The sequence below is a fragment of the Pholcus phalangioides genome, unplaced genomic scaffold, assembly GCF_987345545.1.
Source record: "Pholcus phalangioides strain wild (caught in Gottingen) unplaced genomic scaffold, Ppha-v1.0 ptg000009l_1, whole genome shotgun sequence".
Classification (NCBI taxonomy): domain Eukaryota; kingdom Metazoa; phylum Arthropoda; class Arachnida; order Araneae; family Pholcidae; genus Pholcus; species Pholcus phalangioides.
In genome coordinates this window covers 24052380-24124468 of record NW_028301602.1, presented here as the reverse complement: position 1 = coordinate 24124468, position 72089 = coordinate 24052380, and the positions used below count along the sequence as shown (strand labels likewise).

General features: G+C 34.4%; 2 protein-coding genes and 1 non-coding gene across 5 annotated transcripts; 1 reads left to right on the top strand and 2 right to left on the bottom strand.

Moving 5' to 3' along the window:
- Positions 1-13714: 13714 nt before the first annotated feature.
- On the bottom strand, positions 13715-20276 carry O-fut2 (O-fucosyltransferase 2). Of its 3 annotated transcripts, none has more exons than XM_089235805.1 (3): positions 20088-20276; positions 18211-18463; positions 13715-16042 (listed from the first exon to the last, which is right to left on the bottom strand). In XM_089235805.1, exon 3 carries the CDS (start codon positions 15373-15375, stop codon positions 14038-14040), a length of 1338 nt encoding a protein of 445 aa, XP_089091931.1. In that variant the 5' UTR covers positions 15376-16042; positions 18211-18463; positions 20088-20276; the 3' UTR covers positions 13715-14037. The 3 variants fall into 3 exon arrangements, with proteins under 3 accessions (XP_089091931.1, XP_089091928.1, XP_089091930.1); XM_089235802.1 differs by having other exon boundaries at positions 19882-20257; XM_089235804.1 differs by lacking the exon at positions 20088-20276 and adding an exon at positions 19998-20084.
- Positions 20277-21417: 1141 nt separating this feature from the next.
- TRNAL-CAA (transfer RNA leucine (anticodon CAA)) lies at positions 21418-21535 on the bottom strand. The gene is made up of 2 exons: positions 21498-21535; positions 21418-21463 (listed from the first exon to the last, which is right to left on the bottom strand). It is a non-coding gene; the product is annotated as a tRNA-Leu (tRNA).
- Positions 21536-25826: 4291 nt separating this feature from the next.
- retm (real-time) lies at positions 25827-49872 on the top strand. Its single transcript, XM_089235801.1, has 15 exons — positions 25827-26011; positions 29413-29756; positions 33007-33156; positions 35048-35179; positions 35629-35757; positions 37548-37761; positions 37873-37991; positions 38723-38912; positions 39519-39607; positions 40754-40824; positions 42816-43122; positions 44286-44429; positions 45826-46110; positions 47239-47387; positions 49498-49872. Exons 2-15 carry the CDS (start codon positions 29694-29696, stop codon positions 49589-49591), a joined length of 2136 nt encoding a protein of 711 aa, XP_089091927.1. The 5' UTR covers positions 25827-26011; positions 29413-29693; the 3' UTR covers positions 49592-49872.
- The last annotated feature ends 22217 nt before the right edge of the window (positions 49873-72089 follow it).

Here is a 72089-nt window from a genome sequence, read left to right as displayed (position 1 = left end):
TAATACGTTTTTATCTGTTAGAAAATTCAAGTTTTCTTCGGTAATTAATTATATGAATTATTCATTAATTTATTTCTGTGAATTCTTTTACTTATTATTAAATGTATTTTTCGGCTATCGTTAATATTTAATTTTTGTTTCATTTCTTTTTTTTTAATTAATTCAAAAACGAAACAAAAAAATTACTATTTTTTAACATTTGTTTGAGATTTGGAGAAGATTCATTGAATAGTTAGTTCTTCACTTATTGATTCCAGCCACAACAACTATAAATTAATGTTTCTTTGACACTTGACTGAATTTTTTGAAGTTTTTTCTGAGTCACATTACTCGACATGTTCATGACAGTATCAAATCTAAGCACAACCTGCTAATAACACGAGGTACCAATGTAAACAAACCACAAAATAATTTAAATAAACATGAAAATTTGCTTATCACAAGATGTCAGTTATAACAACAATTTTCCCAGTAATTGTTAGCTCTTGCTATATATCAGACTTTTACTACATTTCAATGCATTGATCAACACAAACATTTGAATGTTTGATTTCCTTCTCTTATACAATAATATTTTCTTTCTTTGACTTTAATGAAAATATTTTTTTCTCTTGAACTGGCATAATTAATTTCGAGAGAAATAAAAATCTTATGAAGTATCATTGAATTTCATTAAAGTGTAAAAATGAGTTGTATTGATCAAGTTAAAAGTTAATATATTTATAGTAATCACTACATAGATAGCATTGCAACTACAAATTGAAACCTAGTTTATTTCTGTGCACGTTCTGCTGCCTTCGTACAGTTCATTGCTTGTTGCACAAGAATTGTACCTTTCATTCCATGAGTCCTGCCAAATGTAAAATTATGTAAATTGTTTTCGAGTAGAGAAATTTTCTTGATGTTATATATCTCAGTAGCTTAAAATCTGGCACATAGCTGTATGGTGAGCATATATAAAAAAATATCTCTAATATTTTATATACATATTTATATTAAGAGGAAAAAAAGTAATTTCTTTGTATGTAACTTTATTTATTATTGCATGGTGTATGTGTGTGTGTGTGTGGGTAAAGCAGTTTAAATTGATGCTGAATAGTCTTTTTTTTCACTGCCACATAAGTAATGCAATTATTTTAGAAAAGAATCTTTCTTTGTACAATTTTGTGTTGTGAAAAATAATTTACAGAAGTCCATCAAGATGATTCATTAACCCATTCGCATCCGGAAACGAAATAATCTGCAAAATTGTGAGCTCACAACATTTTTTTTTCAATCAATGCATATGCTTGTATAATATTTTATATTGTAATCAAATGCTAAATGACCGTAGGTGGAGATGGACATGAAAGGCTGGAGAGAAATTCATTCATTCTCCCTGGGGGGGGGGGGGCATGATAATGAAAGAGCTGGGGGAGATGGTGATATTGATAGCAATTCATATATATATGCATCTACATTAGGTCAGTCGGCTCTGTCATTGATGCTGCCCCCACACATCTGACCTAATGCTGGCTAATAATTTTTTCATGTTCAATATGTATTTATCATGAGAAAAAAGATTTTGAAATTTGTTTTGTGACTGACAAAATTATGATTCCTTCATTTTGGAGAAACAACTCTACGTTAAAATAATGAAGCTGCGTGAGGATTTGCCCTCTTTTTATTTGCAACTTGGCAAGATGTGACAGTGATGCATTTAAAATGCTTCTTAAAATTTCATGAAACAACTGTTACTTATTATGAAATATTTAGCGATGCAGAATTAGTATATACAATAGAACCTTCATTAGCTTGTGGAAGGGGCAGGGTTTGGATATTCAGAACCTCAATCTCAATGAAAAGAGATCATCTCAGAAAAATTGAAAAATATGTCTGCTGATCATTGGTCTGATGATAGCTTTTCTCCATAACTGTCCAGCGCCAATCCCAGTTTGCTGTAAACAACTCATTACTAACCCTTTTGATGAGTCGACCCAAAAGATTTTTTGTATTGAACATAATTTATGGTGATTTGTTTTGCAAAATGGCACCAGAAATAGAAACTCCTGGGGCAAGTTGCTTCATCAAATTTAGCTTTTCTTTTTTTTAATGTGCACATTCTTTTTCAAGAGTCAATCTTGGCTTGAGAATCTTTCATTTCCAGTCTACGACTGTCATTTCTCTATCATATTCCATAATGATTTTCTTGCTTGATTTGTAATTTTTGAGTAGTTTATTTTTGTCCCTCCCGTTAATGCCACATTTCTTTTTTCTGTCTGTTGCTAGAACTTGCTGAATTTTAACAATGAAAGGAATATGTGAACAATAGACCTTGTCCTGGCCAGGTACCTCATTTAATTGAGGTTCTCTAACTGTAGCTACAGACATTGTCGTCTTTTCTTCTCATTTTTTATTTCAGTACCCATCTCTGTATGTAGCAAAGGATATTGTTTTTTTTATTCTTCTATGATGTCAAGTGGGAAGTATTTTACATTCGTTGACAACAAAACACATATGTACACATATTTTTATAAATTTACTCATGGTTGGTTATGCATCTGTTTGGTGCAGCTTGATTTAACGAGTCCCTACACCAGTGTTTCTCAAAGCATGCATCATGGCACCTAGGGGCATTGCTGTGAGCTAGAAAAATTGATTTGTGCACCTATTTATGCTTTGAAGTGGTTCTTTTATATGGGAAAATATTTACCACACAAACTACTCTCGGGAGCTGCAGATGAATCGTGAATTAGGCAAGGGAACCACGTTTGACCAAAGTTTCAGAACAACTGCTTTCCACTATAAAAAAATCAAATTGTAATGAGTCAAAAATTAAAGCAAAGTAAAATTTAAAATAAAGGTTAAATACATCTTTTTGATGTCTGATTAATTTTTGAGGTAGTAAATGTGACAGTGTCCTGGGAATAGAATGGCCATAAAAAGTGATCATGTAGTGTCATCATGCCTCCTATTCAGATGCATCAATTTTATTGCACCTCATGCATAAAATTGTCGGTTAGGCAGAAATAGGAAATATAGTTTAATATAGTCCCCAAATTTCATTATGGATTAGTTTTGAATCTCAAATCACCACTGTACGTAAAAACACATCAGGAGTAAATTCTTTTGCCTCAATTTTGATACATCTTTTCACTGCTTTTAAAAAAACCCTGCCTCTTCAATTTTTATTTGTACTTGAAAATTTGAATTATTTTCTTAATATTCGAACAAATTCGTTCAGTCTAATCATTGATAATCAACATTTTAGTAGTAAGTATTTATTCAGTATTTCTTACACAGTGGCTCTAAGCAAAAAAAACAATGTAATTGCTTATAATACCTGAAAAAAACTTTTTAAAATGGATATTTTTGAATTGATACTAAATTCATATGTTGCTAATTGCTTTGTAAATCTAAAACGAAATATCTTGTCTATGACTAAAATTTATTTTATAATTAGGGAAATATACTCGACTACAACATCACATCCTGCTGTGTATATACATAAAGTTCAACCCGCCTTTTAAACGCCTTCCTGTTCATGATAAACTGCTATTCAAATGCACCATTTTCATACGTGCATGTTGTACATATATAAATATATACTGTTTGAAATTGTATACACAACTGTTCAGTTTAGTGTTTGCACTGTGTCCTGTGTATGAAAAACGTGCCAGTGCTATGATTCTTCTGCGGGAAATGTATCTATTATGATGGCAAGTAAGTTACGTTGTTTTATGATGTTAACCTGGCACACGTGTGATTTCCTAAGTTGTTTTCTTTTTCCTCTCCCACAAGACTCTTGCAAAGAAAAGAAATGCCATTGTGAATAAAATGCAATGAAGTGATGTATAATTTTTTTAAGGTTAAAAAAAATCTTTTCTATAATTGCGGTTATTTTTTTTATAAGTAAAATAATGTGCACAGAGAAGAGAAAAATATTTGTGTGTAACTGCTGTAACATTTATGCAAAGTAGATAAAATATGTTGTTATATAGGATTTCTGTGGAAAAATACTAAATCATGTATATATATATCTGATAAAAAAAAGTTGGAAAAATTAAATAATGATCTAGTCTGATTATGCTTTCTCATTCTAGCTACTACTAAAATCAAAGTATCGATAATACAGTAGAATCACATTAATACAACATTCTCAAACAGGACTTGACGAGGGCTAAGCTGCCATTATGAATTGGTATCTAAAATTTTGAATGTGTGAAAATTAAAACAGGCAAAAAAACTTAGTTGGCTCCAAATGTATTTGGTTGCCATCAAGATTTTTCTTGGTTCGTCAAGCCCTGCATTTAGGTCCACATACATTTTGATATTTCATAATTTTTTCTTGCATAACTTTGATTACAAAACATTTTCATTTTGGCTCTTAACTCTAAATTTTGGGTATCATATTTATCAATCGAATTTCAGTTTTTTATTTTTTTGTAGGTGGCATAAACACATTGCTGAAATCATCTTTCTTGAATATTGTTGCTGCAAAAGTCATCATTACAATTGTTGACAGATGAGAAAAAATTATTGAGCAAGCTGATGACTGCTTTAAAGTCAGTGCTAACTAAATTGATTTGTTTATTATGAGCCTTCAATGAGAAGGATTTTTTTACTTTGAGGAAGGTAACCATGTGTGTATATATATGTTATAGTAAAACCTAGGTTTTTTCACGGCGAGTTGGTAAAAGCTTGAAATACACTTGTTAATATTTCCATTTCAGACTTTTACTTGGTCAAATCCAGTTTTCAATGAATCAAACTGTCATAAACTTATAGGTTCTTGAATAAAATATTGAAATTATTTAATCATAATTAATAATTAACAAATGAATTTATTTAACACCATGAACTTAGTTGCTGATGCAAATGAAGTAATTCATCTAGTTAGTTAACTTATTAATTAATTACTCCAATCAGAAAAAGTCAGTTTTTAATGAATTTGACAACCATTACAAACTTTTTACCTCGTAATGCTTATTAATTAATTGAAATTAATAAGCTTATTGTTAACGATAACTTATAATTAATGCTTATTAATAAATTAAATAATTACAAATTATACAATTATCCTTGGCAGCAATCACATCATAACCCCATGCTTGCTTAGTTAGCATAGGAAATGACTAGTTCATAGAGGTTAATTAATCTGAGTTTATCATTAACTATTAAGTAATTATACTTAATAATTATAATTTTTGGTGTTAGGAACTAAATTCATGATGGTCAATCAATTCATTAAAAATGGGCTTTTATTGAACAGTCTGAACGTTAAAGCAATTAATTTTTCTTTCTTAGTGTCAGGAACTCGAAAGTTCATGGTGGTTGATTAATTAATTAATTATTAAATGTAATTATAGTTATTAATTAATAAGCAGCAGTAACCAATAAGTTCATGATGGCTAACTGATTCTGTAAAAATGGGCTTTGACTTGGTAAAAGTCTGAAATGAAATTGTTAACAAGTGTATTTCAGACTTTTACCAACTCGCATTGGTGAGACCTACGTTTTACTTTGGGCTTTTACCATGACATATACACACTTTTTTGAATCTTTTCCACCATTCCATGTTTTATTTCCAGTATTGTCTGTAAAGGGTTGGGAAAATCAAGTATGTATGCTCTGATTTAGAAAAAACATTGATACACAGGGAGGTCACAAACTGAAAAAAGTTTGAGAATCATCATTGTGTATGAAGAAAAATTTGAGCAACAGAGCCGTAATGGGGGGGGGGGGGAAAGAAGAGTAGGTTTGGTTTACCCTCTCTCAAAATGCAAGATAAGTCCCTTTCACATGGGAAATAGAAAAAGCGGGTTTAAAACCTGCTTCAGGAATTTTTACCAGTAACTGCTCTTTATTTCTTTCCTTATGAAGGAAAAAGTCAAGTGAGTGCTTGAACTCCCAATGCAACTGCAATATTAGTACATGTAAACAGGGCTTAAGTGCCTGATATACAGTAACCACCACTTATAAGAATCAAATTGGAAAAACAAAACACTGTTTTAATATGGGAAGATCACGGCTTATATGAATCAAAATAGTAGACAATACACAATTCTTACAATCGGCAGCTACTGTATTTGAAATTGCATGGATATGCATCTTTGGTCTCTAAAATAAATTTGCTCAAATTTGCTGTTCCCAATGCCAAGAAAACAAAAAAGGTTGTTCCTCAGAAATAGAAAATAGACATTTCTGAAGAAGTGTGTGTTATTGATGGAAGTGGAAAATTGCGAGAATATTTTAAATACGATCTCTTTGAAAGAATTAAATACTTTCATGATTTCTATTTTAATATTTTGCATATTATGGTGATTTTTTTTTTCTTAACAGAATGAAAAGGAAGGAGTCCTTCATTTCTTTTGTATTACCTAATTTGAGAAACTAGTCTTTCTCCCTAGTCAAGAATGGTTTTTCGCTATTCGTTGAATAAGATATTTTTATTCCCCCACTTGCTGTTTAATATGATATATCTCCTTGAAATCCCAGGCCAACCCATCTGCCATTTTAGAGCCAAAGTGTGACACTGTGATGAACCGAAAATCGTATTCATCAGTATTATCGCTATAGTCCAGTGTTTTTCTCAACCTTTCTGAACCCAAGGACCAGTAAAATGCCTGAAACAATTCGACTGACCATTTGTGCTCGGTATTACGGGATATTCCTGTAATTTTTGTGGTTCTGATTTTTTTTATACATTTGTCCCGTTTTTTTCAACGATGTTTATTTGAATTTGTAATATCTACTGAAGTCGTGAATACACAGCATTTTGATAATAGAGTATATAAATTATATTACGATAACTGTGGCAAAACATACATTCATCTTGCATATTTGTCTGGTTCAATGCTTTTTTTCATCACAATTTTTCAGCAGTTTTAATAAAAATTAGTGATTGCACCTACTTGAGACAACGTTTTTGATGGCAGTTGGTTATGTTCTGTATTTTAGGGTACATCCATAGTGAACCGCTTTATCGCTTAAGCTGCAGCATTTGCAAACAGCGAGGTGAACCCATACGGCTCTAAGTGGTGGTGGTGGTTATAATGCACCACTCTCAAGAGTGTTGAACAGCATAATCAATTGGCATTATGGAGCTACCATGCGAGGATCTATCTATCGTGTTTTGTTGACAACAGATAATATCAATATCTATCGTAAAATTAAACATGAGAGAATGACGAATGTCCATGAAATGAATAGGACTTGATGGGGGCCTCTCCTCAACTGTAGTTGAAGAGGTTTGGTACACACATGTATCTTCCCCCCCCCCCAGCAATTTTTAAAGTAATTAGCAAATTGTATTTAATGTAATAAATTTCATTTTTGGTAATATTTAGTGACAGCTCATATTTATGATCATAATTTCCTCGATGGTGTATGGTGAACCTAAGTATAAAGGTATATTTTTAATTGGATCAATAGCAGAATATAACCCCCCACAAGCAGAATAAGCCGAAATCTGTGACACGTCGCAGAACAGTCTGGAAGAATTTTAAGAAAAATGTGGAAAACACTATTATGGGAACTTTTACTGCGGGACAATTTTCAGTCAGTTGAGGGCTCGTTGCAGAACAATGCAAAACATTCTGCTTTGGGGCATATGGGTACTACTAATATAAATTACAACAGTTGAATAATTTTTTATTCAGTGAGAATTAAATTGTCGAGTCTTCCTGCGTCTTCAACCACCCATGCCGTCTTTGCAGACCATACATAGGAAAATGCTGCTATAGCCGATCATTGTTCTCTTCCCTTCATTTTTTAATGATTAGACATCACTTGGAGCAGCACAACTAGTTTTTTGTTCCAAAATGAAGGCCAATGAGTCTACCCTTTTTTCCAGGCTCTTTATATCCTGACAGGCACAGAGAATAAATGAATGAAGGTATGAATGAATTTCTCCTAACCAGATTAGGAGGAGTTAACTCATCCATGCAAGGGAAGCAGTTAATTCCTTTTTAGCATATCTCAACTTTGACTCTGGTATATATAGCAGATCATATTGTGATCTGCCGTTCTGGCCATTCCAGAATGTAGCACTAGCATAGAAAATGTTTAAAAAAATTATGGTCTATTCACATACAATACAAATACAACGCCACAACAAGCAAATTGCCCAACGAGGTGGCTGACTTAAGAACATCGTGGATCCCCGAGCCATTTTTTGGAGGCCCTACCTACTACTACTACACCACACATGCACCCCGCCCACACCCCCCCCCCTCCGCGGAACCCCCCAACGAATCGGTACATGCGGGAATGTGCGTGTACGTATAGTGAAACCTGATGTGAAGTTTTGTTGTTTCTCTGTAATGCTTGTTATGTGTAGTGCTGCTATCTGCCACTAGTTTTTCTAACTATGAGTGAAGTGTTATGTTGCCCTTATTTCCTCAAGGAGATCTGTATTTTGTTTTGAGTTCAAAAAATATTCTTCCTTGTTTTACTACTGATTTACTTCCAAGTAACTGCCAGAGATTATCACAGATGGAGTAGCTTACTTTGTCTTCTTTTTGATGCATTCAAAAAGATGCCATAGCCAGGACCACTGGTGGACTTCCTCATACTTCATCACATGAGTAACCACTTGCTACAGTTGTCTAGCACGTTATACTTTCTTTCAAACTGAGCACAACTCGGGTCTATCACCATCTATGGGCGATTTACTACCTAGTGAGTTGTGCAGGAACTGTAACTGTGTTTGTACCTAACAGTCTGAGCGTGTATGTGATGATGTTTGGTTTTTCACTGCTGCCATCTATATTTCAGAAGTGAAGTGAGTGATGTGTTATAATTGAATTACATTTGCATTGTTTGTAGGTCTGTTGCTCTCTGTGGCGAGACTTTTTAAAGGGGAGATCAGCTGGCATTCGAGCCTTGAAGTTGGAAACCATGGAAAACCAACTTGAGCCGACCACCACCACTGTGGCGACAGTGGAGTTTGAACCCGGGGCATCGCAACACGAGTCCGTCACTATGACCACTCGACCCTCACAGCAGCAGCATGTTATACTGCTGATTCTTTTTGCTATGAACTCATGCAATTTATAGAGAGACAGGTTACTTCAGCCCTCTTTGTACAGTGAAAGCCAAATGTAACCACTAATGCTAATGTCCTCCTCACACTGTGCTGCTAGGCAAGGGAAAATTTGACAACCCTTATTGCCCATTCGAGAGACCCTGGCTCCCTGTTATTCCACCGTTGCAGCCAGACCTCATCATAGTTTTCTATTCATCATAGAATTCTATTCAGCTATCTATCTCTCTCTAAACCAGCCCCCGCTCGTGGGGCCATTTCCTGAAGTTGAGAGGCTACTAATGTCTCTACTTCAGCGTCTCACGCCACAGTGCATGAAATAAGGAAAGCAGGGTCATGTCTCCAGTGATGTAGATAGTAGCATGCTTGCCGGTATGCAAGAGGGCCTGGGTTCGAGTCTCGGCAGAGACGTGATGACTTTTCTTCCCAAGTTCAATTCAGCATATCCGGAAAATAACTGTTTCCTTGCTAAAAAATATAGTTCAACAGTTGGTTTTGGATTATAATCCTGGTAACTCTTTGACTTGTCTTCAGTCCAAAAAATGTTTTTCTCCCCTATTCATTCACACTTGTCAACTGTAGTTCAGAATCCGATCCTAAAATGTGTTTTGCAGTGACAAGACAGGGGGTCTACCAACTTCTAATGCTTTTAAAGAATAATCCAAGAGACAAGACCTAATGGTTGCCTCATGGATAATAATTGAAAAATAACCACCACTTGATTCTTGAAAATCATGCTTGAGACCACATGACATGAAAAAAGGAAAATTGAAAAAAAATTTTCCCTCCAGTACCTTTCATCTGGCCAATCACTGGCACACATTTAAGTTTTTTTTTTCCTTATGTATAATGTTCATTTTGCTCTCTCTCTCGTTTTTATTATTTGTTGTACTGTACTTGAGTGGGAAATCTAGTGTTTATGCTCGTAACAAGCAGGAGTTTCTTTGATAGAATTTTAACCCTGGAATATATAAATATAAAATCGATTTTCTGTCTGGCACTTTTTTCTATAGAAATCTGCAATTTTTGTTGCTAAATTTTACATATATACAAAATAGGATCGATCAAAACAGGATTTGGATCTATGGACTACTTTAAAAGTTTGTCAGAGCAGGGTAAATGCCTGAAATAGGCCAAAAAAAAAAAAATAAATAAATAAATAAAACCAGTCGGGCAACAAGTTCATGGGTCTCAACAATGATTTTTAAAATGCTTACCTAACAATATTTCTCAGACATGCTTATTTCTCTACAATGGTTTGTCATTTTTTCAATGCTCCCAGTATATTGAGAAGACACGGGCGGTACTGGGTATTATAGCTAGTACTAACTAAAAAAAGTGCATGTAACTACTTATCAAGGAAACAGTTATTTTCTGGATATTATGCTGAGGTAGATATTATGCACCTCCGCATAATATCCGGAAAATAACTGTTTCCTTGATATCTTGGGCTGAGAAAAAGCCATCTATCTCTCTTTAACTACTTATGTCTAGGTTTCTGAGACAGTGTTAATATTCTAGGGTTAATGAATAGCTAAATACGCATATTCAAGTATAAATTTCATTGTTGGTGATATTTCAGCATAATAATCAAAAAGAATTATGCAAACATATCTTGATTCCCAAAGAAATGCAGAACAATTGGAATTATGTTCACCTCGTCCTGGCTTTGATTATTCCTGTATATATGTTATGGCAAAAGCCTGAAATCGGCCAGTTGATCTGACCAATGTCTGAAATTCCACATCGATTAATATAGGATCAATATCAATCCCCCTAACATATCAATATTCCAATTTCTTTATTCATAAGGGTTGCCATAGCTAACCATGATTATTTTATTTTACAAGCACCCCAGAAGGCATGAAATGCACTTACACTGAAAAAGTAATAGAAATGGAAGAGGGAAAAGCTTTTTGCATCTTTGCATACGGAGCCAGGTTGAAATTTTCAACAGCGGAAGCAAATCTTGCCTTTGGAGGTGCATTCAAGTTCCGATGGCAGACTGTTACATGTTATAAATGGCTATAATGCCTTTTCTTTGGCCAGGAATTTCCAGACACTTCACAAACACAGGGGTGGGAAGTGACCAAGTCTATTTCGGAGCAGCAAAATTCAGGATTCAGAGCAGTTTTGGAGCAGCAAATTCGGGATTTGGAGCAATTTTGGAGCAGCAAAATATGGGATTCTGAGCAGATATTTATAAATTGGAGCAGTGAAATTAACAAGAATATTTTCATTAACCTTCAACCCTTTTCAAAATAAAACTGCACTGTCTTTTGTTATCAAATATCTTTTCGTCAGCTTGTTTTTGGTGTTTTAGGCTTTTGACACCTTGTTTGAAAGAGCGGCTGTCATAAAATTTTTTGCACCCGTCTATTTAAGATGATTTTTGCTTACTGAGGGCGCTATTTGCTGCCTTGAACAGCACTTCAAATGAGCTAAAAAAATTTTATAAGTTTTTAATTTTTTTATACTTGGAAAGAAATTGTTGCAAAATGGGAGAGAATTTCGGAAGAATCAACTCGATGTTTGGCGATTCAGCACTCATTATCTGGCGATCTGACTCTGGTTATTTAGCGAGATTGGCGATTTAATGCCTGTTATTTGGCGATATTGACAATTTAACGCTCGTTATTTGGCAACATTGCCGATTTAACGATCGTTATTCGGCAAAGTTTCTAAACTAACATTCGTAATTCGGCGGACATGCGCTTTTTACTCCCGGAATGAAAATTTTTTTCACGAAACATATGGATTTAACACAATGACAATCGGCTACAGTAATTTCTGCTGCTTCCAGTGACGACTTTTTTTTTTAAACGGAAACACTCGAATTTGCACTTTAAAGCTGAAAAGCATTGCAAACCATCTTCAGTTCCACGATCACGGACAATATCGGGGTTTCGCGATGGAAAGCCCGATCAGGGGCTGATAGTTTAAGTATAGTGGAATAAAACACGCTCTTCTCGTAAAGAAATGTTTCGTGGCTAGCAGGAACAAAAATTTTTTGGCGTCCTTTCCGAAATTCCGGGCATACTGAAGCAAAATTCGCTATTTGGCACAGAAAAATGTGAAAACACGCTATTGGAGCAGGATGGCGCAAGATATTAGTTTTGGCGCAGAGTTCCCACCCCTGCAAACAGGCTAGTCAAAGCCTGAAATTTGAACAATTGCTTTAACGTAAAACAGTGGTTAGTTAAAATTATGACTTCTTTTCAAGCACCATTTTATTACTGGCCAGTAGTTTCTAGAATTTATCAAATCAATCTTTACCTCAATCATATTGTTTCTTCTGGAACTACACAAAATACTTATATGCTGTATGAACTTTTTTAAAGCGAGTACATTTTAATATGTGAATTTTAAATTATATAATGCATTGATTGCCTGTTTCTTTCACAAGAAAAATTAGTTTTGTACAATAAAAAAATTAATGTTCTTGTATTCTTGTGTGATTATGAAAAAAAAAAAAAATTCACAAACGCAATGTTATCACGAGTGAAATACCTTGATCCAAATTTCAGTGAGTGGTTCTCTCCTTTCCTTGTCCATACAAACTGAGCGAAAACTATGCTTGTACCAAAATTTTTTCTTGCTGTATAGCGTGAATGAGTGTCTTGGATTATTAAGAATTAACAAGTATAAAAAAAATTAACTTCTTATACAGTCCCTCTGTGTATCCTAAAACCTAATTGGAAAGTTGCCTTGTGCTGATGCAAACAAACAAAATTTCACGTTTCTAAGTGTGCAATATTCACCAAGATATTCAAATTGTTAAAAATGGAGGAAAGTTTGGAAAAAAACTAAATGCGGAAAAACCATTTCATCTCCATTTAATGGTTTTTCAAAATTTCCCTACATTTTTTCATCTTGGTGAATATTGCACTTAGAAACTTGGAATTTTTTTTGTTGGCATCATGAGAAACACAGCAACAACTTTCTAAATGTGTTTTGGAGCACACAGGGACTGTATAAAAAGTAAATTTTATTTCAATAACTATACAACCTATCGAAACATGAATGACATACCCGAGTACTACACATTATTTGAAAACTTTTTCTACTTGGCAGTTTACCTCTAGGTCCCAAAGCAGAATATGCCAAAATCTGTGATGTACATCGCAGAACAATCAGTGCTACTAAACCAGACATGCATCTCGTCCATATTCCTCTAATGAATTGGTACATGTTGGAATGTACGTCTAGTGAAACCTGTCATGAAGTTTGTTTCTGTGTAGTGCTGTCATCTGCCACCAGTTTTTCTAACTAGGAGTGAAGTGTAATGATTGATTTATCGTTGTAGACCTGTTGCTCTCTGTGGCGAGATTCAATCAGTGCTACTGCAGAACAATCTGGAAGAATTTTAAGAAAAGTGAAGAAACATTATGGCAATTTCTGCTGCAGAACATTTCTCAGTCAGCCAAGGGCTCATTGCAGAACAATACAAAACATTCTGCTTTGGAGCCTCTAGGATCAATGGTTTATCAGTAAAATGATATGCACCTTGTATATGCATAAACTATCTATAGATCATAAGAACTAGACTTATGTATATCAAGTCACTTCACCAGATTACAGAGATGTATTTTTAGTTCTTTGTCATGTTTGACAAATACTGCCTAGCAGTAGCATTGCCTCTTGGTGAAAGAATTCATAAAATTTTGATTTCATAATGATCAGTCACGATGAAAAATGCACAAAAAAATTTATTATCAACATAGTAAATCATGTATTCTTAATACAATGTGCGTAAAACATGTTGGTTAACAAATGCTCATCTATATATTAACAACCTTAATATTTCATTTCACTGAAGAGCTGCCACATTAGGAGAAAATTTCACAAAATTGAAATAAAGTACTATGAAATCTTTCTGTTCTGACATATTATGAAGAGGGATGACATAGCGCAAGACATTTGTATGCTTTAAATTCAGTAAAAAGTTGGGATGAATGTAGTGAAATAAGAATAGCAAAGAAAATAAATATTCATGGGAAGCAGAAATCATGTTAATGAAACATTATTTTCCATTTTGATGGTTGTGAGCAAGATGTCTGGTTATCACCACATAATCTATTGAATGATGTATCTGGTTGAAAACCAAGAATCTCGCGTTCTTCTTGGATACGGAACGAAAATGTTGATTCGTGCGTGCCTATGAAATACCTTGCATGAGCACAAATCCACTGTTCAACAATAGCAACGCCACCATCTTTCAACTCTTCTATGTCTCTCGCTGACAGCTTGAATGTGACAACATTAGGTAAATATTTTTTAAGTTCTTTTATCTCAATCTCTGTTGCATCAGTGGCTATAAAAACCTTACTTAATTTGAGATTTGATAATTTATACTCCAGCTGAACGGCTGCATGTTTTATGCTAGGAACATCTTTTGGCCTAGCTCTCACGAAATCCTGCCTTCTCAAGTGTGCACAAACATAAGGGCCGCCTACTGCATTTCTCTTCTCAGTTGCATTCATCCAATTTTCACTTTGCTCTGTTCTATCTTTAATGTCATCCGAATCAAGAAACTTCCTACGAAACTCATCTCCGATTTTGACAAGTGTTTTAGCGAACCTCATGCTACGGCGAACCATCCAGTAGTTGACATCCCCAAAAACTTCATGGAGTATCACCTCTGCTCTGTCAATCATTATAGTATGATAGGTTGAATTAGCAAGGAGTGGCAACAACGTACTGCTCCTTCCTTGAACAGACAAGCAAACAAAATCGTTAGCAAATGTTTCTCTGTAACCCCAGAACCAACCATGAAAAGTACCATCTTTGGATCTCTTATAGGAAGGTCGCTCAAGACACTCTCTCGCATCCATCTTTTCTTCCCATTGTCCACTGGTCCATCCTTCTGCGTAATTCTGTAAGTAATATACTTTATCTATTTGAGGTCCTTTTTCTTTTAAGAATTCATGAAACTCCATTACAGGAACATATTCAGACATACTGGGTAGATCAAAAAATGCGCTCCAAGGAATTTGCACCTGGTCAGCAGCCAGCCTGCTCTTCCAATGATACAATGGACCCCAGGGTGGCAAGACGAGAATCCAATTAGCACTGGGATTGGCTGAATTTGCAAGGTGGACTAGAGTTGCAATTCTCATATATACATCACGTCGGAGATTAAACCCTTCTCCTGGATTCACTTCATATAATAGATATGAATGTTGTTGCTGTTTTGAATAAGAACTGATACAAGCAGATCTACTTTCATCATCATTGGTACAAAAATCTGATGATGCAGATCCTTTGCTGCAAGACTCGCAGTTACTTATAGCAACATGCACCGTATACAATAGAATGAGGAAAGTAATGGATACATTCTTTTTCTTCATATTGAGTCGTGTTACAACTGATTCAACAAAACTCAGGTGAAAAATTGATAAATGTTTTAACACATGGAAAATAAGAATAAAAGATTAAAAAAATACTTTCATGAAAGCACTACATTTGAACTTAGACAAACAAAAATACAATTTCGACAATTCCTAACATAAAATCAGAACCAATTTTTCAAAGCAATATGGATCTCACACACACAAAAAAATTCTAGAAATATGAAAGTATATTGCAAACGATATATAAAAGAAGAGGTGTTAATACTCCCTAGATCAAATATTTTTCCTTTCTTCAAAAACAATATAAAAATGAGTAAATAAGTAGCAAAATAAAGAAACGTAAATAACAGACTTGGATATTAACCAATGACCTCATAATTTTCAGTTCCATCACCAGGTGGATCCCCATTACTAGGTGAATCAGGTACAACGTTGCAGTTTTGATTGCTGTTGCCGTGGTTTGGTGACGAGTTGTTTTGGTTCCGTGTTTCCACAGACAAATTATTCATGGGGTATGATCGTCGATTGGTCCCACATAAACTTCCGTGAAGCCTTTGAGCAAACCAATAAGCGATGGCGACAGATGAGGTAAGGCTCACCGTGATGAAGGTAATGAAAGATACAATACCGATAAGAACCACACCGCCGCACAAGAGAATTGAACCTGCACAATTAAATGAGAATGTAAAGCAAGAAACAAAACAATTGTACACTGCATAATATTTTCCTCACAAAAATGAAAAAAAGTTTGTGAGATCATGCATGCTTCAAAGAGGATCCTGTTATGTATGATCAGGCATTATACAATTATACAGGGTATTCTGTAAGTCCTAATTCAGCCTTCATCTTATCAACCGTTTGTCATAGAGGTATGGTTCTAATCAGGGACAGCGTAAACTTGCCGGCTGTCAAAGTGCAAAGCTTTTTGTGCCATCCCTAACAACGACCCCGGTGGGAGACTGACAAGGGTCCAGCTGAAGACCTTGAGATAAACCTTTTTTTTTTGTAGTGCGAAGCAGTTCACAGAGCAAAATCTGTGATCACACATCCCGCTTTCTTAAACTCCCAGTTTCAGATCAGCTTTTCCACTTTTTTGGTTTGAAATATTTTACTGGCACTTATTGCCAAGCCATAATTACTTATGCTTATCCTGTAAAGATGATGTACATAATGAGGTTGATTATTAAGAAATTTATTTTGATCCAGGTTTATTTATCCCGGTTCGGGCATGAATGCTTACTAACACTTTCTCTGGATGGATCATCTGATCCCTTGGGAATACGCGAGGATCACGTTATTATTACTATTAAGAACTACTTCCCCCCCCCCCAGTGATAAGCTGTTTTTTTTCTCCTTTGATTGAATGTTCTGGATAAAGCACTAGGTGATGACACTAAAATGCACACTTGTTCCTTGTGATAAGGCATGTGGCAGCATGGGGCGGGGGGGGGGGGGTGTCACTCAAAAAAGATGCCAAATACAAGGTGGAAGATTGAAAAAGTTTCATTGACCTAAAAAATATTGAGCAAAAAATTATTTCTGTCCACTCTGGGGGGGGGGGGGGTGTATGTGCTAAAAACAAGGTGAGAAACAAGGTGAAAACAAGGTACAGTTTTTTTTTTTTTTTTTCGTCAGGAATTGTTGGAATAAATTGTGAGGGAGGGAATTATCAGAGATTTTGTCTCGACCTGCCCTGACCAGGGTTTAAGCTACGGTCGCATTTTTCGCAAAATGCAAAAGAAAATCTTAGAATGCGAAATAAGTGGTAAAAATGCATACAGGAGGCACGAAACGAATACACATCCAACCATCAATCATTACATTAGCATTTTGCTAAAGCTTTTTCCCCCCATTTTTACTTTTTTGCAAAAGGAATTTTTTATCTAGCTTAAACCCTGGCCCTGACGGAGTACATTTTTGTTTCTGGTGTTACGGTCCCAGTATCTCCGTCATCAATGAATGGCTCAAAAGCGTAATGTCATGTGAATTCTTACAACTGAAAAATTTTAAAATATTCTTAGTAACTAAGATCTGTGCTGTTGCCTGGGTGCACTGTTTCACTCCTTGCACGCTTGCCTCTAATTTAAAAAATACTCAAAATATGTTCAGAAATCACTCTGTATCAGTTCTGAGAGTAGAAAATATATTGTGCCATAAAATAAAAAAATCTGAATTTTTATACAGTTCCTGTCTAACTTCCAATTGAAAATCTGTTGCCCCAAGGCCAAGAAAAAAGCTCTACATTTCTTATTGCAATAATCGCTGAGATATTTGAACTCAAAACCTTAGAGAAGTTGGAAAAGATCATAAATGAGGGAAAGGATAGTCCATTAGTTTATGCTGTTCTTTCCCAACTTTTCTCCTATTTTTTGAAATCAAATATCTCTGTGAATAATACACTTAGAAACATTGAACTTTTCATGTTGGTCTTGGGAGAGCAACAACTTTCTAATTGGAAGTTAGAAGGGGGACATATACAGTTGAATCCCGTTTTAACGAATACCGTTATGGCAAAATTTTTGTTTTAACGAACACTTTCTAATCCCCCAAATAAGTTTACAAAGGAATAATGCTAGGTAACCTGGAATTACTTTATGAAGAAATTTCATTTTAACGAAGTGATTCCTCCAGTCTCTTGGTGTTCGTTATAACTGGATTCGACTGTACATAAAAATTCAGATTTTTTTTGTTTTGTGACACTGTATTTTCACCCTGGTGCAGAGTGATTCCTGAAAGCATTTTGAACATTTTTTAAATTAGAACCATACTTCTATGGCGAATGGTTTGATGAGATAAAGGCAGAATCAGGACACTATAATAAACAATCCATACCTCCCACAAATATGAAGCAGATGACTGAAATGAACACTGTAACAGAAGCAAAACACAAGAAAACTCCAATTGGCAGAGCTGATAAAACTGCGATAACTCCAATTGCAGCTGCTATGAAAGGGTGCCTAACAGTGTATTCTTTGATCTCATCACAAAAGTTTGGGCCGAAATAAATATGAATTAAAGCTTCGAAGCGACCCTTTAATACATTCACTTGCCTTTGGAGATCATCCATATCTCAAACAGAAACGACCTGTAATTAAAAAACACACACCTATATTGCTTTCACAAAATGCAACATTAAATATAAAGATTTTATAAATGGAAAACAAGGTTTAAGTTTGAATCAAGTAATGTTAGAGCCAGGTATACTAGACTACGTATCATTTTGAAATATAGACTAACTCCCCCCCCCCCACCCCATGATTCTTAATCCATTGTCCGCAGAATGCTATGTTTCCAAGGAATATTAATGCAGCGGTGTGTCTAGTTTTCATGTATGCAGAATACTGGTTTCTCCATGAAGCCACGTAATCAGCAAACATGTAACAATTTAATTTTTTAAGTTGTATACCTCGTATCATAAACTTGATACACCCACGTGGTTCATGACTTCAAACCTAATCTTAAAATTAAGTGCGCGGCATATTTCCAGATCACTAAAGTTACATGTGGTGTAATTCCCGATCACTAAGGTGGGCAGCTGTACATTTATAGATTCATTGACAATGATGACAGATGTTATATATAGCCAAAGTGCCATAACCATGTTTGACTGTATTTTGAAATTTAAACATATTACATAATCTGTGAAATTTGATGAACGTGTACAGTGAAACCTAGATATAACGATACTCAACAGACCAAGGAAAAATAATGTAGAGAGATTGTCGTTATATTAAGAGGCAGCAGTAGAGTACAGACATTTGCAAACTAGACATGGAAAAATGTTACAGTAATTTATCATTATATCGAGTATCGTTGGCATCTCAAATTCCTGATTAATAGTCACCCCTCTTTTAGACAAATTTTTTTCGTCCCACTGGTGCCTGCAAAAGAGTGGTTTTACTATATATTGACATCAATGGTCCGGTAACATCCCACTTCACATCTCAAAGAGGAGATATCACATATATATACACAGTCCCTGAGCACCACTGAATTAGCCCATGAAAGACTTAACGTTAGTAAAGCTAATTCAATACAGTAAAGCCCCTTAGATGCGGCCACCACTCTTTTCTGGCCAGATAATTTCCTATTGTACAATGAAGGTATGTGTTTCAAATCCCTCTTTTTGTTCCGGTGTCGACGAAAAAAAAGTTTTTACTGTAATGAATTCTGTAGTATTGGACATAAGAGTATAAATCTCTCTTTTGCGGACACCTTCATGAAATACAAATTCTTCCATAGGGACCATTAATGAGGGGCTTGAAATGCATACTTTTATTATTATACAACAGGGAATTATCTGGCCCTAAGAGGGAAGCAAATTATAGTCTATGAACACTTTCTGAAATGTTTAAATCGAGGAAAATGAAATTCAAACAGATCCACACAACAAACCAACATTTAAAATTTTTACAAATTGAAAAATTGTAATTTAAATTATTTTAACATGTTTTTTTTTTTTAAAAATTGGTATTAATTACTCAATGACGAAACATTATTTACCAACAAGGTTAGTATGGATTGAACAAACAAAGCAGCGAATTCCTGTAGCGGAAAAAAAAAAAAGAAGCAGCAAACACACACACTATCGGACTTGAATTAAAATATTATAAGCTTACAGCATCGCATGTCACGAGTGCGAAGGGGAGGGGGGGAAGAAACATGTCACACTTGATCAATTCATTGACCTTGAATGTTACTCTACTCACAGGTTGCCTTTAAGAAAAATTTTTTTGTCAGATTCGTCGTCGTTGGTTATCAATCCATACTGATGGCGTTGAATAACCAAATTTTATCGAGATGAACCAGTGATGGTAACCTCGTCAAGCAAAATTTCCCTCGAAAATTTCCCTTTTGACCAGGCTGAGCATATTTCCTTGAGAAAAATACGGGAAATTCAGCTCCGAAATACAGGACATCGCCAAAAACGATGCCAAAATAAGATAAGTTGCCAATCACGGGAAACAAGTGCCACTACAAATTTCAGTAAATTAAAAAGAAAAGGAAAACAATGTTTGAGATGAATATTCTTGTTTGTAGTCGTAATTATCGTAATGCAATTGTTGAGTTGGAAAGATAATTTTAATCGTTGATTTGAAGAATAAATAGTCAAGTTGGCTTCGTTGAAAATACGTGAAAAACCGGGACATTTTTTCAAAAAAGTCGGGATGGCCAAAAAAACAGAAAAAACCGGGACTGTCCCGGGAAATATGGTCACTCTACTTTTGACTAAATTTTTCCCAACACATTTCGAAATTTGTGCTGTCATCTATCGGTGGAAATATGTAGTATATTATTTTACACTAGAAAAGCATTTTGTGTTTTGCATTTATATATTTTTTTCAACAAAAATTCTTTTGTTTGATGACCTCTCACAATTTCCCACAAACGCCAAGAAATTTCCCATGTGTACCAATTTTGGCCAATTTTTCCCTCGAATATGGGAAATTTCCCACGAGTTACCATCACTGATAGTGATGGCGACCTCGTGAAGCAAAATTTCCCTCGAAAATTTCCCTTTTGACTAAATTTTTCCCCCATACATTCCAAAACGTGTGCTGCCGTCTATCAATGGAAATATTTAGTCAAGTATTTTTACACTAGAAAAGCATTGTTTTTTGCATTTACTTAAATTTTCTCCCCCAAGCATTGCGTAAAATGTGCTGCCATCTACCGGGCAAAATACATAGCCAAGTATTTCACAATAGAAAAATATTGCACTGCATTAATTTTTTTTATTTTTTTTCAAAATAATTCTTTGTTGGATTAACTGTGAAAATTTCCCACAAATGCCAAGGCCCCTTTCACACGGAGCGGACGCGGGTCCGCATCCGCATGCCCTTTCACACGAGCACTAAAGATACGGGCGTGAAAACAAAAATGAAGAGAAGATCGGCAAAATACGCGGCGTACGACGCATTTGACTCTTCCAGAAGCAGACAGAAAAGACCGCCCAGAGAGACCATCTTGGGATGGTTTGCGCTCTTTCCCAAAGGGATTGGACGGTCTCTGAGAGCAAAAAAAAAAAAAAAAAAATTCTGTCAGAAGTGGGATTCGAACCCACGCCCACATTCGTGGACCAGAACACTCAGAACTCCTCATAGAGGAGAAGGTAGAACCTTGAGTCTGGCGCCTTAGACCGCTCGGCCATCCTGACGTTATTCCAAAAGCAGTCGGTCGATCATGCCCGACTTACAGCGCTCGCGTGAGACCGCTCTATTAAAATAGTCTCGTACCGCTTTTCTTATAACTTTCATAAACCTTTTAGAGTGAAATCCCATCCTTAGATTAGTCACTTCTGAAATATAAAATTTCATTTTTTTTCAGTTCATAGACTCAATATCGAGTAAAATATACATGCAGGTTTCGGGGGGGGGGGGGGTCACCAAAATTATTCTTCAAGTGCTCAGGGCCTTCAAACGTCTTAATCCGGCCCCGAGTGAACGCCGTAGGTGGATAATGTATTTAATTAATGAAAGTATTTTTTTAAGTTTAAAAAACTTTAAAGATTTAAAAAAACTAAAATATATATATATATATATATATATATATATATATTTATTTATTTATTTATTTAAAATAATTTCAAATATTTATATTTTTTAAATAATTTCAAATATTTGTATTTTTTAAATAATTTCAAATATTTATATTTTTTAAATAATTTCAAATATTTAAAAAGAAAAAAAATTAAAATGTTTTAATTAAACTTAAAAGTTATTAAAGTATGTAGTCAATTAAATCTTCGTAATGAATTAAGAACAACTTATAATTTTGTTCCCGTCAGTGGCCGTTGTTGACAAGTTTTATTGTATAAAATTGCAAAGTATGGACAAAAGACAATTAAAGTTGTTATATTTCCATCTCAGAAGAAAACGGAGGGATAGACGTATGCGGGTACATCCTATTGATGAACAGGGACCTTCATATGGTGTTTTTAAGGGTATATTTATGGCAAATAATTGAAAAAAATCCGTGCAAAATCATCATTAAAAAGTAGCCAAAGATGCGGACGAATTCGCCCCGCATCCGAATCGTGTGAATAGCTCTGAATAACCTAATTTTCAAAACTTGTATGAGCGGATGCGGAGCCCGCAATTAGGTTTTGACACTTGCGGACGACGTCCGGACCCGCATGAACACTTCGAAGATGCGGGCGAAAGGCTAAGTATATTCCAATTGTTAACTTCTTCCGGACCCGCATCCGCTCCGTGTGAAAGGGGCCTTACGTTCGACAATGAATGCGTAATTCTATTGCAACGAAATCAGTTTCGAAATCCTTTAATCTCTGTAGCACTACACAAAACAAGAAACGTGTATGGCAGAGCGTGGTTTCGATCAATGGACCTCAGAGTTATGGGCCCAGCCCGCTTCCACTGCGCCACTCTGCTGCGATAATGAGAAGGAAATTTTATCTTATCGCTCAATTAGTTTCATCGTACGTCCGACGAAATAGTGCGAAATTCTATTGCAACGAAACCATTTTCAAAATCCTTTAATCCCTGTACCCCGACAGAAAACAAAAAACTTGTGCAACAGAGAGTCGTTTCGATCTACGGACCCCTAGGCCAATACCTTCTAAAGCAGAAGGTATTCCTTCCTGCTCTAGAAGCACCTTCACGCACCTCTCAAACACCTTCTTGCTCTAGAAGGTGTTGCCTGGGCCCAGCAAGCTTTTACTGCGCCATTCTGCTGCGGTAGGGGAGAGGAAAATTTTATCTCATCGCTCAAACAGTTTCATCGTACGTCCAACAAAATATGAATGCGAAATGATATTGCAAAGAAACTATTTTCGAAATCCCTTAATCCTTGTAGTCCGACATAAAACGAAAAACGTGCATAGCAGAGCGTGGTTTCGATCCACGGACCTCTGGGTTATGGGCCCAGCACGCTTCCACTGCGCCACTCTGCTGTGGGAGGTTAAGGAAAATTTTATCTTATTGGTGAATAGGTTTCATCGTAAATACGAGAAAATGAATGTTAATTGCTATTGCAAAAAAACCATTTTCAAAATCCTTTAATCCAGAGCCGGATTAACCTATATGGAGGCCCCAAACACTTAAGTGATTTTGGTGATTCTTCCTCTACTTTTAACCTTAACGCACGCCCCCTCTCTAATACACAAATAGATTTGTTTATAATTTTCTAGGATAAGTATGCAAATTGGTAAGTAAGTATTTTTAGGTGATGTGGGGAGGGGTTGGGTTTAAGATGAATCATTTTTCTGGGGTGTATGTGTGATGCCACGACTGGAAAGATTCGAATGAAAAAGTTCGTCGGCAAGGCTTCATAAAAATTTGATCTGGTTAAAGTTGTAGAGAGAGTGAATATGCAAACTGTGTGGTAGACAGGTATATAGATAGGTAGGGGGCCTCCGAAAAATTTGTTTTACCTGGGTGGGGGTTAATGTGCTGCTGAGACGGCTCCGGGCTTACTTTATGGAAACAAAGCAAAATCTCAATCAAACACAACATTTAAGCGAATTCTTGCTTGAAATTAACTTGGTTTCTTTGCTTTTGTGTCAATTTTAGGGCCGCAACTGGAAACGAAAATTTACTGTCGCTTGGAGGTGTGTACCTACATTATTATTTTATCATATTTATGTGTATTTTGGCACAACCCCTGCCCCGTACATTTTAACATAAAAAGAATAAACTCAACGCCCGGGAAAACAGACCTCCCTCTGCCCTATTTTAGTTTCGGCCCTGGTCAACCTTTCGATAAAAATCTTTAGCTGTACAACCAAGTGCTCTCAAAATTATATGATTTCCTACTGCTGGGAAAACATTTTTTTTTTTCATTTTTAAAAAATGTACTGTTTGGTCATTTTTTGTGGTGCCCTTTTTCTCCTGATGCCCTAAGCACGTGTTCATTTTGCTTAATGGTTAATCCGGCCCTGCTTATAGGTACCGGGGGAGGACCACCAAAACTATTCAAGTGCTTAGGGCCTTCAAACGTCTTAATCCGGCGGTGAGGTGTTTGAATCAATGAAAGAGATAATTCCAAATCAATGAAAGAGATAATTCCAAATCAATGAAAGAGATAATTCTAAGTCAATGAAAGCGATAATTCCAGCATTAATGAAAAAAAGTCTAGAATTAATGAAAGCATAAATTTCAGCATTGATGAAAAAAGTGGTAATTCCAAAATTAATGGGAGATAATTCCAGAATAAATGGGAGATAATTCCAGAATAAATGGGAGATAATTCCAGAATGAATGAGATATAGTTCAAGAATCAATGAAAGAATTCAGCATTAATGAAAGAAACAAATCCAGAATTGATGAAAGAAACAAATCCAGAATTGATGAAAGAAACAAATCCAGAATTGATGAAAGAAACAAATCCAGAATTGATGAAAGAAACAAATCCAGAATTGATGAAAGAAACAAATCCAGAATTGATGAAAGAAACAAATCCAGAATTGATGAAAGAAACAAATCCAGAATTGATGAAAGAAACAAATCCAGAATTGATGAAAGAAACAAATCCAGAATTGATGAAAGAAACAAATCCACTTACCTTCACTGGGTAATCCAACCCTTGTCCTCCCGCAGTCCGGGCGAGTGCGCTACCAATGCACCAGAGAAGGAAATGGGAATATTAACGCCGCATGTGGGAAGGGAAGAAATCCCAACTGCTTCTATAGCGTATTGGTGTGGCACATTCCTCCACACAGCGTGTAACGGGGAAGGGAGTGAAGAGGGAATTTTCTTTTCCACTATTAGGGGCCATTCAAGTATTACGTAAGCAGATTTTCAGCCATTTTTGACCCCCCCCTCCCCCCCCCCCCCCTTGTCAGCAAAAGTCAGCAAAACACTGACCCCCCCCTTCCCCCCCATGTCAGCAAAATTTCGTCAGCAGCTTAGAATATTTCATATCTTCAAAAAGGGGTGGTTGATGACGTAAGCAACCTTCAAACCCCCCCTTGTCATCAAAAGTCAGCAAATCCAAAACCCCCTCCCCCCCCCGTCGCTGCTAACGTAATACTTAAATGACCCCTTATCAGTGACTGTCCCGTTATACTAAGCCCATATGGTCAGAGTGCATATATCAAGCACCCACATTGTCACTTAAGCAAAAAAAAATCGAAATTAATTTCATAAAACCTCACATTTTTCAGTATACTATTTCCAATTACAGTAATTATATTTTTTTCTCAATCGACTGGACAGTTAGAATCTCTTACAAAAATTTATCTTCCTTATGCTTCAAGCTATACCCCCCCAACATTCTTCATGCAAAACGCATTGCAATATATTAACACTTTCCACATCTCTTTGGAAAATTTAATATTTCAAAATATTTTAAGACGAAATATCTTTATTTCCGTTTAAAAAAAAAAGCCTATCATTCTGTAGGTATTTTTTTAATTCATTTTTTTTTTCTACATAAAATCCACACCTGGGATAACAAATCAATCAATATTATTTTTTGGCTAAAGATACATTATATTTCTCTAAACCCAATATTTGTTCATGCATCTCTAATTAAAAGGACGTAAATATATTTTCCTTTTTTTTTTACCCATTCACAATAATTTTTTGATTTTACTTTTTCGATTTTTTCGCTAAAACACATTCACGCACAGATTCTTCGCTTCTTTGCATACAAATTCTCTATCAAAAAGAAGGTATTTATTAATTTCTATTTTGTTTACTTCCCTATGCTATTTCCCTATGTGTAAAAAAATCATATTTTTCCTTGTAAAAGTCTTTTTTTCCCCTCTCTTCTATGTGTTATCAGTGTTTTGAGGAAAGAGAAAATAAAAACTTCCTTGTAGGTTTTTTTATAATTTATTTTATTTAATTGACAATTTTCACGTTTTCACTTCAAAATACGCCTTGTTGACTTATTTGGATGCGAATTCCTTAACATATTGAAGGTCATGTCATATCCGTCAAATGCGGATCCCAGGGTAAATTTCGTTTCAATAGCCGGATCCACATAGGAAAAGGTGTTTATATAAATGTACACAGTAGATAAATCAATTAACCAATTTATTATTGAGTAAATCGTCGATTAGTATCTGTAGTTTTATTCCCAATGTGGTTGATGTTGTCCTTCGTTTTATTTATAGTTATTTTAATGTGAACTGGATGAATTATTAATAATGTGCGTGCTGGTGTTATTATTAACTTTAAAATTTTTGAGTATGGCGGTGCTTGTGAACATGCACTTGCTTTGATAAGTCGTTTAGTTGATATATGTTTGGTGCGTGGATGTTGAGGACTGGGGTTGAATCTAACTGTGTGTGTATTTCGGTGGCTGTTTAGAATTGGCTTTGAATTTTAGGTGTGTATATATGCTGCCATATGTTCTCAGTGAGTACTTATTATGGTTGATGTGGCCATATTTCTTTGATGATTTTTTTTCTATGTATGAAGTGTAGATGCTACTGCCAAAGCCAGAAGTGTAGCCAGTTCGCGAAATGGCCAGTCACTTCGCAAATAGGTTGGCAGTTTTCGCTAGAGTCCGATTTGTAGAAATGAGTCAGGGTTTGAAGGGTCAATTTGTGAAGTGGCTGTAGATCCCTGGCCAATGTGCAATGTGCTGATGTAAGATGTTCTGGTAGATGCCAAATTCACTTTTTTTCATCGTCAATGTGTGATGCATGGCTATATTTTTAATAGGTTTCTTGGATTAGCTCCATGCAACGAGAGAAAAAAGAAGTGAAAAACTATTTATAAAATAATATAGACGTATACAGTCAAACCCTGTTATAGCAACCCCGATGTAACGACAACTCTACTTATCACCAGAAATTTTCAGCGAATAAATTTTCCTTGTCTTGGGCTTATATGTCTTAAACCGTGATTCAATACGACCCCAAACTTGTTATATCATGAAAATTCTGCAAAATAAATGGTGCTAAATCAGGATTCAATGGTTAGTTTTTCTAAACTTAAAAAAAAATTATTGCATCGTGACTGTGCGATATGATGGATTGCCATAGCTAATATTGATGCAATTATCACTAAAAATATGCAGATGACACTGACTAATGGTTTTTTTTATTCCAGACCTTGGCTACGTCAATTTAAAATGAAATTGATCCATTCGTGAACTGGCTGATTTTGGGGTCTGGCTGTAAAACACAATCATATAACATGATTTTTTGATTGGGGAGAAATAGTGCAGGTTTCTTTTCTTCCAAACAAAGACCAGGCAATAGAGCCTGGGCTTTGTTTGGAAGGTCCACTGTTGTTCAAGAATTGAAAGCTCTTGTTTAAATTGAACGTTCAAGCTATTCTTGATGGCTGAGATGGTTCATTGATAAAAATTGCATTGGGAAACTACATTCTGTGTTCTTTACAGATAAAGCCGATTTCATCTAACATGCTGCTTTAATATACAGGGTGATTATGGGCAGAGGTACAGGGGGAGTACCAGAGTCAAACGGGGAGTCGACTGATCTAATGCATATATGTATAGATGAATTGACATCATCATCGTGCCCCCCCAGACTTCCAAGTCAATCTCTGCCTATGAGGGTGATTCTAAATTCGTGGGACAAACTTTAAGAGGTGATATAAAAACACCTGAACAAACATTTTTGGATCATAGAATGTGAGGCCAAATTGCAGTAGCAAAGGCGTTAGAGGGTGTTTTTAGAGAGAGTGTGCAACAGCACTTTGTCAAAAACAAATATATTAATAAGACAGATTTGCTGCGATATATGCTATCAACAAGGATGCATATGTATCTTTGTTCTCTGTGGGTGCAAGGACAATCAAGATTATGCTGTGCCAAACAATGATCAAGCGGTAATGACTTGTTTTGCATTACCAAAGTTGCACCCCACACACGTGAGAAGGCCTATGGCATTATAGTAGTCTACCCTACACCCTCGAATGGTTGATTGCACTTATCGCAGCGAATCTATTGGAAAAATATGATATTTGCTTCTGGTAAAGTGCGGTTGTGCATGCACTCTAAAAACACCGTCTGCTGCCTTTGCTATTGCAATTTGACAGCACGTTCTCAGATCAAAAATGGTTGTTTATATCATCTCTTAAAGTTTTTCCCATGAATTTAGAATCAGGCTGTAACCAAAGCAAGCACTGGAATTTAGTGCATTGAAAATTCTGGTGTTCAAATTTAAATAGAATAGCCTATTCAATCAGAATTTGAAAAGGTAGCCCTCTAACTTCGAGGAAGGAGGGGGCACACATCTGGTAAAAAGAATTTGCTTCTATTCACAAAAAAGATTCACATTTTGACCATATGTTGTGATATTTTGAAGTAAATGTTTTTTTGTCCATAAATGCTGCTTTGTCACAACAAGTATATTAGTTTTTCGATTTATGTCTTTGTGCTATTTCAAAAATAAAATATGTTATGGTGAAATGAGTGGCTTTTTGGATCACTCTGTAGATGGCAAGTGGATAGGTATCATAGAGCCTAGCAATCTCTTGTTACACAGCTTGTAAACTTACTGACCAATACTCCCAAGAGGATGAGCCAGTTTTGCCCATTGCTATGACACAAAGTAGTATAATATGAATCGTGAATCATGTAGATGTAAAGAAATATCCTTCTGCAGAGATTTCCCAGAAGTTTTTGCCACTGTGTGGAGAAATGAAAGGGATGGTAACTGTGGCTGTTTTTTGAATACTAGTTTTTGTAAGTGGGACATTAAGAGATATCTTCAGACGATATTAGCCATGTATAAGCAAATGAGAATGTTGCTCCTCTCTAACCACATGTATAAATATCTAAATTTTTCCTTCGCCCCTTTTTTTTTTTGTCCTCTTTCTCTTTTGTTGCTAGCCAAAAGAAAAAGTATAAAATAAAAAATGAGACAAAATCACCTAATTTGCGAATGAAGTTGTTTTGGAATATTTCATCAATATTAACCATTGTTTCTACCCCTTAAACATCAACTTCCACGACTATAGACTAAATTTGCTTCTGTTGAGATTGGTTTCTATTTGTTTTGACAAAAAATTAATTTCATGTATTTTTTTTATTCAAGCTTTTGTTCAAACATTAAATTTTTTGCGATACATGTTTTTGTATTTTTGCTTCTAGGTAACACAAGAGAGTATTGCACTGGCGTAAGTAGTATGAGTGCACACAGTTTTCGGAACCATAAAATGACTGCGAAGAGAAGACTGAACATACACTTTCTATGAGGTCGATGATACGTAGAACTCTTGCATTAGTCCATTGTGATAATCACGGAGTATATATTGCAATAAGTAGTTGGACTTTTTTTAGAAAAAATTAGAACCTTTATGCTCAAAATACATAATCTTCCACACCTACACACGTATATTAGGCACGGTTAGTTTTTAAAGCATTTGTCGAAGATGGTGCAGAAATATCAGTCTCCGGTCCGTGTCTACAAGTATCCTTTTGAGCTTGTGATGGCAGTGAGTTCAATTTATTTTTGTATTGATAATTATGATAAAATTTGTTTCATTAATTATGTTTTTCACTTACTAAATACCTTCACATTGCTGCAAAGTCTCCAGAATTTCTACTCCATCGTGCTCACTCGATTGTGAAAAATCCCATACTTTTGGAGGAAAATTTTTGTTTCTCAGGGCCGTCATTTCAACTTTTTCCAGGGGGAGGGGGGCAAAGCACATGTACTCAATGTGTGTGTGTGTATATATATATATATATGTGTGTATATATATATATGTGTATATATATATATACACTGCTCAAAACAATTAGGGGAGCAAGCAAAAAAGTGAAGAAAACCGTGCGAGACAGCCACGTATTGGCATACAATGGATAGTACACGTGTATCAATGCGCAATACAGAAAAAAGACGTAAAAAAATTTGGAATTAAGCTTTAATTCTTTGAAAATATGGAAAAAACACGAAAAGATGATTTAGGGCAACAATGTGGTTACATGTAAATGATAAAAAAAAGTACTGTTTAGACATGATGCATGAGTTTTAATAGGGCGTGTGGTCTCCTCGAACAGCTAAGACTGCTGCACACCTGTTTGCCATTGATGCGATGAGGTTATCGATCAGACTTCGGTGAATACTTTTCCACTCCTCAAGAAGTGCAATCTGCAAGTCTCGGACAGTAACAGGTGGCCTTGGTAGCGCAGCAATGCGTCGTCCAAGGTCAGGAGATTCAGGTCAGGAGAGCACGCTGGCCATTCCATATGCTGTATTATTTCAGCTTCAAGCATGTTCTCCACCAGACGAGCTCTATGCGGTCGGGCATTATCATCCTGAAAAACAAAGGAATCTCCAATGGCTCCAGCGTAAGGGATGACATGAGGTCGTAGTATCTCGTCTGCATACCTTTGGGCCTTCAAAGTGCCATTCCGAATGATATGCAGGTCCGTACGTCCGCCTATGCTGATTCCACCCCATACTATCCAACCAGCTCGTCTGTATTGTGACCTTTCACGAACGAAAAAAATACTGCGCAATCCAATTTCACAGTTACGGCAGTAAAACAGACGTTTCTGCAACATCCCGATTTCTGCCCTTATCTCCTTTTTCTGGTTTTTGATGTCATGAACTTTGATTTGCATATGAAGTTTTCTTCTTCCGTTTCCTGCTAGGCTTTAAATTATGGATGATTCATTTTATGTTACTTATCGGTATACATCTTTGCGTAATTTTGTTAAAACCATGTGCTCCCGTAATTGTTTTGAGCAGCTTATATATATATATATATGGGGTGATTATAAGTAAACTATCCCGACATATGGGCCCCTAACTATCATACCATTCGCAGAAACTGAATGAAATTTTGGCATAAGGTATTTTGAGGTATACGCTCAAGAATGATATGGAAAACAACAGTGTCACTCTAACAGTTACGGTTGCAGTGAGAAAATTTCGAAAATATCAAATGGCAACACCAAGTTTTTTGTATTGGAATGCGATCTCCATACTGAAAAACACTAAATAGCGTTGGAATGGCACCTGTAGCACGAAAATCCCCGGAGCTAGGCAAGGAAAAAGTAAAAAGGACTTTGCCGTGCACCAGAGCATTAATGTTCGTTTCATTCGTCACACCGTTTCTTCGGCTGAGATCCCAGCCTGATTAGTCCTCCACAAGGTCATGTGTGAAACACAATAAAATTCTTTATTTTATGCTGCTTCTCTGTCCTTATTGGTTGTCCTCACTTTTAGCCTATCTACCGCCGGTGATTTTCATGCTACAGTTGCCGTTCGAATGCTATTTAGGGTTTTTCACAATGGAGATCACATTCCAATACAAAAAACTTGGTGTTGCCATTTGATATTTTCGAAATTTTCTCACTGTAACCGTAACTGTTAGAGTGACACTGTTGTTTTCCATATCATTCTTGAGCGCATACATCAAAATACCTTATGCCAAAATTTCATTCAGTTTCTGTGAATGGTATGATAGTTAGGGGCCCATATGTCGGGATAGTTTTTTTATAATCACCCTGTATATATATATATATATATATATATATATATATATATATTTGTGTATATATCATTTTTAGTGTATTTTTGAAAACCAGGGGGTTTGCCCCCCTTAAATGACAGGCCTGTTGTTTCTAAAGAATTTACCCGAAAAAAGATTGTTGCGTTCATTTTTATTCCCTGGAATGACATCATAAGAATAATGTTAATTGTCGCTAAATCACAAAAAAAAAAAAAAAAAATAAAAAAAAATAAAATAAATAAAAATAAATAAAAATTATATATATGTTTTCAGGGAAAAGACAAAACTAGCCAAACGGCCAGCGTCAGTTTGGTCTTTAGACATCCAAAACTGGAGACAGAACTTGTATCTGCTTTGACCCATACGTCCCGTTAAGTCTGTATGTCCTATTTTGAGCATGGTGGTGATTCTTTTGTTGGCCTGATTTGACTTGAGAGTAGTGATAGTATGTAATTCAACCTGTAACTGGTTGGCAACTTGGCACTAATCAGCGATGACTTGCATGGTGTCACGTTTTTGTAAAGGGGAAAAATCCATGTAATTTTACTTCTGTTAATGAAAAATCCCTGCATTGTTTTACAAAAACTCCTGTTTATATATATTTTTGTACAGAATTTTGATTCATGCAAAAGCTTCCACAATTCTCATACTCCAAAGTTGGCAGCTATGTCTTTATGTTATATTCATGATAAAAATAGTTAAAATTGCAGTTGTCTACAACCAGGTGCTATTCTAAAACTTCTCCGAAGTCTTTTCATAATTTTTCACATTTGTTCCGAACCAACTGCAGTAATCCTGTCTACAATCCATGCATTAGACCAATAAATTAAAAATTTATTTGTTTAAATTTTATTTTATTTGACTGAATCATTTAGTGTTTGTTTACCATTCACACAGTGTTGCTTCTCAAATCAATTGCTTTTTTTTTCTCTGAGAGGGGTAAATAAATATGTAATACAGCAGATTCTCGCTAATTCAGCGCATATCGGACCAATGTGTGCTAGATTACTTAAATCAGCAGATTACTGGAAGTTAGTGCGGAAAGCCCATTTGAATAATATCAACGTCTGCACACAGACATGCAGTGCCACGTTTTCCTCTTCCATGCTCAAAGAAAATCCACAAAAAATGAGAGTTACTGTATGGACCAGATTAGTGAGATTCTACTGTATATATGACAATAATCTTTTATTTTTTAATTAACCATCATTATTCCTTTTAGGCATATGAAAAGCGTTTTCCAACGTGTAAAATGATTCCAGTGTTCCTAGGAAGTGATATTAATGAAGAGTATAAGAGTGAAGATGGAGCCGTTCATTATATTGAGCGTAGATGTCGATTGAATGTTGATGCACCATATTTGTTAAAGAAGGTAAGTGTGCTCTTACATATTCATCCATCTCATAATGATGTGATGTACAGTGAAACCTGTTGAAGATGGAAACATATCTTGAACACGATATCAAAAGAGAATCTTGATGATTGTGCTTTTTTGCGCACTTTCATAAAACAGAATAATACTTCAGTCTATTGACATTTCGTTTCGTACAGGTTCCATTATACTCAGTATTGCTGGGTTACGTAAAGCTGAATACTTTGGAATGTATTATATAGCTGGCATGGCAAAATTTGTAACACGTTCTGAAAAGTTCTTAAATATCTGGACTCTCAAATCAAGCAATTCAATTGAGTCTTAATCCTTTTAGTTCTCTGCATTTTAGGATTCTTTGTATACAAACTATTTTCAGATAGGTCTAGCTCTATGGGGGGGGGGGGGGGCTTTTACTACCACTAATCTTGGTACAGTATATTGCAAATGTTGGATCCTTAGCATATTTCTTCACTTAGATTAGATGAGCTAAATGGAAAAATTAGTAAACTGCAAAGTACTTTTGTATTCATTGACCATGTGTTTAAGATTTTAATAAGCAGAGCTAAACATTGATTTGCATTGCAAAACATGTTATTGTAACACTAAAGCAACAGCATATTTCCCCCAATCTCTGATAATTGAAAAAAAAAACAACAGTATCTGTATTTTATATTAGAATGGTGATAATTAAGTTAGAGCAATAAATAAATAAATGCCTAATTTTCATTATCATTATTAAATTCCTGGACAAAACACGTTTGCTATGGTGAAAACAATTATTCTGATTTGTGTAGTTATTAATTATCTAATATAGATTGATAGCAGTCTTCTGAATGTATCATGTGATCCTTATTTAATCTAGCTTTTTCTGGCATGCCTGAAATGGACCAACAGTCAAAAGCTGGTGTCCCCCCGATTTTTACCGCATGTGGCTGAATAAAATATATAGCAGGTGTTCTGTAAAGTCCTAATTCAGCTTTTATCTCATCAACAATTTCTTGTAGAAATGATGTTCAAAAATCACCCTGTACCAGTTTTTAGAGTGAAAATACACACACACAGTGTCACCAAAAAAACTTTTTATATAGACACCCTGTCCTAAAAATCTTGATTGAAAATCCAAGTTCTTGTTTGAATTCAAAACTCGGAGAAAAGTTAGGATAGAACAGCATAAATGATTGAAAGACGTTTTGTAAGTTTATTCTGCTCTTTCCCAACCTTTTTCTAATTTTTGAATTGAAATAGCTCAGCAAATATTGCACTTGGAAATATGGATTTTTTTATTGACTTGAGGAGAGACACAGGAACAATTTTCTTGTTGGAAGAAAGGAGAACTGTGTGAAAATTTGGGTTTTTTGTTTTGTGACAAACTATTTTCACTCTCAATACTGGTACAGAGTGATTCCTGAACGCATTTTGAGCATTTCTTAAATTAGAACCATACCTCTACGACAATTGGTTGACGATATAAAGGCTGCATCAGCATTTACAGGACACCCTGTATATATTGATACTGTTACATTAAACCTGCTTTCTTATTATTGTGCTTTCTCTTCTCTTCCAAGCAAAATCTACACACAATTCCGATCGCATGATAAACTCAAAGCTCACTGTGATTTACTCATATTAATATAATTTTATTATAAGCTGAGTTTTTTTCTGGTGAAGTTCTTCTGAAGTATGAAACAAAAGGGGAATCAACTGTAGATGCATCTTGTAAGGGCCAGTGAATTAAATGTTGCATTGTGAATTAACAAATTTAACATCAACTATCTATTTATTTATTGAATTGATCAATATATGGTCTAAATATGGTGTAATACATGTGTTCAGAAAAAGGAATGAACAGATACTTTAACCAATTTTTACTTTTCTCTCTTGACTTTTGCAGATCATTGGTGTTGACTTCGTCTATTTTATACAAAAGAACACTTTAGATAGAAGAGCAAGAACTCTTAAGATCGAAGCGTACAATGAAAGCTTTGCATCTCGAGTTGTGATCAACGAGAATTGCCTATATTCAGTTAGTATATAATTATTGAAGATATACATGTTACAGGCAGTGCCCGAAGTCTACACACTGACACTTTTTTTGCTCTATCCTTAAAATAAATGTTCTTTACACAATATTAAATTCTGAGTAACACTCAAAGTATAAATGAAAGGCTTGTGACCATGATAACCCATAGATGGAATTCATTAAATTTAATATTTGTATATTGAGCTTCTAGCAGTTCTACTCACCACATTAAGACAGTACTCCTATATAATACTCCTATTGAATGCAGGGACTCTTTCAAGACTTCAATGCTCTCATTGAAGAAAATGTTTTTTTACAATAATTAAATTGTAAAAAACATTTTGCTTTATGAAGGCATTTTAGTATCAAAAGAGATATCACACACAGCACCTTGTAACTTATAATTATTATAAGTTGCAGTTCTGTAATGCTCATTTATATTCCCCTGTTAGGTTCACCCAGAGAATCCGAATTGGACATGTTTCGAGCAAACAGCAAGTCTTGATGTGAAGTCTTTTTTTGGATTTGAGAATGCTTTGGAGAAACTGGCCATGAAGCAGTATTCTCTGAACATTAAGAAAGTGAGTGTTTGTGCTTGTATAAATTTAAAATTTTATCCAGTGATATCTGAATTTGGATTCTGACTATTAACAATATGTTTTATCCAAATTTTGCGTTATTGTGTGTCCCACTCAATTTTGATTGTTTTGTTAGGACCCATTTGAAATCTTGTGATCAGGATCATTATTGTATTTAAAGTAACGGATTCAAATTTATTGTTTTGATAAGATAGGAAGTAGAAGTGGAATTAAAATAATGTGATCTGGATATTGTAATTTGGATTTTACTACTTAAATTACTTTTTGCACATTGAGCAGATATCTTATTGTATTTGTGTGGCGCACATGCATTTATGCATGCCGTGAACAGGGGTTCAGATTTTGGACATTTTTTGTGTTATCGCCATCATGAATTAACATTTTTTATTGAAAGTTGCACCACTAGGAAGAAATTTTTAGTTATTTGTTTATGCAAGAATAATTGTTTTGTAACTTATTATAATAGAGAAAAATGAATGTAAAGTTGTACCCAAGTCACCTTACCTGAAGGGGTGCTACTCTATTGATATTTTGTTTTTCCAAGTGTATGTTTCCTCATAATTTTTCCCTCGTACGTTCTCACCTAACTGAAAATAATTAAGGACACATAAAAAAACATAAATTTTATTTTTATTACACATAAATACAGAGAATTATTTGTTTATGTTCACAATGTCGAAGATGCCTTTGGTGTTAATTTTTTTAAATGTGATGTTAATCTCTTAAATTAATAAGTTAATCTGATCTTCTGTGTAATTTCTGAATGAATTAACCTACTGAAGCCTAAAATTTTCTTATACCTTTGTGGCATCTGTGTAACTGTATGTGTCTGTAACAAATACGAAATAATGTCCTCAAGTGACCCCACAATTCTTAAACATTTCACTAACTAAACAATGACTTTCCACAGTATTTAACAAACTGATATAATTATATTAATTATCATCCACAATTAAGATATCAAGACTAAGATGTAACCACTAAGCACTCTGTAAACAAAGTTTGGAAATGTTTTCCATGAAACCTGAAAACACAGGTTATGATAAAAGTAGGCAGAAAAAAAGATGGGGTAATTATGAGAGATTTTTAAGCACCATTTTTAATCACAGTGGCTTACTCTTATGACTAGACTAGGAATCGCCTCTCTATTTCATTATGCTATTAGTTGTTATGATCTAAAATAAGAAATTAGAGTATGTACCCAAGTCACCCCAGTTTACGGTATGTGAGCAATATAGTGGAACTTGCTGATGATCAATTTTTTTTTACCAGGCAACATAATTAATAGATATCAAGTAATGAAATGTGAGAATAATTTATATATAAAAATACTGATTCTCTCAGGCTTCTGAAATACAACTATGCACAAAAGCTTGAAAATCATTAGAATTTTAAATAAGATATATGTTTTCAATTTCATTCCAGTTCAAGATACTTCATAAATTACAATGTATAATATATTATTAGTCGACAAGAGGTCGAGTCTGCAGTCAACTGCAGAGAAATTTTTTATGATCAAACTCTCTATATATTTCATACATAAGTGCACATAATATAACTTGAATTTTTCAATATGGGAGTAGAACATGTTTTTAATATAATTTCAGTTTATAGGACCACAATTTTGAAAGTTAATGAGGATAAATTCAGTATCAAATTATAAATTTAGCCAGATCTGTAGAAAAAATCTCCTTCCCAAGTTAATATATTATGATGCAAGATATAGCAATATGACACATGTCAAATAAAATTAAACTTCTTCCGATTCTCAGGGTAAAGAAATTATAGAATATTACATTAATGAATTGCGTGAAGAGGGAATAACCTATATACCACCTTTCGAAGAAACGAAAGAGGTGCCAGAAATTATGGTTACAGAGACTGCTACTGCTGCCAGTTCAAGCTCATCCTCTAGGAATAGCAGTCTTACCCAGAGCCACCCTATCCCAATGACCCCCGGTGCTACTGATGGTCATCAAATGACGGGTGAGTCTTTTTAGCGCTGTCAGGATTATTCTAACATGTATAAATTTGAGAAAAAAGTTGAGAAAAAACCTCAAAAGCAGGCTTAAAACTTATTTTTTAATTTTTTTACAGATGCAAATCTGAAATTGGAGTCTGAATATATTAAGCGTTGTCTAGGAGAACTAACACCCTTCCAAGAATCCTGTCTTGTCCAGTTGAAGAAGTGGATGGCCGAGGCTCATCAAGGAAAAGTAATTATTTTTTTTAAATACAATATTTATACTTCTGTGTGCATTCTTTGAATATTTTTTGATATGTGGCATGAAGTCCTCATGAAACCATTTCTCAGTTGGTCGTTGTTGGCCTAATAGGCAATAATGCAACCTTGACAACATTGTTTCAAAGCCCTCTGTTTTCATGAGTTTCTGGTAAGCAGCCTAACCCTTTAAGCAGCTTAGCAGAAATCACTGAATTCCCTCCAAAATGCAATATATTTTTTAATAAAATAGTCAATATTCCAATTGTTATCAGGTGTAAACTAAGGAATAGCAAATTTATAATAGAATTTATAGGCAAAAGCATTCCATTGGAAAGTCAACTTTACAAAATATCTTGGCTTGCTAGTGCTAAAATAAGAAACTTTTAAGGAGGTGGGATATCTCTTCAGTGGCCCTAAAGTTTGTTGCCTCAAATAGAATTTTATTATCCAGAAAATTCGAACGGGGCTTAACCTCAGTCTGACCATGCATCTCGTTTAAATGAGGCTCTACCATTATGTATAAAAACAATCTGCATTCATATTTAGCTCTTTTTTTTCAATTTCGATTTAGATTCTGCCTTAATGTAGAAATCTTCCTTGATTAGTGTAGTTAATAATGTTTTTTTTATAAGAGTTAAGAGATTTTTTCAGTTATATAATCCTTGTATGAATCTTTTTTTATTAATCTTGTGATAATGATTACTACGTGCTTGAAATATTTAGGTTCCTAGTGACCAAACCTTGATGCGGTTCCTTCAGGCTCAAGATTATAACTTAGAAAAAGCACGGGAAATGCTGTGTCACTCTTTAGTATGGAGAAAAAAATATCAAGTCGATCGAATTCTATCTACATATGACACACCACCTGTAGTGACAAAATATTTCCCTGGCTGTTGGCATCACTTTGACAGAGGTAATCTTTGACAGTTTTTCAGTATCCAATTTTTTGACTATGAATTTAGATTATCATTTAGAATTGAAAATGTGAGGTCACATAAAGACTTGTATTTAGTCCTCATTTGTACCCATTTGGTTGAAAATAACCTCTTATTTATGTTTTATGCCATTTCAACATGAGAGTGAATTTATCCAGATTGAAATTAGACACACAAATAGGCTGTTGCCACATGTGATTTTTTAAAGCAAAGCTTTCGATTTTTTTAAAATAACAAAATTAAATTCAGAAAAAAATTATGTGATAGTGCCTTTTAAAGGCTGTTCCATACTATGCAGAAACTGAAAGAGTTTTGATTGAACGAGAGTTGGATAATCAAGTCTTTTATGAAGTGGTTCTCAAAGTGTGTGTCGCCAACCTTTGCCAGAGGAGTGCAGTGAGCACTTGTAGTATTGTGCTGGTATTGATGTGTGCCTGTTTTGTGTTTTGAAGTGATTCTTCAGTATTTTAGTTTTAGCTGTTCTAGACTATTATGGGGAGTTGCGGATATATTGACCCGGGATAATATTTGAAATACTGGCAGTATTTTCTGTTTACTTACATTTTTTTTCTTCATTTGTCTAGATGGACGACCACTGTACATACTTAGATTAGGTCAAATGGACGTGAAGGGGTTTATCAAATCCATTGGTGAAGAAGGTTTAGTTAAATTGGTATGATATGATATTGCTGGAAAAGGCAATTTATTTTTTATAATATGCAGTCATAGTATAAGTAAATAGTTAGAACTTAGAAGGGGAGTATATGCATATAATAATCATGAATAAAAACCCATGATTATTATATGCATATAATGATTACCCATGATTATTATATACTCTCCTTATGTAATGGCCTCTTTTCTTTTCAACACATTCTGTGTTTGTGTAATCAAAATTCCAGATTGTTTTTTTATTAATATTCTCTTCATAAATGATATGCGACCCCAACTAAAATAATATTGAGATGTGGAATGTTCTCTCAACGTTCTCGCTCATCTCAAATTTCAATGAAAGAGCTTTTAAATTTCAATAACTGAATGTCTCAATTTTTACCAAACTGTTGTATGCAAAGACTTGATGGCCTAGCATTTACTGTGGCAACCAAAATGATATTATATGGCAAGTTCTGCAACCCCTCCAGTCCAGTCCCTCTCCCGTATACCTGTATACATCATCCATTGGAAAACCATCTACAGTAAAAGCCCATTAAAATGAGTAGGGCTTATAACAAGAATCTTGCTATTACGAGTAATTCGTAAGTGATTGTCAACAGCTGATGTTAAAGATACAAAAATATTTGGTTATAGCAAGTTATTTATGAATAAAAATCAGAACCCATTCACTATAACTGCATAAGAAATTAATTCTTGATGCATGTTTCAGCAAAAGTTGTTCTAAATGGAAGGAAAAGGTAAATTTATCTAGTTTGCTTCCCCCCCCCCCCATTTATATGTTTCTATAGCCCATAAAACTATAATTGGTTTACAAAAATAAGTCTGTTATAACAACATTCTTCCCTCTGATTGTAAATTGTTGTTGTTATAACAGACTTTCACTGTATTTCGGGGAGTAGTTTGCATAAATTAATTGTGGGTGCATGACAATCTTGCATGCTGCACTTCATTTGTGGTATATTTTAGCTGTGTGTGTGTGCTGGTGATGTATTCTTAAACAATTTTTACATGGGAAAATATTGTGGTTAAATACTTGTTTGAAAAATATGCTTCTCGTTTGTGACTAAATTCGGATTTGTGAATTTTTAGATTGTTTTGGATTTTTTTGCAAAAAATAAATTTTAAAATTTTAATTTCATTGTAGACTCTGCATATTTGTGAAGAAGGTTTAAAAAGAGCTGAAGAAGCTACTCAATCCACAGGAAAACCTGTCAGGTGAGCTGAGTTTTTCTTTCATTAGGTGGTATAATGAACTGGTATTTTTTTAGATGACTTGATTGCCTGGCAGTTTTGTAGTTTTTGCAATTTGGTTGTACAGTTCTGGGTGTGAATGTTAGCTGGCTATAGATGAATTTGTACAGCATGTAAGAACTATCTGTAAAGAATCTATAGTGCGATTCTCACCTGTCAGGATGCATGACGGGTGAATCACACTATAGATTCTTAGACTAGTCGTGACTAAATCATGACAGAAAATAGAGCTATTATTACATGATATTTTTGTGTTCCTGAATAAGGTATACATTCATTTATTGGCGGGGCTTCTGGGGGGGGGGGGGTTTGAAATGGAATAGTTATATACACTTAGCTGAACCGAGTTAAATTTATATATATAAAATTGATTTTCTGTGTGTGTGTTCTCTATACAAATCTACAATTTTAGATCGATCGTCGCCAAATTTTGCATATATACAAAATGGGACTCGACTCAAATGATAGGCTACTTCAAAATTTCGTCAGAGCAGGGCAAATTCCCCAAATGGGCAAAAAACAGTAGGGCAACAATGGTTTTTGGGCCTCAACAATCATTTTCCGAATGTTTACTTTGGTTACCGTGGTTCCCTAGCAATGCGTTTCAGACGTACTTATGCCTTTACAATGGTTTGTCATTTTTTCAACGCTGTCAGTATATGTATAATATTTATGCCTTTATAATAGTTTGCCACATTTTCAATACTGCTAGTAATGAGGTTTTTTGAATAGACGTCATAATCAACATCGGCATCGCTTTGAGGGTCAGGAAAAGGGAGATCCTCATAGAAATCAGTGTTAAAATTGCCGATTTTACTGTAGAAATGCTGAAATTTGGTGGGGGTTTTCCGCTACATCAATAATTTTAAAAATTGTATTAAATTCTCAATTTCTGAAATATTGAGTTCACTTAGAGATATACGAAGCCCAGGAGATTAAATATGAAGTAATTAGCCGGGCCTACTTTAGAGTTGGATATTTGTGCAATATCACAAAGAAAGAAAGAAAAAAAGAGAAAGTAAAAAACGTATTTTTTGACAGAAAATAATCTTGCATACATTTTATTTATAATTTGTTTCATTTATTTGAGTATCGTGTATGCATTAATTTGCATGATATAGTATGTACGTCTAGTTTATTTCCAAATGTTCTCATTCTCAATAATTAAATATTATTAAATTAGAATTAATTTACGACCACCACAGCGGCGACCATGCCGCTGTGGTGGTCGAGTGGTTATAGTGACGGACTCGCGATGCGAGGATCCGGGTTCGAACCCCACAGTGGTGGTCGGCTGAAGTTGGTTTTCTGTGGTTCCCAATTTCAAGGCGCAAATGCGAGCCGATCTCCCCGTTAAAAAGTCTCGCCACAGAGAGCAACAGTCCTACAACGATAAATCATTCAATCATAACACTTCACTCATAGTTAGAAAAACTAGTGGCAGATGGCAGCACTACACATAACAAGCATTACAGAGAAACAACAAAAAACTTCACGTCAGGTTTCACTACACGTACACGCACATTCCCGCATGTACCGATTCGTTGGGGGGTTCCGGGGGGGGGGGGGGTGTGGTGTAGTAGTAGTAAGTAGGGCCTCCAAAAAATGGCTCGGGGATCCATGATGTTCTTAAATCAGCCACCTCGTTGGGCAATTTGCCTGTTGTGGCGTTGTATTTGTATTGTATTGTATTTGTATTGTATAGAATAACTTATCTTTTTTGAATTTTCTCATCTGCAGTTAGTTTGCCACATCATACTAATAAAATATTGATAAATAGCACCGTTTTATTTTAATAAATCTTTCTTTTTTCCACTCTAAAATCAGAATTTTCTATAAATTGAACTAACGATAAGTTTTTTGTTGGCCACTGCACATTCAATTTATCAAGATTTGACTGAGATATCAAAATAAATTTTTTATTTGAAATTTATTGAATTAATTTATTATTCTAGTTCGTGGACTTGCCTGTTAGACTTGGAAGGCCTTAATATGCGTCATTTGTGGAGGCCTGGTGTTAAAGCCCTCTTACATATCATTGAGATTGTTGAAGCCAACTACCCAGAGACCATGGGCCGTGTGCTGATTGTGCGTGCACCACGTGTTTTTCCCATACTGTGGACCCTGGTCAGCACATTTATCAATGAGAACACCCGGTCAAAATTTATTTTTTATGGAGGCAATGACTATCAAGGACCAGGTGGACTCTATGATTTTGTTGAGAAAAAATATTTGCCTGACTTCTTGGGTGGAGAGAGCAGAGTAAGTGAATATATATATATACACTTCATAAAAACATATTTTGTGGACTTTCTTGTTGATTGTTTTCCAGTGATTGAAAGAATGAAAATTTGAAGGCAATAAAAGAGAATTTATTTGATTGTATGAAATATAATTTTATAGTACTCGTAAATAAATTGGTCAAAATTTAAAAATTAGGCTTCAGATTTTTATTTTTACAAAAAATTATTTCAGTTATTACATTATAACTGCAAACTATGAGCGACTATGTTTATGAGAGATTCACAAGACAAGCAAACATGTTTTTAAAAGTTTTGACTTGATATACCAGCAATGTCTTGCAAGATAAGCAAAAATTTCAATACATTTTTACTTGATAAATGAGACATTTCTTGCAATACAAGTAGTATGTGTACCAAAGCCTCCTAGATTAGCACTAGTTTATATGAGGCTTTGCACATTTACCTTTTTGTGTCACAAGGCTGTCTCAACGTGTTAAGGGGCCAGACTCTAGCACTTTTTTAGTGCTCCTTTTTATTATTTTAATGAATTGTGAAACTACATTGTATGCATATCTGAATTAACAAACCTTTTGAATAGCTTATGGAGCCCTTATTTGATTTGGGTCTATTAAGATGTCGCTGCCTACAGGACTGGCTTCAAACACAAACCCATGATAGGCTGACTCTCCATCTTGTTGTGTGTGCTAATGTAAACAAGGATTCCAAAATGAAATCCTTTGTTCTGCATCATTTTGGAAATAATCGAGCCTTCAGTATAAAATTAGGAAAAATACAGTAATTCAAAAACAACTTTCATTTTTCTATTGAAAAGGATTGCAACTGGATTGCGGGAAAGGGCATTTATGGAATGAGTTATACTCATGGACCAAAGTTCAACTGTATGTAAATCATAATTTTTCTCATTTTCTGAGCCATTTATTTTTTTTTTGTATTCTTGATGTGCAATGTAGACTCTTTTGTAGGCAGAAAAATAATGGAGACCATACGGTTTAATGCAGTGTTTCCCAACTGGCACTTGACCCCCTTGAATTTTCAGTCTGTTTTGTGGACAACATATATATATACAGAGCTGATATTTATGGGTGCATTTTCTTTTATTACCTGTATCTTTACCATTGTATCTTTTTATTCATTTTTTACCCTGACTTGTTTATTTTTTAGGTCACGCTAAATGAAGGTGGTTTGGTCCCAAAGTCTCACTATATGTCTGTAGAGGACTATGAAAAAGAAAAAGCTGAAGGCAATCATTTATTTGATGACTCAATGTACCATGTTGTGAGCCTAGTGAAAGGGCAAGTTCATGAGGTAAAAAATCAGCCATATTATGTGCCAATAAAATTAGTGAGCAAGGATTTTCTTTTTTTTACAAATTGCAATCCAACATAAGAAAAATAAGTACCTCATCTTAAGCTACAGGCAGCTGATTAAAAAAAAAAGACTTAGGTGGCAATGCTTTTACTACGAGCTGATGATATTTTGTGACTGGTGCTTGTGTTTCATTTTGGCGATGTGCTGTGTTTGAATTCCTCATTTAAGAAGGAATCTCTGTTGTAGGAATAATATAAAAGACTTCAGTGTGCATATAGATGCCGCTGTGGTAGCTTAGTGGTCATCGTGATGAACTTGCAGTGGAGGTCCTGTTTTCAAACTCCACTGGTGCCACAGTGATGTTTGGTTTCCTGTGATTCCCAACTTTAATCGTGAATGCAAGTTGATCTCCCTGTTAAAAAGTCTTGCCATAGAGAGCAATAGGCCTACAAACGATTATATATATTCAAATATTCAATATGACAAATATTCAATCATTAAACTTCACTTGCTTCACTCCTGAAATATAGATGGCAACACTGAAAAATCAAAATCAGACAACATTAGATACACACTCAGACTGTTAGGTACATAAATGCTTACACTTCCGGCACAATTCACTAGGTAGTAAATTACCCATGACAATAGACCTGGGTTGTGCTCAGCTTGAAGGAAAGAAAAGTGTGCATGTAGAAATTTATGCATGGGTGCTAGCAGTGCCAAAAGATTGAAACATTTTAAAAATGGGAAAAAAACTATATAAATAAATCTTGCACTGCCTGGACCAAACACAAAGTGGTAAGAGTTTGTCAAGAGAGACATATAGAGACATATTTGTCATTGTGAAAGAAATTTCAACAAAATTTAGAATACAGTTCAGTGTTGAAAATGAAATGTTAGCCTTCCATTAAGTTTGTGCCTGCTTGGTATTTCAATTGTTGACTGAAAGCCATAAAGTTCAAAGAAAAGCCACTATTTCAAACCACCTTCGAAGATATAAAAAAAAAACATAGTTTTTTGATAAATATTGGCAGATGCTTTTTCCATCATCTTGAACCTTGAAGCAAAGCGAGAGAGAGTATAGAATGCCATTTTTTGAAGGCGGATGACATTATAAATTCCTGCGAAAATAATTTTACCATAAAAAGTGTTTTCAAGTTTATATAACAACGGTACCAAATGTGTGTAGAGAAATGAAGACTATAAGTATAAAAAGGAAGAAAATTATGATTAAGATAACTTTTTTTCTTTCATTAATAAATTCTGATTTTTTAAAATTCCTGCTCATTAGTTTTAGTATGATCCTAGTATATTTGGTGCTTATTTCTTTTTTATTTTCTTGTATGTCTTTTATAATTTGATTTTTCTATTTATTTTAATGGTATCTACGCAGATCATTCTGAACGTAGAGGAGAAAGGTGGAGTCATATGTTGGGATTTTGATGTGATGAAGGAGGATGTTTCATTCACATTGTTCCTGACCCAGCAGCCTTTGCCACCTGCTGAGACTGAACCCAATGAGGAAGAGCTTCAGGGTTGTGGGCACCCTTCTCTCCAACTTGGAATGCTGAGCCTTGATGCTCCTATGCACTCCGCTATCCCGAAGAGTTGGGTGCTGGGTAGAGATTACAGTGTTGTTGTGAAGACGGTGACTTGTAAAGATGGAGAGAGTGTGCAGGTAATCCATTGTCTCCTTTTACATTTATGTGTATTTTATCATTGGGAGAAAAAAACTGTAATTGTCATTATAAAAGTCACCTTGGCAGAAATTGAACTTTTATTTAATTTGGCTTTATTGAGAGTTATGTTTAGTTTGTATGTTATTTCCACTTCTTATTATTGAATAAGTAATACTAGTTAATAATAATAAATAATAAATAATAGTAGTAATAAATCAAATTCAAGCATAATAAATACTGTCCTGCGATGGATTATGATTCACTAATTATGTATGAAAAATACAAATCTGAATTGAATGAATTTAGATTTTGATTCATAAGTTGTGCATCGGAATTATGACATTGTTTTTTCATTGTATTCTAATAGCAATAATCAGTTTAAGTTTTGTTCTTCTGTATAGTTTTTCTTTTTTGACATGGCTCCTAATGATTGTAAATCATCTATGATGGTGATGGATCATGGATAGTCCCAAGCTGTATAATTTGTTGTGACATTTTTGTGTGTGCGCTTTGGTATCTTCATCCTCTGGAACTAAAAAAAAATAATTAGCTTAAAAAAAACAACAAAGTATTTCCCCTTGAAAATTATTGTTTTTAAATAAAGGGCCACATTTCCTGATAAACATTTGCAGGATTATGTCATGTGTTATGCCATATATCCCTTTTTTAAGTCATATAGGATTTGATACATAATATACTGATATCCAGCCATATTTCTTATAAATTTTCATGCTATAGGCTCCACTTACCCATCTTTCTGACAACAACTATCAAATGCTTCAGTGTTTCAGAAAAGTGAAAAAAAGCTGACATTTTTTTTTTTTGAAACTATTATTATTTTGGGGCATTTTAATAAATTTCCAGTGTGTGTGTGTGTGTGTGTGTATATATATATATTATTAATAATCCTAGTTATTGAAAACACTGAAGCAGGTACAAATCATGTGTGTACAAACACACACACACACACACACCTTATTTGTACCTGCTTCAGTGTTTTCAATAACTAGGATCTTAAAGTGGTTTTCACTCTCTTTAATAATTTTTTAAATGGATATAGAGGATAGATGGATCCTTTGAGCAGTTAATGAAATAAGCATGTTAATCATTTTTTTGTTGTGTTACAGGGCTCGCATGTCACTCATATAGAAGGGACCTATATCTTACAATGGAAGCACGCAGACTCTTTGCACCATCACTCATTTGATTTTCCCCTCTCTTCACATAAATCCAAGGTCATGTACTACTATGAGGTGCTAAAATCTCAGGACTACAAGTGTGTTTTTTTTTCATCTTAAAAGAATATTTAATTAAAACAAATAGATGTGTATATATAGGCTAGTTGTTTCTATTTTTTTTCTGGTGGATATGCCACCCTAAAAACTCAATCTGTTCATCGGAATCTACAAAATAGTTTTCTGCACTTTACCCAGCTGATGTGCATATTAACGTATTTAATTTAAAGAGTGCCTAGTAAGTGAAGTGCAGATTACCGAGATAATTTAATAAAGAAAACAATTTTCTGTATTTTAAACGCATTGCTTGGTTAATCTGTAGATTATCCACGGTAGTGTACATATTACCTGATTTCTACACTTTAACCGGTAACATGTATAATATTCCCTATGATGGAATTTTCCTAATTGAAAAATGCAATTTGAGATCATGAAACTGTAGTTTTTCATATTTATCTGTATTGTTGTAGATATATATTTTATTATATCACAGTACCTTTTATTTAAAAATCCTATCTCTTCTACAATCTTTCTCAAAAGCTTGGACAAATCCTTTCTTGCAGGAAAAAAAAGTTATTGTAAATATACTATTGATAGCCTTTAATGGATAATAACTGAGGCATTTTTCTCTAATGATGGGTCAAATTTATATACCAGGTGTTCCATAAAAACATTAAAACATAAAAAATCAAGAAATATATAGGTACAGTAACAACTAATTTCAGATCACAAGTACCGTTCTTCCTCGATAGTTTTATTTTTTTTTGTAATCAACAGATGAATGCTGTTTCCATTTGCATACACATTTCTTATAAATATGTCACTTATGTTTTCCATTAAGTTCAAGTTGGGACCCATCATTGGTTAATGTAGTATTTTTAGCAGAAGAGAACAGTTTTGGTCCTGTTGATTTGTGAATAGACACAGCGTTACACTGAAATATCTAGTTTTGATTCTCACATAAAACTTGTCCCATTGTTAGTGAATTGTTCTCAGGTGTCTCCGTTCAAAGCATCAAAGTTTTTATCATGATTCAGGAAAGTCAAGGAAACTTGACTAATGGGTTTATTTATTTTTTTCAAAAGCTTTAATAAATCTGAGATATGTTCTCGATCCGAAGCTGTGAGAAAACCATTTTTGAAAAAAATTGACGTATGAGATTTTTATTACAAGGTGACAATATGCCACTCTTCACTATTTCTGAGGCTCCACCTTGTTGCCTTGCTGAAAAAAGTTCATTGTCCTTTTCTTCAATCCTGTCAGTAGAAACTCCATTTGGACCAACTAAACTATTTTTTTTTCATCCAGGGCCATATTATGAAGACCCTAAGCACACAAGTGATTTTGCCCCCCCCCCCCATGACTGTGAGATTTGCTTACAATTTCCTAGTATGAGTATGGAAATTGGTGAGCAAGTATTTTTAGGAGGTGGGTTCAGAAGAATCATTTTTCCCGGGGTCTGTGTGCCACGGTTGGGGAGCCTGGTGTGCCGGGAAGGCCTCGTAACAATTTGATCTGGTTAAAATTTTGGAGAGAGTTATTATACAAATTACGCGTATTATGCAGGTATATATAGAACTACATAAGGAGCCTCCAAATTTTTTTTTTACCTGGAAGAGGGGAGGAGGGAGCTGTAATGCTGTTGAGACAAGCTCTGGGGTTACTTTATGGAAATAAGGCAAAATCTCAATCCAAAAACTGAGCATTTACATGAATTCTTGTTCGAAATTGACTTTCTCTGCTTTAGTGTCGGCCTTAGAAACAAAGCATCAGTGTTTCCCAAAGTGGGCAATATTGCCCCTGGGTGTGTTGGAAGCTACTCATATAACATAGTTGTGTTTGTCTATAGCCTACGTTTAACATCCTGTGGGTTTGCTTGAGTTGGGAGGGGGCTATTGTTGCTCTCATTGGGTTGCTGTATTTTTGCTATAGTTTAGATATGTATTCATATCCACATTTTTTATGGGAATTTTTTTTCAGCCACCTCGTTGGGCATTTTGTCTGTGATTGGCCTTTGTATTTGTATATATTTACCCTTGGTCCCCAGAGTATCATTATCTTGAGGTTTCACTGTAGTTTTTGGGGTTTGATAGAAATTAAATAGCTGTAGCACATTAAAAAAATATATTTTCAAACTTATTTATTTTTTAGGGGATCCATGTCAAGCCTTCAGTCGTCCCATAGTGGCACAACCTGCACTTCATCCGGTGAGCACTCTGGTGTCAGTTCTTGTCCGTCAAGATGATAATCGGTGTGTACTGGCAGAGTTTATTGCGCGACATTTATCGTGGTTGAAAGAAATATGTTTGGTTGTGTTCTCTTTGCGCATAATCCAGATATGCGAATGTAATATTTTATGGTTTACTGAAAAAAAGGGACCTGTTACTTTGTTGAAACTTCAGTGGTGTACAATCTAGCGTGTATAAAAACAAATTCTAACATTATACATATAACATATAGTTTCATAACAGATATTGTTATGTGGTTAAGGTTGCTGTGTGAAAATAAAATCAAAACATGTACATTAAAAGTATGCCTGCCTTGTGTATTTTTTTATGTACTCTCGCATTTTTGTTTCTGCTTGAATTACGTGAACAAAAAATTTATGCGGTTTTTCTTAATGTGCTTGCTATGTGCATTATGAATAGGGTGCTTGTAAATTTTTATTTATGTGTTTTGTGTGGGGAAAATCAAGTACAGTTAGGCTGTAAACATAATGCCTTTCTTATGGCTTGTTTATTCTATGAATATTTGCAAATGTACCATAAAATATGCATCTTTTGCTATATATTGAGGGATTTTCTACTGTAATGGTAGTTTAAAATAAAAATAGATGGACCTAAAAAAAGTATTAATTTATCAAATCTGACTTTTAAAACTTTTTGTATGTATTATTTTTTTTTTTTGAAAACTAAAAACATTTTTTTTCCAACTACCACATTTTTTTTTAATTGTAAATTTTCATGGATTCATAATTGTTTTAGCTGAGGAAAAACGTTTTTTTCCCCTAGAATGTGGTCTTGCAATTGATGTGACTGATAGAGAAGTACTACTGAAATATGCCTAACAATTAGAGTAATATTCAAAAGACTCACGTTTTCAGTTACGACCAATATAAATTTGTGATTATTACACGTATAACAAACTTAGAACAGATTTTTAGCATTTGAGATTGGATGTTAATGCATGAAGTGTGTAATATGGAATAGAGTCAGGTTCACATGTTCTAAAAAGTGATGTTAAATTATATAAAGAAATTAATGCTATATTTCATATCAAGTGTCAGTATATTTATATAGTATTTGTGAACAAGTTAATTTTTATTGCTCTGCTGTTGTGTGTTGCTTAACTTTGAAACTTAACATGAAATGAACATGAAATATATATATATTAACATGAAATTTTATGATATATATATTTTTCCAAATTACAAGGTGCTATGTAGAATGTTCGCAATACTTTGTATTGCCAAAATCATCCATACAGTGTCATATGGATTTTTTATTTTGGATTAAAATCATTTAAAAAGTTATTTCAAATTTAAAAAAAATTATTTTGATTTTATGAAAAATATAAAAACTAAAAAGATTTTACATTAAAAGATTAACATTGTTATTCTGTGAACATTTCTTCCTCAATCAATAAAAAATTTGATAAATAAAAATTATCTCAAATAGTCAACAAAACAAAACCACCGATAGTGAAGGTTTATTAAAGGTAACTGGATGGAAAATTTATTATTTCATGAGGACAGTGTCTAAGACAGTGGTTCCAGACAACAGTGGTTATCCAGGAGGTTAATAAATTAGTGGGGGGGGGGGGTTGCGAGAGATTTTCCAAAATCAAAATGTCCAGCATAGGAGAGGTTTTCATTGTTCTCAACTTGAGTTAAAATGTGACAAAACTAAAAAAATGCCTCAACTCAGCTGAACAGCTATTTACCATATATGTATAATATAATGTTGTTTTATCTAATTCTACATGAACAAATCAATAGATCAAGTCAATATTTTTACTGGGGGATTCAGAATCATCTGATTTCAAAATATTTTTATATATTTTTGAAAATTAAAAAAACAATGATAAGTAACATATGAATGTATTGGAAAAATGTATACATTTCATATTATGTGAACAATTAATAATGCTAGTGTGTCAATGAAGAAGTGAAGTTATTGAAAATATTGGGAGGGCTTAAAAATATTGGAAGATGGACAGGGGATTCAAAAATATTGGGGTGAGTTCACCGGGTACTCACTATAATTTGAAAATTTTATATAATAAAGCAAGGGTGTGTGCCACATCTAGGAAAAGGTGATGAATATTCAAAATAATATAACAAATCAACTAAAATTATTTTCCTATGAAAGAACCTGAGAATATTTTCTCACAGTGCCCTGCACTTGGTTATGGTGACCCTGAGTTTGGTTACAAAGTTATTCACTTTGCACCATTATGATGTGCAAGATACGCATTCTGTTCAAACTTGCGACTGTGTTGATGACACCTTCTGCAGGATTCAAAGCTAAAAAACGTGGGTAGTTTGAAATTCCATAAAAAACAGTTCCGCCAAATAAGTATTGAAAAATAATTTAACTTCATCATTAATTACGGAAATTAAAGTACATTTAGCAAAAAAAAAAAAACAAACAAGAATGTCTCAGAAAAACAGAACATGTGGTTGTCGTTGAAATTTTTGTCAATGGGTGGTAGTGCTTCAAAAAGTTTGGGAACCACTGGTCTAAGAAATAGGTGAACAAATATGAGACTATTGATTGGTTTTCAATCTCATTCTGCTACTTATATTCCTTTTTTTTCCCAAGTCATGAGCTATGGTTAGTTGATTTTAATAAGGTTTATAAATTTTTCAATACAGTATCACACACAATGGATTGCTTTACACATGCATCTACATCAAACAATTATTAACAGATAAAATTGAATATTTGAATGACAATTTATATGATTCAGTATGAATATGAATGATAATTCATGAGAATAACCATATACGATATGGATTTTTAGTTGGAAAAGAAGCATATTTTTTAATTAATATCATTGCATTTAGTGTTTAAAATATTTTATTAATGTGAAGGTTACATATGAACATGAATTATTGGAAAATGGACTCCCACAATACTGTTTGATTTCACGTGCTCAAATTATTTATGCTTGAATAAACTTATTCAATAACTAATTTATTAAAATACTCTAAAAATCAATAAAAAATAAGTTTTCTTGATGAAATATAAGTATAAAATACACCTGATTTAAAATTGTGTGTGAATTCTTTATGTACTTTCATATAGTGATTTCTGATCATTCACTGAACTTTAAAGGACAAAAATTTTCATCTTGAACTAATGATTTTTATTTTATGCTAATTAAAAATGCCTTGTAAAAAAAAAATGTAAATTTTTAGCACCAGTTTCTGGGTGAGAAACTTGAGGCTAAACTACGGTGATTCTCAGAGATATTTAGATTTCAAGACATTTTTCATCTACGACTATGATAGATATAGATAAATTGAAGCACAGCTGAGAGATATTTTTTTTGGTTGTCTAGAGCTAACTTAATATCTTTCTCAGAGATGTGAAGTTGGGTGTGTCCGGTCCTTCAATATGTAGAGCTAACAAGTTCTCAGTCTGTCTACTGCAGTTGTGGATAAAATGTTTGGTCAAATGTAAAAAAGAATGGCTCTTTAGTCTCAAATTTTCTCATCTTCATTATCAGCCATGAAAGTCTAAGTTCTTCTAATATATCTTTCTGTTAAAATTTTTATGAATGGTATAATATTTTGTAGTCTTTTCTGCATTTTATCACATTCCCCTCAAAGATTTTGTTTAGAAAACTTTTTTTTTTGTATTTTGTTTTAGATTAAAATAGGAATGATTTTATGTGGGTTTTGTCTCAGGAGGACCAAGGTGGTTCAAGGTTTTTCTAGTTTTAACCTATAGGGCTTTTTAACCTAGTTATAAGGGTAGGAAACCCAGTAATTATGTTATAGTCTTGGTATTTTTTTGGGTTATTATATTGGGTTTATATCTATATCCGTCATTTTTTCTTTCTCCATATCAGTATTGTGAGAACTCGGGTATGTATAAGTTTTTTATTATATATGAAAAGAAAAAGATTAATTCAGATCATACTCCATTTTATGTGTATTTTGCTATTGATGCTGTGCCGGAATCTTTCTTAAAAAATTTATCACTGTGTTTATATACGATGCTTTGAATCTTTTGATACATATATATGTAGTTTTTTTTTTTTTTTTGCAGAGGGTGTATTCTCTAGTTGCTCATGTTATATATTTATTAATGTGCCATTCTTGTACATTTTGGTTATCAAATAACTGAGTTTTGTTAATATTTTTTGTAGAAATATGTATCTAGAATAATGTAGGTTTTAATATAAGTTGTATAATTATTATTTATTGAGATTTTCGAACGAAGTTTTTAAAGTCCTAAATTTTTAGTTTGTTTTTTTCTTTTTATTCATTATGTTTGCATTTTCACTTTAATTAGTGCTATCAAAGAATTTATTGATGGCCCTTTCACAGTTTTGTAATTAGTTTTTCTATGATTAGGTGAATGCAAACCACAGTGTCATATTCAGACATTTGTAAGGCCGTTCGTATGAAAATTTAGTCTTTCAGATGAATCTCGTATATGCAATTTTTTTAATTCAAGTAAATAGTTTTTCTGACTGGACAAAACTTTTATATGTAATCTATTAATTTATTCTGATGTTGATTTAAGAACATAAAGAATTTTTGTATAATTTGAAACCATTAGAGTAGTAACAGAATCCCTTTGCTGGCAAGTGCTCTCTTGTATGATAAAATTGATCATGCCGCATTTTCTTTGGAGTCTGTATGTACTTTGGTCTGTGTGTGTGTATGTTTTAAGGAGCGTTAAAGCAAATAAGAGAGAAAAAGAATAATTATTAGGGACAGGGAAGAAGAATAATTTGACTGATGAAAAAAAAAGAAAACATTTTAAAATTTTCCATCATTCATTCCATCTAACAGAGGTAGTAACAAAAGCACAGTTTAAGGATTTTCACTGGTTCAGTATCTCTTATTTTGTTTGTAATAGTGCAACTGTAAAACAGATTAGATTCAAAGTGCTTGTAGTGATAACCAAAAACAGACCAAAGTCATATAGATTTCAGTTCCATGTGAGTTATGCATCAGCTGTATAAAAATTGAGCTTTAATTCCATGAGGTAAAGTGCAAAACAAGAGTGTTTCAGAATGTATTAGTGAAATTTTAAGACATAAAATCTTATACACATGCACCAAAGCATATTATAGCAGTGCTCACCATGCATATAGGTCAAGTGAAGTTGTTTTTCTCTGGAAAGTACAGTTTGTGCTGCAAATATATGGGGACAATCATCATTAGGACTTATAAGGCTTGCATGAATTTCTAATATATATATATCCAATATCTTCATATGCTGCATGCACGCATGTGACAGGTACATATATACCACTTCTCACACATGGAAGGCTTCTTTGTGTTTTTGTTTCTTTTGCACATGTGAAGCTTTATTAAATAATTGGCCATTGAGACCGTATGGTGTGCACTGCAGCAACAAATTCGATTGAACAAGCAATATTCCTACACTCATAAGCAATACACTTTTTCTAAAAAATTCCAATGGTGAACAGAAATAACAAAAATTGCTTTTGAAATTTATGAAATAAATTTTTGTCTGGCCCAGTTTTGTTTAATGGCTTTTGAATGTCAACATATATGCATATTTTTAGTTTTGCACTGATGGTTGTTTACAGTTAGTTTTTTCTGCCTGGAATTATGAATTTTTTTTGTATCAACAAGATGCTATTTCAGATTTTAGGGTATTCAATTTTAAATTTTTCGGTCTAATCAACATGCATTATCAATTTCCTTTATGTCTAAGTCTATAATTTTTAAGAAATCTTTCTGAAATTTTCAGACTCGGCCTAAGGTATGTCAACATAATTTTTTCTTTTGATTAAAAAACATTTCTTTTTTTGCATTGGTTGCAAAAGGTGAATTAAAAAGCAAAATAATTTGTGTAAAAAGTTTTTCTTTGGTTATATATAATTCCCATTTATATTTTTTCTCCCCTTGTCATCAACAAAGAAAAGTTTTTTTTAATTTTGTTTGTCAATTTTGGCAGAAAAATGTTGATTTTTATTCAAATTTATAAAATATATATAGTTTTATTTCATATTGTGTGCTTGATAATATATATATATGTAGTACATGTTTGTGAAATAATAATGAGATTTTTTTTTTTCCCACAAGCAAAGTAATGTTTTGGCAGCATATTGATTTCCCTAAAATTTTGAGTAGCATCTTGAAGTTATGGCAAATTATATAATTACTAAAATTAGACGTACACTTTGTGTGGTAGAAGCAGAAAAATACAGTACTCTGGATTGCATATATCATTTGATTTCTATGTGCATATATTAAAAATAATTTTATAAACTTTTTGTTGAAATGCTGTTAATGACGTGAACTGTTTGAGAATTTATGTATAGTGTGCGTGCTGACCACGACCAAAGTGAACAAGTTAGATTTATCTTTTTCATATTGTTCTTAAAAAATATAAAGGTGGAAGAAAATTTGTGAAAATATGAGCTCTTCTTATATCTAATTTATTTCTTATATTTTATTTGTGATTTTTTTTGGTGACAATAATAAAATGTTGATAACTTATGTAACATTAAATATTATGTATTAATTTCACTAATCAATGCTATTTTTATCAGGGTAATAAATTTTTGTGTTATATGTAGCTCTTCACACATTCCTTTTTTTTTCCGGTAACTCTTGTAAGTGCTAAATTATATATGGTTGTTGGGAGTCGGTCTCTGCTCATAATATATTGAAACTACAGTTCACTTCAAACGGCAGAATTCTCTTGATATTTTTAGAATATTTTTCCTTTCTTGTATTGCATTTTGCATTTCCCTTTAGAAAATTTTAATAGACCCTTTATATTATGGGAGTGATATGCTCAATTCATGTTTCAGAGCAGTACTGCAATTATATATGCACTGATATATATATATTATAATTACATGTATTTTTTGTGAAAGTTAACTTATTGCCTTTTAGTTTTATGGAACAGAAAATAATTTGCCTGTAACAACTAACCACTTATTTTGAATACTTGTTATCACCATTGCCTATGTTTATGTTTGCCAATGAAGAAAAAAAATATCAGAGAAAAAAAAGAGAAAATAAAGGCATGTTATCGTTAAGCATATATTATTGTATACATAAAGATTTTGTTGTTACTTGCGTGTGACTTTTTGTTTTTAAAAATGGTTAATGAAACATTGATTTGCTAATTTGGTTCAATTTTATCAATAATTTTTTAAACCCTAAAACATCTCAATCCGATGTTATTTGCCCTCAAAATTGTTTTTAAATCTCAGAATTTTAATACGTATGCTGTTTGAAAGGAATTCTATTGCAGTCTTGTGTAGATACAGTAATGCCTAAGTTTGGCGCCTATGGTTCCATTAAAATATAAGTATCTGAAGACAGGCATCCTCAACCTATGGCCCACGGGCTAAATGTGGCTTGCCGACCATTTTTAGAACATAGCTACTTTGCATAAAAAAACAAATTAAAAAAACTCTGGCCACTGAAATCTGTACTGTATTAGAACTGAGATACTTTCCAGACTCAATAGTAACGCTGTTCATTTGATACATTAAAAAAGCTGTCCTAAAACAAATTCGGAGGACTTGGAAGCTAAAACATTTCCGGAGGCATGATTTCAATAGACTACATAGGCTTAGAGGCCAAATTGTATGCGTAGCTACAAAGGTATGCGTAGTTACAGAATTCACAGAAATGCTAAAAAAAACACCTTAATAATAGAAATAATGAAAAATAGTTACAGGTTATAGAACTGATAGAAATAATTGTAGAATTATTGAGAATTTAAAGAGAATTTAGAGGACAATTCATAAGAGAGCCGAGCCGCTATAGCGAGGTTCGACTGTAAACAGTTTGGACTTTCAAAATAAGGGCCGCTCGTACGGTCGCGTGATAAGCTTACTATTTATTAATTTCTTATCGAATTTGCGATACAGACATTAACAAATCAGATCGAAAGAAATGTCTTTCTCTTTCATCCTGTAAGATGGTGTCTTAAGGGCCGATATCAAGACATGTTTGAATGGTACTTAACACTTCAAGGTTCATTCGACAGGTAGTGATTTGGCGTGTTCTTCAATTCGCGACTCCTCTTTATCGGCCTTAAACAAAGAGTGCTAAGTGACCCAGTTCTGTCGCATTTACCCGTTTTCTTGAACACAACATTTATTATCAAGTCTAATCATTAGCCTTAGATGGGGAACTTTAAGCAACATAAGATGTTTCATATGTCGACGCCTATTATCCTAGAAACCATTTAAATTAGGGGAAAAAATACAATTTTTGGAAGTTATATACGATCTATAAATATATATATATAAAAGAACCGTAGCACTTTTTACCTGGTTGTATAGGTTACATTTAGTAAATATGTTCTGCATGCGCCAACATGGAATAAACAAATAGTTTAGCCTGGTTTGGTGAGTTTCTGAAAATTAAATCGACAGAATGCACAGGACTCTCTCTCTCTCTAAAAATTTCACAACTGGTTTTGTGTAAAGAAGAAAAAAAATTGTCGATTTTCACATGGTTACGTGACGTATGGTCATGATATTCGCACGCGCGAATGTGGGTTTCTTTTGGATGCAGTTATCAATCAGTTATTATAAATCCCGAGTCCTAATGTAGCCACATTAAACGTCGTGCACTGTTATTGAGAATAAATTTTTTATTTTATTTTTATACGGTATATGTAATACCTCTCAGAAAGGCGAGGCTGACAATTTCAAATGAAAAGTACCAGCAATAAATCTGCTTTAATATTGAACATTTACACGAAATCACAGGATGTTTCATTTAGTTTTAGCAATCCCTTATAGCAGTGGTTCTCAACTTGGGGCCATAAGGCCACCCTTGCGGTCCTGGGTTGTTGGGGAGGGGGCACTAAGAGCTGTGAAGAAATGAAGCTTTCAAGTGCAATATGGGGGGGGGGGGGAATGTGACTACTTTCATAATCCAACAGAACTGTTCATAGGACAACGGCTATCTTAACACATGGCCTGAATCTTCATGCCCATGGTGGTGGGGGGGGGGGGGGTGCTGCCTGATGAGGTCTAGGACTATGTTTTCGAGTGCAAGTATGCGTTTCTTTGTTACATCCAGAAGTATGCGGCCCTAGGACCTCCACTTCGGCCAGGGATCCGTGATTGAGACGGCCATCAGTGGCGCCGGAGCCTTCACACATTGTTAGAAAAATTGATGGTAGATGGCAGCACACTACACATAACAAGCATTGCACAAAAATAAACTATACGTTAGGTTCACTACACGCCCATTCTCGCGTGTAAAAATGCGTTAGAAATTCCGAAGAGGAATGTGTACGAGATGCATGCACGGTTAAGTAGTGGCGCCGGGGCCGGTGTTGCTTCGGACGTTCGATCATCCACGGTAATTTTCGAACTGGTCTGAGCAACCCCAGAATCGATTCAGAAATCAAAATTTCCTACATAAACCTTAAGACGAACACACACAGGTTCGAAACAATTCCGACGTCCGTGACGGCCATGAACCCCCCAAGAACCTCCACAAGACGGAAGCTCACAGAACTATTATAGCCTCAGGGTATACCCTGATATATACCTATAGGTTTTCTCCAGCAGGTCCAAGATAATGCGTCGGGAGGGGATTTGTTGTGTGGGTTCGTTGGATCGTCCCAGTTTTCACACAAACCAGTTTTTCCAATAAAAATTCGGCTTTTCGAGGTGGGGGGGGGGGGGGAGAGCACGTGATCATCTCCCCCTCCCCCCACCGCTTCGGAATCCATGCTTGGCCAATACCGTCTAGAGCAGACTCTAGAAGGTATTGGCTTGGCCTAGGGTTCCAGAGATCGATTTTTTAAATAAAATTTTTCTTTGTTAGAAATTTAGTTTTAACTAAATTCAATTCAATAAATTGAAAGGTCTCGTTTTTTTGGATGACGATAGAGAGTCCTGACGGGGAGGGGGTACGGGAAGAAAATACGGTCCGAAAGGGGTCATGGGTTTGAAAAGGTTGAGAAACACTGTCTTAAAGTTTTTCTTGGAACTCTAAGGAAGATTTTAAGCAAACTCATTAAATTTGGCATTAGTTAACCCCTCCCTCCTAAACTAAATAAATTGCATGACTCATCCTGAGAATGGGAGCTACTCTAAATTAATGACTACTTTAGCCCTGCGGCTATGCATCTCATTAGAACTTCCGTTACGAAACACATTGTTAATAATGAATACCCACGCTGTTCACTTATATGCGTACTAGAACAACCCGAACATCATAATTATTATGAAACGACTATTGAAGACATTCGGGAACAACACACTTCAATTCGTAATCCGTAAAACAGTATGTGTGCAGACTATTGCTCTATTCGGAGGAAGATTGCTGGATTATGAATGAACTTGAGAGAGGGAATATATAGCATTACCTATTACTATTAACATATATGGTTACAACTGTGAAACGATACTACTCTTGGAAAGCATTGGTCTATAAATGTTTGTCGAAACCGTCGAGGTGTGTTATACAAGCTGTTAGTGTCACTCTTACCAGACGCGGGAACGAAAGAAATAATTCCAGAAATGTATGAAAATTCAGAATTCCAAAACTGATGAAAGTTGGGAAAATTCTAGAATTATTTCTTTCGAGATGAAAATGCAGAATTTCAGAATTTGTGAAAGGAATTATTTTTTTCTGCAAGTGGCGGATCCTCACACAACGCGGGACCCCGGTGCGACCGCACCTGTCGCACACACCCACAAGGGCGGCTCTGTAAGCTCTGGAATTTGTCAGATGTGACGCTGCATAAATGTAAATGTAAAATGCTGAATAAGGAGCTGAAATACACCTAATAGAGCTTCATAATACCGATGTATCAGAAAAAATATCGAATAGATTTCTAAAAATTGTGTATGAATTTTCAATGATGCTGTGCATAGAGCTTTGACAACACTGAATGGAACTCCGAAAATATTGAATGAATTCTAAATAATGCTGAATAGAGTTTGGCAAATGACGAATAGAGCTTTAAAAATGCCGAAAAGAGTTTTGAAAATGTTGAGTAGAGCTTGAAAGATGCTGAATAAATCTTTGAAAATGCTGAATGAATGCTGAAATATATTTTTTTGAGCTTCACTAGTAGTGAAGTTTTGTTTTTCTTATTTAATTTTTTGTCGGTCTTCTAACTGCACTCGTGACTACTTTTCACTGGAAATGATGAGTACAAATATAAGGCATATATGACGGAAATTTCAGAACTATTCGCCCAGTATTTCGAGAAGTATTTCGCCCAGTATTTCTAGAAATTCGAGTAAACGTCGAAACTACAAAAAGGACCCAGACAATATAGTATATTTAAATCTTAAATTTAACAATTGCTGAATTACAGATTAAACAGTGCTAAAAATACGTAAAAATGCTCACGATACGATTCAAAACTATTCAAACAATAATAGACAGAGTTAATATAGCACATTTCATTCAATACTAGCTACAATACCCGGCGATTTCCCGGGTTTTCTTCGATTACTGGGAGGATTAAAAAAGTGACAAACCATTACAAAGGAATAAATTATTATACCTAATACGGGCAGCATTAAAGAAGTGACAAACCATTGTAGAGGCACATGAATGCCTTCTTCACTAAACATCAACTCTCTCCATATCTCTATATTGCAATTTACTGCCATTAGTGAGATGGGTTGGAAGTGAAGGCGCTGTCTATCGGTGGTCGCCTCGAGTTCTTTAGGGAAAATATCTTATCTATATCCTCCCTTGTGTTCGAACCCGGGACCCTGACAACAACCTTCACGATGGTAGACGAGCATCTTACCACCATGCCACTCGGGCACAAAAACACACTCGTCCAACGTGGGGCCTGAAAAGCTTCGCTAGGGAACCATGATAACCAAACTAAACATTCTGAAAGCGATTGTTGAGGCCCAGGAAACATTGTTGTCCGACAGTTTTTCACCCACTCGGGGCATCTGCGTATATCTGACGAACTTTTAAAGTATCCTATCTTTCAAGTCGGGTCCCGTTTGGTAAATATGCAAAATTGACGACGATCGATAGAAAATTGTAGATTTGTATAGAGAACATACACACTATCAATTTTATATTTTTATACATTTTTTATTCATATCTCTTGGAATTTGGGTTTTAGAACAGTGCTAAATGTATTAGCAATATTTAATACGTATTGGATAGAGCTTTTGCAGTATATATACTTCATATAATCTGAAATCAATGTCTAAATTGAATTTAATAGTGAAAACTCACTCGTCTGTATGAAAAATTGCTGTCGGGAATGAATGACGCAAACCAATTTTACATTATCCACACGTTAGTTATGAGTGTTTCAATGTAATGTCATCGAGTAGATTCCGAAGCTTAACGGTATCAAAATGACAGGAACGGATGGGAAACTTTTTTTAATACCACGCGAAGCACTTCTGGAAGCTGGAAAAGGGGGGAGCCCCATAAAAATAAATTTAATGGTCATGTTTCCAACATAAATTTCCATTAAATTTGGTTTTATTGGGCTTATTTATTGCCCACATTCATTACTGTCATAAAACCGTGACAGTTATTTACTGTCTATTTACTATCAGATGTTCTCCGCGATGCATTTGCGTCTCTTGTCCGCAATTAAGTTCTAAGACGCAAAGACTTTGATGCGGTCGTGAAAGAAAATTACTGCTTCCACTTATTTAGAGCTTCGAGAACCTTTGGAAACTTTGAGATACGGTATCGAGTTTCGGAAAAATGTGGACACGATAAGAAAAATGTCTCGCAAGTCATTATCGTTTGAGGTTATTATTGAACTTTCTTCGTGCTTTAGATAATGTGCTTTTTTTTCCCCTTTGAGAAGTGATCTAAATTCCAAAATATGAAACTCTTGGATTTCTAATTATTCACCCAGTCTTGCTGCTAGATAAATAATAATAATAAATTAATTACGGGACACTTAATTGCTCCACGAGCTGCGAACTCAAGATGTACGACTCAGAGCAAGACCGTAGTGAGAGGACGGTCTGTAACCCCAGAAATGTGAGAAAATGATTGAAATGCATGGGATAATATGAAGTCTATTGTTCTATCACTTTTTGACCCTTCCGGGACAAAAGTTGTCCCTCCCCCACCCCGAAATTTCTGGCTACAGGCAGAGGCGGATTTACCGTTTTGCCTCCTCTGGGCTACATGAATTTTGCCACCCTTTCCCCATTCTAGTCTAATTTTCTTGACCATGGTTAATATTCATAATAACCGAATTTTATGCATACTTACCAAGCATTTTGACGTTTAATCATTAATTAAATTTAAATTTCTCTAAATTAATCACTTTTGCCTGTGATTATGCATAGCACCCAAGCGTCGTTGGTAAATTTAATAACTACAGTGAAACCTCGCTACAAGGATGCTCAATATAACGATAAATCACTTTACAACGAGATTTTTCCGTTTTGTTTTCAACTGTCTATACTCTAATGTTAAACTGCTTCCTCTCGACCGAACGATAATCCCCTTACAACGATATATTTTCTTGGTCCGCAGAGCATCGTTATACCGAGGTTTCACTATGCTAAAAAATTATCACTTTTACCGGCGATTATGCATAATACCCAAACGTCGCGTCGTTGGTAAACACGATAAATCATACTACTATATATCAAATACTATACGTGGTAATTCATCGTGTCATTATATAGGAGTACGATCGTAAAAATTTGTTATCATTATGTCGGAACCCGACTACATTCATCACACATCAGAATCATATTGAAATTTTTTCATATTTACCAAATTCACCAATTACATTAGAGTATTATCATGCAAAATCACAAATGAAGGTGATAAATTTCAAGTATTTATCAATAACACTTGGTTATTATGTATAATCGGCGGTAAAAGTGATAATGTTTTCAGTATTTATTAAATTTAGCAACGATGCTTTTGTATTATGCATAATATCCGGTAAAGTGACAGTTATTTTAGTATTTATCAAACTTATCATTGAGGCTTGGGTATTATGCATATTCGCCGCTAAAAGTTATGAACTTATCAAACTTATCAAAACGATTGGTAAGTATGTATAATAATCGATTTATCACATTTTTACCGTAACGTATATATAAAGAACATTTCTTTTATTTATTTTCAAACTATCTAGTGTTTACGTTAATCTAACTATAATCAATTACTAATTATATATTATTATCGATAACATTGCTCTCTTTCATCTAATACTCTTTGTTTATCATTGATCGCAGAACTCAATATCTCGCAGTGATCCGGTTATTAGCAATATAAACAGACCACTATTATCAGTTAGTTGCGCTGTTTAACCATGAGTATACGACTGCATGATCTAATTAGTACATTTAATGATGTTAGCATTACTAATTACCATCGTTAACTAACTTGGAATAACCTTCCGTATCATAGTATAATGTTGATATGCATATGAGCTAACGCGACAATGTTTTTCTCTTGGAAAATTGCCCCACAATCGTTAATGTGATTGATTTACTTAGTTCCTTTTTTTTTTCCAATTTACTTATTGTGTTTATCCAAAATTTCCAAATTAGGGATCGTAATTATCCAAGAAAATTCTTTCATGGCTTCAAGTTGATATACATCGGAAATTCGGTTTATGAATGTTCCTTAAGACGAGCAAAAGAATTTAAACAAGTTTAGACTTGATGTACTTAACTCCCACCCGCCCTTAGGAGTGTGCGACAGGTGCGGTCGCACTGGGCTTTGCCCTCACGATAAATTATTAGGAAGCTCCCACCAATTCTTTAATTTTTTTATACCGTTAATTCTGAATTTTCATCGATTTTGGAATTATTAATTTCATCAGTTAAATTCTTTCATCGATTCTTGAAATATTTCTTTCATTAATTAAATTATTTCATTAATTACTGAAATATTTCTTTCATTAATATGGTTCTTTCATCAATCCTTGAAATATTTCTTTCATTAATTATTGTAATATTTCTTTCAATAATTCTTGAAATATTTCTTTCATTAATTATTGAAATATTTCTTTCATTAATTATTGAAATATTTCTTTCATTAATTATTGAAATATTTCTTTCATTAATTCTTTCATCTCAGTTAAATTCTGTCATTAATTCCTCAACTATTTCATTTATTCTTTCTTTTGAATTATTTCTTTCAATATAATCTGAATTTTTTCATTAATACGTACTTGAATGACTTTTTTTCATCAATGCTGGAATTATTTCTTTCCTTCATTCCGTTAATTCTGAATTTTAATCATTTTTAGAATTTTTCCTTCCATTAATTATGAATTTTAACCGATTCCAGAGAAAGAGAATTGATTCCCTCATTAATTCTGAATTTTCATTGGTGCTAGAATTATTTATTTCAACTCATCAATTCTAAAGTTTTCCTCACTTTCGGGAATTATTTCTCTCATTAATTTAAAATTACCTTCAGTGCTAAATTTCCATCAATTTTTGCGTTAATTTTTATTTTATTGTATGTTAAAAATATTTTGTATGTATTATATAAAAATATGATATATAATTATATAAAAATATGATATATAATTATATAAAAATATGATATATAATTATATAAAAATATGATATATAATTATATAAAAATATGATATATAATTATATAAAAATATGATATATAATTATATAAAAATATGATATATAATTATATAAAAATATGATATATAATTATATAAAAATATGATATATAATTATATAAAAATATGATATATAATTATATAAAAATATGATATATAATAATATGTAAATATGTCTCAGCATTTTCTTGTAGATTGATTGGGACAAATGGGAGTTTCAACGATTTTGGTTCTCCAAAATTGTGAGAAGACACACCTGGTCCCGCATCTGATAAGGACGGTAATGATTTGCGATGCTTCGCATGTTAAAAAGTTAAGCGATAACGTTTTTTGTTGGAAAATACCGGGGATGCTTGAGCTGACGCAGCACCCATGGCTCCGGCTTCGTACTGCTACATATATAGTCATCAGTTTTTCCCTTATATATATTATTATATGGTTTTTACAGAAAACCAAAAATAAAACACTATTTTTAGGAAAATTAGAAGAAATACACCAAAAAATAGTAAAAAATTTCTAATATACTCGCAGAGTGACATAAACAATTTTGTCCGAAGGTACATCACCTTAGAGTGCCTCAAGGTACAACTCATTTTGTTTTCTAAAGACAGATAGCAACAGGTAGGTGACGATCATTTTGAAATCAAAAATAAATCATAAAACCTCATTAAGAAATTATGATTATTTCAAATAATCATTAAAAAGTTAGAGGGAAAGAAAAAAAATAAAAAGGTGAAATTTTTTTACTTTGACCTTCCAAAAAAAAAAAAAAAAAAGAGTAAAAATACTATATTTACTTAACTTGAGTCTTCCACGAGAAGGCTTTTCGTGACCAGCTGGCTATTAGGCATACTACAGTAGTTTACATTCGCTAGGAGTCCCATCCTATATTCAAAGTACGCAGGGGGTGCTCGTGGGATCCATTAGAAAAATATTTCTCGGTGAAATAAATTGAAATATCGAAATATAAAATACCCTTTTTATGCCATATTAAACAATTTTCGTTAATTTAAATGCTTTTCGAAGGGTGGTAACTAAATTTCTCGTTAAGAAAATTTTTGTGCCCTCCCCGAAAGTCGATCCTGCGTACTCCCCTGCCTACATTCCCACCTGTTTCAAATTTTAAAATGTCCGTAGGTGCAACTGTCTTTAGGCACAGCGGTCTCCCCCCCTATGGTTCATATAACTACAAAAATAAGTTTTCGATCCCATTGATTATTTGGAACATCTTAAGAGAGCAATGCAATAAGAGACTCATTAATTGTGTAATAAAATTTAATCTTCTCATAAGGAAAAATTAAAAACTAAAATAACTTGTATCCCTATATACTGTGTCTTTCGAAGAAAAAGATTAGAAAAATTCTTCATCAGGGACAATCTATCAACCCCTCCCCCCACAGTACATTCAATGGGAATCTTATATATAAATGTGAAAGTATGTCTGTCTGCTCTTTGTACAAATCTACAGTTTTAGACCGATCGTCGCCAAATTTTGCATATATATACCAAACAGGACCGGGATTGAACCGTAGGCTACTTTTAAAGTTCATCAGAGCTGGGCAAATGCCCGAAAGGGGCGAAAAACCATTGGGCAACAATGGTTCCTGGGTCCCAACAGTTACTTTCGGAATGTTTACTTTGGTTACCGTGGTTCCGTAGTAATGCATTTCAGACATACATATATGCCTTTACAATGACTTGTCACATCTTTAATGCTGCCGTTATAACAGTTTATTCCTTTATAACGGTTTGTCACTTTTCCAATCCTCCCAGTAATTGAAGAAAACCTGGAAAGCACCGGGTACTTTTGCTATTAAGACATAAATTTTGATCTCTGTAGTCAAATATTCGAGATTTCTTCTGTTGATGAATCCAATTGACAATAATCCAGGACCTCATTGTTATTTAATAGAAATTCCTCAAAAAATGAGCAAGTTCAATATCACTTATATTATTTTGTGTGAAAGAGTGTACTTTTCAAATTATCCTTTTCCGAAAAAATCCTAGAAATATCTTTTCTTCGAGTCTCTAAGAATTTAATAAAACATTTTGAAAATAGACTGGTAAATATCCCGAAATGCCACAAAGTAGGGTTTCCCAGGCCCTTATTATTATATATTTTTTTGTTATTATTCTCCTTTATATACGTATGAGAATAAAGGAATTTCTTGAGAATACATAAAAGTCCTTTTTATTCTTTTTCAAGTCTCTGAAGATACTTTGGAAGATTTTATTACTGTCATAAAGTTATTCAAGCTCAGCCGTTCTTTTTTCCCCATCCGATGTATTGAAACTTTTAATGACACATCAGAAATAAATCTTGTGAGTGATGTTGTTGAATATTTATATTGATTGGGATTATTATTATTTTTCGTGAATGTTTCTTTCAACATTTAGCTTAGGAATTCAGTCTTCTAGGAAATTTGGCCATTTAGGATATGAGCTGATCATTTGACCCTTTGTATCTCTTCAATGGTGATTTTTTTTATAGGTTTGTCTGTTTTCTCTTTTTTCTCATTAAAGCTTCTTTGCCGATAAGATACAAGCTTATTATTTCAAAGGGAAGGTTTTTCGAGACGGCCGTATTTCGAAGGACCGCGCTTTTATGTATCAAAAATAAAATAAAATATTTTGATTTTTGGAATTCGAACATCATAGACATCTATGTGTATTTCTAATGAAAAAAAATGTTGAATTATAATATTATATGATATGAAGCAAAATAAAGAGATGCTGTGACGTGGTTATATCTGATAAACGTGCCGATTTCGGTAAACGAATTGGAGATGCCTTGCTTAGCGTCATTTTGACCACAGTAATTCAAAGTAGTGCTGAATGCTATTTGGTGATTAGCTGGATGTTCCCTCTTCCTCTTAGGCAATGGTCGTCCATACTCTGTCAGTTGAAAATCTGATTTGCTGAACGATTTTCTGAGATTTTTTGAGTTTGAAACTTCGGCAAGGCACGCCTATTTTGCATATAGGTACTAGTTCCACTTGTGGAAGACGATATTATAGGCAATGTGGATTTGGTAAAAAATAATTTGGTGGCAAACATAAAAATATAGGAACCAGTATTACATGGCGCATGAAATTTACACCAATATGTAGCATAAAAATAAATATAAATATATGGCATCATAACACATATTGTTAATTTTCATGCCACACATGTTTAAAACTAGCAACCAATTTCACTTGAAGAATTACAAATAGTTTTGTGTATATTTGATAGATGGCAGCATGGGTCCCAGCTCGATTATGTTTCTCCCATGATGAAATACGTTCGAAATATTTAGGAAATTTTCCATCCTATTATTTTTATTTCCTCTGGTTCACAACATTTTTCATCCCGTTTATGCCGGTCTACGAAATTATTCACCTAATCTCACCGGTCCGAATGCCCAAACACTTTCAAATGACGTGCAGTTACTTAAAATGTCAATTTTTGTTTGAGGGTCCGTATACATGGAAAAGCAAAGAAATTGGCTTTTTATATAGTCCCCATGTGGTAAAAAAGGTCACTTAGTGAATGTGCCACGGGCCGGTTAAAAGTGATCTGTAAATGTGCCGCTTAGTTCATTTTCAGAAAGTTAGGTTTAAAGTGGTAGGCCACGTCAGACAACCCCAAAGGCCACATTTGGTCCGCGGGTCAAGGATTTAGAATATATGGCTTAGAAGGTGGGTTGGAATGAATTTCTTAAAAATATATTTTGTGTTCTTAGCCTTCAAATAGCATTGAAATCAACAGAAATTGATTATATATAAAGGTACATACACGTACCTTTACATATAAACATCCGAAATTTAAAAAAAATATTTTTTGCATGAAAAAAAATAAAATTTGGAGTTTGGGCGGGGGCACGAAGTCCGCCTATATACGCGCGTACGTCTCTGATCCCAATATGCATTTGGAGGAGGGAAATTTTGCTGACAAAGGAGGACGGTCAAAAATGGCTAAAAATCTGCTGACGTAATACTTGAACGGTCCGTTCAACTTGCAGAGATATCGGCAGTGCAAACAATTTGGAACAGCCTGTATAATGGTTTCTTGGAATTGAAACATTCTCGACGTTTTGACGGTGGTGGATATTATGAGTAAGAGCAGAACAAGAAAACCGATTCGTACTACGAGCATTTAAACGATGACTCTTGCTTGAAATAACATAAAAAATTATTGATTTTGGTTACTCTACTATGTAGGCCTACATAATTCACAAATAAGTAATTAATCAGTGGGAAAATAATTAGAGGGTTTATATTGTGCGAAAAATAGATGATTAAAAATGATATTAAAATATTGTTATAAATAAATAAATATATTTTAAAGTTCTTTTGAATCCTCTCTTTATGACAGACATTTTGGTAAAAACCGCATTTTAAAGTTCCAATTAGGTGAATTTATACGATTTTTTAAATATTCTAGAGAATTATTAGGCACGAAGTAGCATTGGGAAAATAAACCATTGTTGTTGTACATTGTTTAAACCGGGTGATAGAGAGAAAATTTAATTGTTGATTGAACCCATTGTTATCATTTTATATCCATTCATTGAAGCATTTATATTAAATAAGTATCTTATTTTGTTACCTAGGCAACGAAAAGCGCGGGAAAATCCCATTGTTGACCGCAAGTTCATTCATTGATCTTTTTATGAATGAATGATGTCATTTGTTGATTACCCATGTATGGGATGTTTCCTCTCTTGTAGTACTACTAGTTGTAAACGTAGTAATACGCGAATGTAAACGAGAAAGGTCAGATGAAGGTCACTTCCTAATATGGAAACTTCCTCTTATGTGCCATTCATTCATAAATTTCTCAGTTCATTCATAAACCTGCCCGTTTGTGACCGAACGCGAAGTCAGTTCGTGTACCTAACTTTTCCTGTTCATTCATAAACTCCTCTGATCGGACATGGAAATCCTCATTGTGACGTAACAGCTGGAGACTTGACCAATCAAGTCTCGCAACCCTGACCCAATGCTAGATGAACGTTCGTTCAAAATATCGTGTGCTAGGGCAGTGTTTCTTAACCTTATTATGTCCATGGCGCTCCCTTCCGAATATATTTTCTTCTAGTGCCCCCTCTGTCTTATTCAGGCCCCCCCTCCCCAACCTCAATTCAGGGGCGAGATCCTTTTTAGTTATTGAATTAAATTTTGTCGAAACGAAATTGATAATGAACAAAGATTTTTCGCAAATAAGGTCAATCTGAACCCCTGGGCTAGAAGCAGATCTGGGGGATTGGGTGATCATCCTTCTCAATAGCCGAATTGAACATGTCTGTCCCGTAAAATATTGGATGATCCAACAACCCTACGAAATGAGTCTCAGCTCTCGAACCGGATCCGTTCCTACCCTGAGCTAGTGAGCTTTCTTCCTATGGGGGGAAGAGGGTTATGCAGGGCCGTCTCAACACCAGAAGTTACCGGGCAGTGAGCTTATCAGGTGATCAACCAGAACTCATCGGCCTTGTACTCAGTCCTTCTACGGGCTTGAGGCCTCCTGAGTCATGCCCTGAGGGGCCCATTCGTTGATCAAGATTCTATGGGCAGCTCTGCTTTATTCTCAAAGTAGTCTCATTTTTTCCCAACCTACCTTCACTTAGAAGCTTTATTTTTTCACAGCTCTCTGTGGCCCCATCACCACCCTTTCAGGGCTACTCTTTCACCTAAATTTTCACTCGTGGTCCCCTTAAAATATCATGGGGCTCCGAGAGGAGAGACATATGGTCCCACGTTCAGAACTACTGCGTTAGGATACCTTTGATCCGGTTGGTTAGAATACAAGATTCCGAAACTTAGAAATGAAGGCGCATGCATGCACACCTTTGAAAGGTCACTCGCATATGTTTACAATAGATGGCGTCACTATACTGTCAAAGGAGAGCAACCGTTTTCGAATCAAAACAGAATCGCTTCAGCGTTATTTTTTATATAAAGAGTATTTATCAAGGAATCAGGCATTAAGTGTTGTTTTTTCACCCATTTTCTCTAATTCCGAATAGAAGAGGTAACTCTAGAGTCATCTTATCGCATGGGCCCACTTTAAGGCCACCACATTCTGTAACAGGTTCCCTAGGCCAGCTTTTTTACGGGTCCTTCTTTAATGGATTCGCTGTGTGGTAAAACAAAAGGACAAGAATCGTTCTTTACTCCCACGCTAGAGCTCTGTTAGTTCTATCCTTGGGGGGAGCCATGGCCCATTACCCATCCAGGCAGGTACCGTGGGCCAAAAATGCACACCTGCATAGGAAGACTCCACGATAGTGGGATCTGGTGCTATGATTTGGTGTTATGCAGCACATGACATTTATTTTGCATTGAAGATGCTTGAATTTATCATGAAAATCTTGCGCATCTGTTAGCAACTACTTGTGAAACTTCGGGACCCACGGGCTGCATTTTGGAAACCACTGACTCTTCGCAAGAGCGGCTTCAGGGATATGCAACCATGGGGCCGCATGGGGGTGTCAAATAAGTGCTAAAGGTAAAAAATAATTGCTAAAAAAATTATAATAATCTAATTTTTGATGGATTTCATTTTGCTGGAAGTTTTCGCTGTAATTTTTTCCTGATGCGGCTTATACGTCAGAGGGGCGCCGAAACGATGTCTCGAGCCACCCCTGTGGCTTACGGAAGAACATATACTTTGTTATTTTTTCGTACGGTTCAAAAAAGGATCTCCTTCAGAAGTAATATTGCGGATAATTTTTCCTTATGTACATCATTTTGGTTTCATTTTCATGACCAAAAGTGCCCGTTATTTAGAAATTCTCGTTCGGAGGTTAACAGGTTAACGTTAATGTTAATCTAACGGGATGCGCTCTGTCCCACGAAAATCTGACCGCTGCTCAAGATGACTGTTGTTCGGACGTGGCCGTTATGAGTGGCTTCACTGTATTATAGAAGAATTTAGAAACGTTAATCAGTTCCACCGTTCTTATTTGCAATGATTATAAGCATCTTGTAT

Excerpts from the sequence above, each read along its gene's own strand:
- O-fut2 (XM_089235805.1), bottom strand. The coding sequence starts at position 15,375 with ATGAAGAAAAAGAATGTATCCATTACTTTCCTCATTCTATTGTATACG.
- retm (XM_089235801.1), top strand. The coding sequence starts at position 29,694 with ATGGTGCAGAAATATCAGTCTCCGGTCCGTGTCTACAAGTATCCTTTT. Across the intron at positions 37,762-37,872 it reads TGATGGTCATCAAATGACGG|ATGCAAATCTGAAATTGGAG; the intron begins GTGAGTCTTTTT and ends ATTTTTTTACAG. Across the intron at positions 43,123-44,285 it reads TCTTGGGTGGAGAGAGCAGA|GTCACGCTAAATGAAGGTGG; the intron begins GTAAGTGAATAT and ends TTTATTTTTTAG.